A 66016-nucleotide genomic window follows, 5' to 3' on the forward strand; every position below is an offset into this window, starting at 1 on the left:
TTTACTCAATAACTACTATTTTATTTACATACATAAAAGCGACGATTTTATCATTTGCTCTTGCAAGGGTCATGAAAAAGAAAGACGAAGGAAGAAAGGGAGAAGAGTAGACACACACACACACACACACACACACACACACACACACACACACACATATATACGTACATCGAGATTTCAATTTTACTTTAACCAGCCTTTCCTAGCACCCATTGTGCACACGTGTTTGTATGTTATATAATACACCATCATACCTGTTTCTTGTGACACACATATTCACTCTTTTGTCCATCCCATATCCAAATGCCTTAACTGTTGAATTCTTGTCAAAATGCGGTATTATCATTAACATTTAACAGACGAACATGTTAACAGATTAACATTTAGTGATCATGTATTATTGTTTTTCTTCGTTCTGAAAAGTATAGAATGGTGCAAAGTTTCGTGAAACTTATTTTTTAAAATCAAATTTTTAAAAAATATTATAATAATAATTTCTGAACCATAGAATTCGTGTGAAAACGCGGAATACATGACGTGGATCTAATGGATCATGTTCTTTATTACTGATACCAAACTTCTATTCCGTTAATAAACACAACACAACTCCCTAACTTGTATTCGTGTCCTCAGAAACACAGTCACGAAACACACATGCCAAAAACTTACTTTTGACAAAGCAGAAAAGCAGATTGTGTGTTTCCGCGAACATCCGGTATCATGACTATTAAATAGTGATTCATAAACACATGCTTATGATAAAGTTGGATTCTTACATTAGACTCTGATTATAGTATAGATTTTTTTATGATTATGGTGTTTGTCTCTATGAATTATGTGTGTTTTATTTAAACAGGTACATGTATCTGTTACATCATCAGTTACCATTGTGTGTTGTTTATGTTAATCCTCAAGTATAACTAATCGCAACTATGTAATCATGCCCAGTCGAGTTGTTTAACACTTGCTTGGTTGGTTGGTTTGTGGTTTGTCGCCGCACTCAGCAACATTCCAGCTATATGACGGCGGTCTGTAAATAATAGGGGGGCACGGGTGGCCCAGTCGTATAAGGCGCCGCGATTCGCTGTGCAGAGTTGCGTCCCTTGGGCACTCCAGAAACCTATGATTGTGGGTTCGAATCCCGGTTCGCCCCGATTATGTGTCTTGGTTTGTCAGCAGCATACCCGTGTTCGTGGGTTTCACCGAAGTGGTAAACGTCTGAGACCTGCATCACTTCGGGCTTTCCTCCCACATTAAGCTGACACGCCGTGATATAACTGGAAAACTGTTAAAAGCGGCGTTAAACAAAACTCACTCACTCACTGTAAATAATAGAGTCTGGACCAGACAATCCAGGGTTTGCCATCATGCATATGAGCATCGATCCAAACAATTGGGATACGATTACATGCTGCACTCAAGTCAGCGAGTCTGACCACCCGATCCCATTAGTCGCCGCTTACCAGAAGTCTCTCTTTATGACAGACATGGGTTGCTGAAGACCTATTCTACCCCGGATTTTCACGGGTCATCAATGTAAGTAAATCCGCCTTTCTTTCAAATAGGGGAGATAGCCATACGTGTCATCGTACGATACCGATACCCAATCATCAGTAGTTGCCGTCATCTAGAAGCTTTATAGGCCAGGTCCGTGCTGAGGATATATTGTTCTAAACCATTGTATCTGTAAACTGTCACTGCAACAGCGAAGGATAGCAACAGGGATAAGAAGCGAGCCTAACCACCCGATCCCTCGGGCTGCGTGTAGAGGGGTCAAGGGCCCTGAGCTGATGATGAGCCTAACAAGCCTGACTGTGCCAGGATCACCCGAACCCTCTTTGCTGCATTTTTGTAATTATAATGTGTAAATAATAATTACAACAACAACAACAACAACAACAATAATAATTACAATAATAATTTTAGTATTCTGTATTGGAACCATTGTAAAACTAGTATCTTTTGTACATCTGAAAGGAATTACATTGTAGTGTGGCCAATCGTTATATATGGTGTCATTCCGTAGGACAAAATCACGTTTTGTCGAGTTTTAATTTTTTTGGCATAACGCACTTATTAACAGTATTAACAGAAATATTGAGTTCCTCTGGACATTTTCAATGGATTTTGCATATATGAGAGTTGGACTGGGTTGGGTAGTTTTGGTATTGTTTTTTAATCTATGCTGGCTTTCAGAAAGTAGTGTTTTACAGAGTTAACGACGCCCATATATGTGATAAAGTTTGTTTTGGTGTCAAACCTTTTCACAAATGTGTCAATTTATCCAACGGACACCATTGTTATACCTTCTTTACAAAAAACATACATCCTTTCGCCAATGTGTATTTTGTATAAGTATGTCATTACCTTTAACAATACTAAAGTCAATTTGAGAAGCGAAATCCCCCCATCTTTGTAACAACTTCGTAATAATAATTTCGTATCAGTGGTCAAATTTTGTTTCTCAAATATTGACAAGTATGTTCAAATATGTTACTTTGGCCAATCTTTGGATGATTCAGTTAAAAAAGGTGCACCATTTTAGGCACATTGAAACCCCCGTCTTTTTTATCACATATTACATGATTCCTCTTGCTCTTGTCAGGTTTAAAATTCCAAAAAAAATCGAAAACACTTTTTCTGAACAGTTTTTTTAGGGTCCGGAAGAGCGCAAAACAGATCATTTAGTTTTCGAATTGTAAGCGATTTTGAAACTGTATTCCAACCCATCAGAGTGTTTTATAATTTTCATCAATCATATCGTCAAGATTTAAGATAAATTAATACAGCAAAACGACAGCGTACAACGATCGGCAAACTGCTGAAGTAGATATTCTACATGTATATTACCTATATTTATGCCTTTTTCGTGTTTGCTATTTCTTATCAGTATTGTGAGTATTTCAGCACATAAGATCACCTAGACGACACCCTCTAGAAATACCAAACATGGCACAATGATAGCCATTTACAAGCACAATGGATTAATTCTCCGGTCGAAAATCTTAAACAATCTACGTATGAAGTCACCAAAATAAAAAAAATGATTACGTTTTATCTATAAATGTCCAGTCAACAGTATCAAATGCTTTTTCGAAGTTAATCAGTCGTAAAAGAAGTATATTCCATTAAGTCAAAATTTTGTCAAGTAACTTCACCGATGGACCTGTCAGACTTGAATCTCTTTTGGTCTTCGTTTATAAGTATGTCAAGAGCTGACTTTATCCTTCTTGATATAGTGAGAGGTGCAACTTTATAAAAGACTGGTAACAATGCCATCGGTCGCCAATGTTTTAAATACTGTCTTGGTTTGTTGCCGTTTTGTATACATGTGATAAGTCCTCGCTTTAAGGATATGGAAAGTTCACCAGTTCTATATGCCATGTTTAACAATCTAATTAGATATATCCCCATGTCAATCCAGAAATGTAGTAAAGAATTCATACACCGGGAACCCGCGTGGTGCGATATTTCAAATGTTCTGAGCAGAGTTGCATCCATCTTCCCGAGGCAAGTGAAATAACTGACTATAAAAGTCCAGTTTCCACCCTTGCCGAACTAGGCTGGTATTATGGAGTAACATTTTGGCTGGACTAACGAGTCTATGCATAGTCCAATCAAAATCGTGCACAGAAATCGAAATCCGGTTCGCAAAGTGTCATGCAGATTTCGGTCGACTGCAGGATTTGCAAAGCATGTGCACCGCTAACTCGTTGTCAATAGATATGTTCTAAATCTTTTCATGTTTTTAATCAAGGTGCTCACGTGAATTGATGCACTTCGCGATGTAAGACTCGTTTTATCACAATATAGATCTTGATTATCGATCAGATCGTCTTGACTGGGCGCCACCGTTTTGTTTGAAGCGAATGCAAGTGATACGAGAGGTTGAATCTGATTGGTCAATAGGAGGGGCATAGAAAGGACATAACTCGTAATTGCCACTGGTGGCGCTACGATCGAGCCCAGGAATTCCAGCCTAGTTCGGCAAGGGTGGAAACTGGACTTTTAAAGTCAGGTAACTCTCTTGCCTCGCGAAGATGAGTTGCATCAAATTGGGAGTTTGTGTGAGTATTTTATGGGATGTTGATATGTTATGTTGTCATTATTTAAATTGAACATCAGGGAATTCGGGACCTGACTGGTTTTAGCCGCAACTCGTAATGCAGCGCTACATCCCTTAGTTGTGCAAGGATCCGAAGAGTTCGAATCCCAAGTTTGTAGCTTTGTTTTCGCTAGAAATCATCACACCACTGTCGTGGGTTTAACCAACGTCGTAAACACACCGGTGATACCGATGTTTGTTTGATTGACGCCGTACTCATCCATATTCCAGGTCTGTCAAAAATTGAATCTGTACCAGACGATCCAGTGATTGGCATCATGAGCATCGACCCATGCAATTGGGAGCCTGGCCAATACCCTACTCAGACACAGGACACTGACTCCGAGCCGATCAGTCCTTGTTTAAGCTCCTCAATGACGAGCGCAGGACAGGGTAACAATAAGTATAATCTTTTCACGTCTTTTGGTATGACGCGGCCGGGGATCGAACATAAGTAGTGGTAGTAGTAGTAGTAGAGGTAGTAGCAGTAGTAGTAGTAGTCGTAGTAGTAGTAGTAGTAGTAGTAGTAGTAGTAGTAGAAGTAGCAGGTGGTTATGTAATTGTAGTAGTAGTTGCAGTAGCAGTAAAAATAGTAGGTGTTCATGTAGAAGGAGTGGTGTTGGTACTAGTTGTAGTAGTAGTAGTAGTAATAATAGTAGTAGCAGTAGTAGTAGTAGCAGGTGTTTATATAGTAGTAGTAGAAGGTGCTTACGTAGCAGAAGTGGTAGAAGTAGCAGGTGCTTATGTAACAGTAGTAGTAGTAGTAGAAGGTGCTTACGTAGTAGTAGTAGTAGGAGAAGTAGAAGGTGCTTATCTAGTAGTAGTAGTAGTAGTAGTAATAGTAGTTGTAGTAGTAGTAGTAGAAGAAGGAGCAGTAGTAGTAGTAGTAGTAGTAGTAGTAGTAGAAGTAGCAGTAATAGTAGTAGGTGTTCATATAGAAGACGTGGTGGTGGTACCAGTTGTAGTAGTAGTAGTAGTAGTAGTAGTAGTAGTAGTAGTAGTAGAAGTAGTAGTAATAGTAGTAGTAGCAGTAGTAGTAGTAGCAGGTGCTTATACAGCAGTAGTAGACGGTGCTTACGTAGCAGTAGTGGTAGAAGTAGCAGATGCTTATGTAGTAGTAGTAGTAGAAGTAGAAGGTGCTTATCTAGTAGTAGTAGAAGTGGTAGTAGAAGTAGAAGGTGATTATCTAGTAGTAGTTGTAGTAGTAGTAGTAGGTGCTTATGTAGTAGTAGTAGAAGAAGGTGCTTATGTAGTAGAAGTAGTAGTAATAGTAGTAAAAGGTGCTATATAGTAGAAGTGGTAGTAGTAGTAGTAGTAGTAGTGGTGGTGGTATAGTAGTAGTAGTAGTAGTAGTAGTAGTAGTAGTAGTAGTAGTAGTAGTAGTAGTAGTAGTAATAGCAGTGTGGCAGGTATGAATCACCAAGTATATAAGTTCTTGTCATTTCAGGTTGTAAGAAATGTGATTGTTTATAGCTTTATCTTTTATAGTATCATCTGTGAGCGTCAGCCTATATATTTTTTTTAAATCTTTGTCACGTCTATTACGGGTATAATGGGTGACAGGTTGTATTGTGTCATTGCCTGTGTTGTGTTCTTTGTCTTGGGCGCCCCCTTGTGTTGATTGGCTTGTTTCAAAATGCTAAAAGCTCTTTGCTCGTCAGCCATTGCTCTTCGCAACAATCAGAGCATGTCAAGGATCACATCTCAGAGCACATGTAGGAATAAACAACAAATCTAAAGGTAAGTATAATGTTTTTAGTGTTGTATATATATTAATTATTGAGTAGTAATGGTGTTGACGTAAATTAATTACTCTAGTGCATTATGTTTGCTAGAATGTATCATTGGGTAGTTTTTTGTGCAATGACGTTTATGCATAAGTTTAATACTGTTCAGCATTATTATTCATAACGCATTGTGCTTTAAAGCGCTAGTTACGGTGTACATATGGTTGAATGAGAGAATAGACGAATGATAGAGGTATGACCTGACATTTCATAACATTATCGTAATGAAGCTCATTAGTAATGTATACAATACCACAGGTAATTATATGTGTATACATGTATATGTGCGCATTTAGAATATTCTGAGTGTAGTTTGTTTAGTTTTGTAGCAGCGCCATATTGCTCCCGATGACGTGAAATAATCGTATCCCCCTCCCGAAAGTAATATATTTGTATATTTGTATACGCATATTGTCCCTCAATCCTCGTAATAAAACATTTTTTTTCATTTATTTTTTTTTCTGGGGGTGGGGGGGGGGGGGGTTGGATACAGGCGGAAGTCTTAGCATATAGTTTTTTATCTTTAGTATCCACTGGGTTTGACGTTCATTGCAACGTGTGCGTGAGTGTGAAGCATTTGTCTTGTGTTTGTATTATCAAGGAGTTATCGTTCTTGGATGGTTGCCTCAATCAAGATGTGTTTACGAAATGTCATTATTTCTGTACAGTATCATTTATTGCATATGTTTTCTACGGAATGATATAAGCCTTACTCCTTTTGTAATTGAAATGGTAGCCTGCGTCTGGTCTTCCTGTACACCAACACAATCTCGGTTACAGCAGCAGCAGCAGCAGCAGTAGTAGTAGTAGTAGTTGGCTCGGTGTCAGACGCGGTGACTAGGTTGATACATGTTATATTTTCCCAATTACGTAGATCGATGATCATGAGGTAAGTCTCTGAGTTGTCTGGTCCAGACTCAATTATTCATGGCTGGAGTATTGCTGAGTGCTGCGTTATACATCAAGGAAACAATCAGCCACTGGTTTAACTGTTCCGATTACTCACAGTCGAGAATGAAAGTGGGAAACGTCTTTGAAAATGTACTACACGTATCAAATATTTTCACAAAGGGAACAGAATACCACCTTTTGCTAAATGCAACCCTTTCACAAGTTGGAATATATGTACGACCCATGTAATCACTTTTCTTGAACAAATTATCAATCTTTACAAGAAGATGGTGGTGTGTTTCTGTTTGATTGAATATGTTTTTGTGGCGTTTTTAGCAATATTCCCGCCATATCACGGCTGGGGACACCAGAAATGGTCTTCACAGATTGTACTCATGTGGGGAAACGAACACGGGCTTTCGGCGTGACGATCGAACGCTTTAATCGCTAGGCTACCCCGCAGCCCTGCTTCTATAGAAAGCCATAACACATTATACAGTTAAATACATTGACTAATATGACATGCCAGCCAGTTGGGAAAATCATAAAAAGCATAGCTACTCTTACAGCACTGACTCATTATTGTAGCAACCGCGCGTGGATTATGGACGTTGAAACATGGGGCAATCTATAAAAAAAAAATCAAGATCAACTGAAACATTGTGTGGGCAATGGTTTTACATGTTATTTCCATTGTCTGGGAATGGTTGTCACTCGTATAGTGCACGTCAAACATGTCCAGCAGGAGCCTTGTTGCATAACACTGTCCGGTGGGGGTTGGGGCTTGGTGACGTCACACGCGGGACCCCATTGTTTCAAGACGCTTCTGACTTGACGATGTGCTGGAGCTTCAAGCGACAAAATCAGTGCACACATTCAGCTGCTTGTTACTGAACACACGTGCTTGCAATTGCAGTCAGATTTCGCGATCTTTAGTTTCGTTTTTATCTCGTCATTTTTTACTGAAAATGACAAATGAAATACTCGTCGAATTAGAAGATCGTCCACTTTCGCCAAGGTACATTTATATATGAAGTCCATGCAAATTTTGATTATTTTAAGATAGCAATATTTTATGCTGAGGTCGGGCAAAGCGCGCAATGTTTCATTTTCGTACGTCAGCTGGCATTACAACACCGAATTTGTATGTTTGAATATATAAAAAAATGTTCATACCAAACACTTGAAATTAGGATTGGTAAATATTTATAAGTCGATCATTGTATCCCCCAAATTCTATAACATGACACGTTAGATTAACCCTGATATTCTCATTTCCGCAACTGACATGATGACATCGAAAATTTAAATTTTATTCTGCCTAACGTTTTGATAATAACTTTACTGAAATGGTTGATAATTTACCATTGCGTTGTTATTTTCTTTTGTCGATAAAACAATACGAATTTATAATCAGTTAAAAATAAGATATCGGTGATATGATTATTAATATCAATTTCACAAGTTTAACTATTTAGACAGGTTACTAATGTGAAACGCATCTAGCTTTCCATAACGTATTTCAGGTAACTTATTTTTTTTACACATTCTATATTCGCTTTTGTCTTAACAACAGGTATTAATGTGCAAAATATTGTTTCAAATGTCCCTTGTTTAACCGTTTGAAATCACCCACCCACTTTACAGCGCCATATGCTAAAATCAATCCAGCAAACAGGACTAAGAAGTGTGAAAACATTTGCCCTGTCCACAAGTGTCATAGGTTCACACATTTAATTTAATCGCAAGTATGATGGGTTCATACTTTGATGTTCATGATAACAAAGTGTTTATTTTTATTATTTAAAATATTGGTTTGTTTGTTGTTTAGAATTAACGCCTCACTCAGCAATATCCCATCTATATGACGGCAGTCTGTAAATAATCGAGTCTGGACCAGACAATCCATCAATATTGACATCATTAGCTTCGATCTTTGCAATTAAGATCCCATGACATGCATCAACCAAGTCAGCGAGCCTGACCACCCGATCCTTACGGCAAACACATGGGTTGCGGAAGACCTCTTCTCTACCCGGATCATCACGGGTCAAAGTATTGAAAATGCACAAAAAACACTTTTAAATGGAAGATCTAGTCGCAAAGATTATTTTTTTGACATCGGTTTCATTCCCGTCAAAGGCAATTAAACGTGTACGTGGGATCGTGGGGTCAGTCGTGTTGAACAGCGCGCACACCTGAACCCGCGTCAGGCTACAGGTTAAGGCAGCAACCATTTGTTTTGGGAGGGGTGTGGGGATATTTTCTAAAATTATAATCTAGCCCCTGTTTTAGTAAAACAAAACGTGCCCTTATCTTGCTGACGTATTGTTGAAAGGTCTGGGTGTCAAATTGTATGTTAATGTGTGTGTTGGAAAAGGTAATTTAGCTCCTAAACATTAAAAAATGCATATCTCGAACCAAAATCAAGCTTCCACTCCCCCACCCCCACCCCCACCCCCACCACCCTCACCTTGATATCAGATGGTTGCTTCACTAATGGCGGGTACGTTGGAACATATCCATGCACACCTGCATCGTCGTCGTTTATCGCTCTGGTCAATGGTGAATTCGCATTCTAGATCTATCATTTTCCAGTAGCGATTATGTTCTCCATCTTTCACTTGGTTTGACCTGCAGGTCGGATCCCAGGGACCAGAGGCATCCAAGATACCCCCAGCACTCAAGGGACCACAGACAGGGCCCAGACTCCCTCAACGTCATCGAGGATATCGTCCACGTCGTCAACATCTTTTGCCACCCCGATGACGACCACACCAACAACAACTAGACGGACACCAGTGGCACGTCATCGATCGCGGTGCGACGCGAATGAATGTGAGTAAACACAGTAGTTTGTATTTAACATTTCTGCTTCAACCCATTCAACACTTTCTACTATAGATTCTAGCTCTATAGATTTACATGCCAACTAGATCTATACATGCGGGAAGGGGCGGTCGGGTAGCCGAGTGTTTAAAGCATTCGCTCGTCATGCCAATGACCCGGGTTCGATTCCCGACATGGGTACAATGTGTGAAGCCCATTTATTGTGTCCCCGCCGTGATATTGATTAAATATTGCTAAACACTTCCGCCCGTATCCCACACACACAAGTCGCTATATAAGTGCAATAATCTTGGACGTGACGTTAAACCCAATTTCACCTCACCTCACCTCTTCCAAATTCTGTCTATTCGTTCTTGCACAACAAGCTGTACTAGTCACCTACTGTCAATTCCATGAATTGACCACATTTCCATTTTTGAAAAAAACCCATCACACTTCTTTATCTCAAATATGAAGCTTTATTAAACAGACAGACAGACAGACAGATTTATTCAGTAATCAGGCCTCCAGCCCATAATACATGTTGACATAATGTAGATCATACATGCTTATATACTATGGCGATATGTTAAGACCAATAGTTTTAGAATACGTTAGAACAGTCATGAGTTACGTATATTCATAACTTTAGATAGAAATAGTCCAATGTGTTTTAAAGTTCTTGTGGAGTTTGTTGACATAAGGTTTAAAAACTGTTGAAATGTGGTAAAGTTGATTTCACTTCCAGCAAAGCGTTCTCTTCTTGCAGCACGGTATCTGTCACAGATTGACAATACATGATACTCATCCTCAATTAGAGTTAAACCTTCAATGGAGTGGCAATACATGCACACACGTTCTTCATATGGGATTTTAGAATGTCTTCCAGTTTCAACTGCAAGTTTAAAGTTGTTACACCTGAACATACATATTAATCTTTTATAATAAGCAGAAATTTCACATGATAATAAGTATTTTTCTACATTAAGGAGAGATTTGTACTGTGAGTAATATTTGCATTTAGATGAGAGCGCTATGGAGAGATGCCAGTTTTGAGAAAGTCAGTCATACAGCCTCTGTTTAAATTTTATCATCAATTATTGGCTATCACCGCATTCCTGATTTATCCAAATAAAACCAAATCCATGTTGAAGCAGGATATTCCTGATGTGTGATGCCCATGTGGTTTTACCAGAGTCATCAAGTGACTTGAACATACATTAGGACTGATATGGTAATCTTTGAGGCTCCATATGGATCACTCTGCACCAGTAACTCATTGCTCTGGTTATATAATGATATTGAAGCGGCACTCTCCCACATTCTCCTAGAGCCATGTTGTTATTACTATATTTATTAAGTTTCAAATATCTTTTGCAAAATCTGTGATGCACTTGCTCAATAGTGTTACAGTAGTTAATTCCCCATACTTCAGATCCATAGCATAAAAGTTATCATTGAGAAAAACTTCTCCAACAGGAATATATCCAAACTTTTGTTGAAATTGTTGAAGTGAGAATGAAGCTTCAGCGGCTTGAGTGGCTAGACATATCTGTGTTTTAGTCCATGAAAGTTTCGTTGTGAAGAGAGTTCCCAGATATTTATAACAACTCACTGTTTCTATTTGTTCACCTTTAAAATACCATTTCTCGCATTTTCTCAGTGGGCCACCATTCCTAAACACCATCATTTTAGTCTTACTGAGATTTATCTTCATTCCTGTTGAATAACTAAATTCTTCTAGTACATTAATTTTCTGTTGAAGTTGATTTGTCGAGTCTGAAACAGCTGACACATCATCTGCATACATCAATGCAAATATATCTTGAATATCGCTAGTTATAAAAATTCCTCTTCCACTCTTTTCCTCCAATTTTATCACAAGTTGGTTAATGAAAATCAAAAAAGATTTGAGGACTCATTATACAGCCTTGACGGGTACCAGTACTGCATTTGAAATAATCCGACAAACCAGAATCTGTCCTCACAGAAGCAGAAAGTTTGGTGTACATAGATGTAATAAATGTAAGAAGTTTCCTCTGAGCCCTACATCATGAAGATTTTGAAAAAGAACAGCATGATTTATACAGTCAAACGTTTTACTAAAATCTATGAAGATGCAGTAAAATCTCCCCCCTTTCTTCGAAAGATATTTTGTTATCATTGCTTGCAAAGTGAAAATATGGTCCGCTGTTGAATATGTAGATCTAAAGCCGGCTTGCCTTTCTGATAGCATGTTGTGACAGTCACACCAGTCTTTGAGTCTATTGTTTAACACTGCTATTAATACCTTACAAAAGGAGTCAATGAGAGATATGCCTCTACATTTTCCAGGCTCCTACACCGGTCCACTTTTATGAAGCGGACATATAATGCTCTGACCCCAAAGATCTGGGAATGTGTTAGTAAAAAACATCTGATTAAAGAGTTTTGTAAGTAGTGGAGTGATATAGTCTCTGGTTGACTTCCAGGAGTTTTATTATTTTTCAGACTTATAATGCAGTGATAATCTCCTTCTTCTGGAATAGGTTTGTTTAAGTCCAAACATAGTATATCTTTTCCAGTGTCACATTCTAATTGCAGCTCTTCATTAGGGAAAGATGAAAAATTATAAACTGTAGGATTAAGTAAGTTCTTAAAATAGTTATACCATGTGCCAGTGGTGATGTTGTTAGATGAACTACCTTTTTGTCTCTGATTCTTCAATAGCTTCCAAAATTGCTTAGGGTCTGAACAGGAAGAAGATAATAAATCTCTTTGTTTACTCAGATATATGCTCTTTTTATGTGAAAATAACTTCTTAAAATACCTTCTTTCCTTTCGATACACATTTAAATCTTGGTCAAAGTCCCTATGATTTCTAAGTGCACGGTATTTATTTTGTTTCACACATTCCAGTTCATCATCCCACCATGGCGGTTGTTTATTCTTAATACTGACATTGATCAATGCTGAAAATTCATCATAATTTTCAAGAAAAATACTCTGAAACTTTGTTAAAAAGTCTAAATGTCTATCTTCATTCCATGTGTATTTCATCCACTCTTGTGAGTCATCATATGTAAGATCATTTTGGCTATTGATATTGTGCTGACAGTCAGCATTCACATTTTCTTCCATATATTGAGAGTTTGTTTGGTTAAGGTTAATCTCACATGAAAGAGGAAAGTGACAGGATTCATCTCTGTCAAGTACTTTAAAGTCACTAAAATATGGAAAGAGGTCAGACGCTGCTAGCATATAGTCTACTGCACTTGCTCCATTATGGGTAAAACAGGTGAAGTTACCAACTTTATCTCCCAATAAACGCCCAATTTATGGCATGAATACCATAGGTAGCACACATTTCAGCAAGCTTTAGCCCATAGTTATTATGTCCCATGTTGTCTTTAGACTTCCTAAGCATATCAAGATTGTCTGATGGATAGTCTTCACTATCATCATGGATAAATTCAAGTGTATCTGATGGGATGTAATCAAGAAAATCTCTCATCTTTGCATTAAAATCACCAGACAGAACTAAATGATGATTATCATGAGTAGTAAAATTAGTTTCAACATAGTGTATAAGGTGATCAATACCATCCATATCCATTGTGTGACAGATAGGAGAACTCTCTGGAGAGATGTAAACCAAAAAGATGACAATGTCTTCTGGAACACCACACAGTCTTCAAAGGATTCATATATTCTTCTGATGATCTTATTTTTCACTAATGACTCTTTGACGAACACTGTCACACCACCACTATATCTCCCTAATACTTCAGCTTTGGGTCTAGCACAGCTGAAAGATGGGTAACCAGTCAAGACATTTACGAAATTGTTGGACTTTCTCACTAAAGATTCACAAAATCCTATTATGTCAAATGTCGCACAAAAAACCTTAAATTCTGAATCATCAGGAAGACTAACATATTTATACAATCCTTCAATGTTCCACGATAGGATATGGAGTGTTTTGCTTCGGCCTTCTCCTCAATCACGATCACTATTTAGAGTGCTCTCCCTTGGCAGAGCTGTACTTCCGGGCCCACGAGATGTAAATAAACCAACGTGGGCATCTCCTGTCACATTTCCTTGTCTGTTGTCGTGTGATCCTTTACGTTGATTAGATACAGACGTTTGTACCAGTGATTCTGTTGTAGGCATAAACTCCTCCATCTTTTATGAGTTTCTCATGATGGATCTTCAGGTTTTTACCCTCTTTTAAAGCCTCCGAGAATCGACCACTGAGTGAACGTAGGGCGTCTCTAACTCAATTTGTAAGGTCCTCTGACACTCTCGCACCTTGGTTAAAGTTTTCATTCCCTTGTTGTTTATCTTTCACCGACTTAAGTATCTTGTTTCTGTCTCCTGTTGATACGAAGTTTGCAATTATCGGGGCGTGTCATTTGCCGTTTCGGAGTCTGTGCGCTCTTGTTATTAATATGCTATCAGCATCAGTAATATTCAGTGTCTCCTTCATGAACTGACGCACTTTTATTTCTGAAAGATCCCAAGTCTCACCTTTTTCTTCAGCAATACCATGGATAATCAGGTTATTTCTTCTTAATTTAGATTCAAAATCGTCGATTCTATCTTCCATAGCGAGCATATGTTCACACAATTTTGCATAATGTGCACGGAGTTCCAAGATTGTCTTGTGATTTTCGTTTACCCGTGACGCCATGTTGTCTACCTTCTTGTTGAGACTTTCAAATCTATCATTTACCTTCTTCAAATCTGATTTTATGTCCATGAGAGTATTCATAATGTCATCGTTAGTGAATTTACTTTGAATCGGAGTCACATTATCCGCATTTGCAGCCGATAGAGTAGACTGCCAAGTTTGTAGGCCGGGGTTAGATTCCACGTCACCACTAAAGGTTCTACTACACCAAATCAGTACCAGTTTGGAGAGTGCGGTTTTCGTAGGGAGCCTTCAGTGCAGATCGAGAGATATCTGCAGGCTGTGATTGGAGGATATTCTGTAAGATTTTTATGTCTTTCAAATGTACATCCATCCAGTTATTAAAACTGACCATGTTTTTCTATATTTAGTACTGTCTTTTTCAACATGATGACGTATGCTGAATGTGACCACAGCTATTTTCAAGTAGGTGACATTTGGTGCGAAACTGGGGGTGGTGCGTTTAGCTTCCGGTACTCGGAAAAGGAGCTGGCTAAGCTAGTCATTTTTATTTTTTTTATTGCTGCTCTAAGGCCAAACTGTGCACACACGTACAGGTAATAGCTGTTGAATGCTTAGTTATTTTTTAAAAAATCATAACGTTACTATAGAAGTCTATGGGAAAACATTTGGTTGTGTGTAACCTAAAACTATTTTACCAACGTTTGTTGAAACCCAGTCTTGCAACAACCTTTACTCTTCCAAATTCGACAGCCTCCGTGGTCTAGTGGTAGAGCATCCGTTCAGCGAGTGGAAGGTCCGGGGTTCGATCCACGGCCGCGTCATACCTAAAGGCGTTAAAAGATGGTACTTGTTGTTACTGGTCGGCTCGGAGTCAGTATACTGTGTCTGAGTGGGCCGGGGTATTCATGTTAAACTGCGGCATGGTATTTCTGTGAGCTAGCACTATAAATCGGCATTAGTCCGGACTAGCGCGCACACACACACACACACACACACACACACACACACACTACACACAGACACAGACACAGACAGACACACACACACACACACACACACACACACACACACACACCACACACACACACACACACACACACACACACACACACCACATTCCCATTTTTGAAAAAATACCATCACCCGTCTAGCTTTATCTCAAATATGAAACTTTATTAAACAAATATGTTTGAACCACAAACATATATACACTCTGTAAGATGAGTACATTGCTTTACAGAAAGGAAACATGTTGGTTTGGAATACGTCTTCTTCGCACACCAGAAAACCAGTTCATCCATTTCAAATCCAATTAACTCTCAGCAAACATGCAAGAAGACAGAAACAGTTAATTAAACATCATGAATGATGTACCATGTCAATATTGTCAACAACATTATGAAATAGTTATTTAGACACATTTAAGTTAGAAAGTGTCAAGATAAAAGTCTGTGAACTGCTCCTCTGGATTTTAGTTGGTACCATGTTAACATTATTATAGATCTTTAACCTGTATTATCAGTCTTGGAGATAGTTAAGAAATAAAAATATTGTTTTGAAACTGAAGACACCACAAAATAAAACTTGTAGCAAATACTGAAATCTCACCAGTTAAAAAAACGAATTGGAGTTTGTATACATGGTTAATAAAACAGAACAAACAAACTTTAACATAGGTTTGTATGTCAACATCATCAAAAGAAGAGGACTTTTAATCTGAAATGGATGTCAGATAATTAACAAAATGAAGTCATTATCATTTATTTCAATCATTTAAGCAACTTCAGGCAAATTGTAAAAAATTAGATAGACATTGGCTTTCCTTTTCTTTTGCGGGGAAAGTCTTAATGGCATTTCTATTAAACCTAGTTTTCAAGACTAGTGTGCATAACAATAAAAATAAATGATCCGCAAAAACGCTCCCTCTTGATGGCGGGTTAGAATTATTGTTCCCCAGAAACCTAGCTGTGATGGTCGTAAGAGGTGACTTAATTGGTTTGGTCTTCAGGCTCTGTGATTTGGTTGATTGCGTGTCAGTGTACTCTGATGGCATGGAACGTTGCTCATAATATCAATCACAGGACTGTCTTGTCCAGATTCGATTATTTACAAACTGCTGGAATATTGCTGAGTTCGGCGATAAACAACCAACAAATCCACAAAAACATCAACAGTGGGGATCTGCTCACGATAGGTCCACAGCCACAAAACTAGATAATTTTTTATTTATGACCAGAAGCTTGATTTTTGTAAGCAGGAATATGCCTTGCAACAATGTAATATTTGTGTCATGCAAATATGTGTGTTTTGTATCAACAGCCTAAAGCATAATTTTGATTTAAAGACTTTTTGGGGACAATTATTACATTGTTTCTGTTGAGATTCAGTAGAAGTTCATTGCATTTGGACAATGACTAGTTGTCTGGAATGTAGTACTACTTATAATGTCAGCAGTGATGAGAAAGTTCTTATATTAAGATGCTCCAATTATCGGTAAACTTCCGGAAAAGCATGGATGGCTGTCAAGCATTATAGAAACGTGGAATTATTTGTGATGTTCTAGTGACACTGGACTGGTCAAGCCTGGTGTGGAAAGTGCTGGGAGCTGGTGCTGTATAAGTGGAGGGGGCGTATCACTCCCGCATCTCACATTTCATCGGACGTAACATCAAAACCAGCTTTGACTGAAGATCACTGATCAGCCCGAATTCCCAGCCTTGGCCTATCTCGGAAGCTTGACCACTGTTGCGGAAAGGTGAATATTTTTGCTGAACTTTTTGCTATCACCGCTGCCATCATATTTTGTATTTTATACTGCCATTGAATATTGTACTACCATTCTATTGTGTACTGACATTTTCATTGCTGTGCAGTAATTTGTATTGATTTGTAAACCTAGTTAATTGTATAATGCAAGTTGTTGATTTTCTACCTATTGTTGGTTTTTGTTGGTTTCACACTAAATACTTTGATGTACAGATTTCTGGGTTAACATATTGTTTCATTTTGGGTATCAACTCGTAACCTGATATAATAATAAAGTATAATTATTCTTTTGTGAAATATCAGGATAATCACTTCACAAAAAGACTGAGAATCAAATCTTCATTCAGACGCACGCACACACACTTGTCAACTAGGCGACTATGCTTATCATAAGGGGTGACTGACGGGTGGTCTGACTCACTGACTTGGTTGATGCATGTCATCTATTCCCCTTTGGGTGGATAGATGCTCGGTATATCTTTCACTAGACTGTCTGGTCCAGACTTGATTATTTTCATATAGCTGTAATGTTGCTGAGTGCGACATTAAACAACAAACGAACAAACAAGCAGACAAACACTCACATATATCAATTATTTCTTTATCATAACACGATGTTATTCTATTCTATTTTTCCAATGGATGTCTTTTCTCTCAGATGCAGGCTGTCAATAACAGCAACAGCAGCAGCACCTACAATGGCAGCAGAACACCAGAGACTAGCTCAGAGGCAGCTACAACAGCAGCAGCTACAGCCTTACCAGGAGCTTATACAAATTTAAGACAAAGCGCAAAGGACTTCGGTGAGATTTTATATATTAATCGTTTGTTATTTATTGAGATTTCATGTTAATACAGACTTCCGTCCTCAACAATTGAAGAAGTACTAGTTTGTCCAGTTCTGACTTGCATTTAGCCTTGATGCAACTACTATAGTCACTCCTAATGCGCTGTCATCAGTTCATGAAATAATCGGACAATAGTACGTTAGGCTGCTCCATTGTCACATACGGGGACATGCGTGGCCCTGTCGTCCAAGGCACCACAATTCGCTGTGTAGAGTGTCTTTGGCATGCCAGAAACCTATAAACAAGTGTTTGAATCCCGGTTCTCAATGATTATGTTTCTGGCGAAACCTCATTATCGGTGGTTTGAGAAGGGAGCTAACTCTGCTTGCCTAATTGAAGGTTTGAGGTGGGCACACATTCGAAACTAAACATACTTGTTGTAGAGAATATGTACTACTATTTTGTCTATTTAAAATGAGTATAGTGACTTTTAATTGGATTACAATATACTACTGCGTAGAAACTAATATTCATGAGTTATCCCTTTTATGGAACAAGTTTTGCCATGCTTCTAGGTTTCTCAGTGCAATGCTTGTGGGTTTCACCCAACGAGACCTGCTTCACTTCAGGCTTTCCTCCCACACTAAGCTGACATGCCGTGATATAAGTGGAATACTGTTCAAAGCTGCGTTAACGCCAACTCACACACTCATTCTCAAATACACTCTTGTCAGTTGACCTAATTGGATATGCTAGAGAAAAATGTCTTTGGCCTGTTGAAACAAGATATAAAGTTTAATTAACTGTTGCTGTTGAAATATCGAGTGACTACCGATCTACCTACCTGTGGTTTGATGTATTTCAGTCACATGCAGCCCAGTCGACAATTTTACAGGACAAAATCCTTCGTCCCAGAATACATACAAACGCATGATCATGCATGACCATTTTATGTCAGATATACAATTGGGTGTTTCTTGTGTTTATTTACATGATAAAGAAATACAGTAAACTACGTTATAACGAACACGCTTATAACGAACTGACGGATATAACAAAGTGCTTTTTGGTCTCATCCATTGGCTGTGTATATGCTGTATCAATGCTTATAACGAACTGCGGTTATAACAAACTAAACTTTGTGGTCCCTTTGAGTTCATTATAACCGTAGTTTACTGTACAGACTCTTCTTGTAATATCAGTGCTCTAACACTGAATGCCAGTAAATATCATTCAATCAATACTTTTACCTCTAAAATATTTTGTTGAACTTGTTCCTCACAGAACTTGTGCAACAGCAAAATAGCTTTAAAGCTTGCATGACATAGCACATCTTTCATTGTAAATGAGGACCACCTCTGTGGTCTAATGGTAGAGCATCTGCGAGATGAGCAGAAGGTCGGGTTGTCCATCCCTTGCTGCGATATACCAAAAGACGTTAAAAGATGGTATTTGTTGTTTCCTTGGCTGGCGTTCAGCATTAAGGGGATCAGAGCTCCAGATAAGTTGCGTATCTGCATAAAATATGCATCAGAAATGCAGAAATATGCATTAAAATAAAATCCGAGCGTATCAAATACGCAACGAACATTACAGATACACTACAAAAATAAAACTTGTTGGTATCATCAAAATATTTTGAAGTAACCCTGCATATTCGATTAACAAATCAGCAACTTAATTTGAAATTATAAACAGGCATTCCGTCAACCTGGCCAAACTCCACGATGACAGTTACATCATGATCATTTGCCATCACACTTTCTTGTGGAAGTAACGTGGTATTTTTGAGTCCTATAAAGCTCTCCAACCCACACAAAACCAGTTTGCAGGGACTAGATGAATAGTGTTTTTAAATATTTAACTTTAATACCCGCATGTGTAAAAACTAGTGGGTAACAGAAATTTGAATACCCAAATAGAATTAATCATACCCAATGATTTTAAAATGCATGGGTAAAATACCCACAACACCAAAAGCTTATCTGGAGCTCTGAGGGGATGAAACAAGATCGGTTCAGTCAGTGTACTGTCTTGAGTGGTGTTAAACTGGGGCATGGTTTCTCAATGAACTAGCACTGTAAAATGAGCATCAGTCCAGACTAGTACAAGCAGCCACACACACACACACGTGCATGCACGTCGCTATATAAATGCAATAATCTTGAATGCTACGTTAAACCCCATTTCACCTCACCTCACTCATTATAAATGATATTTTCATATCTACTGTTACAACAGCACGTTTAAGATTGCAACATCTAAATCTAGACTAGGATGTTGTACTGATATACTCGGACATATTCTCTCTCTCACTCTCCACAAAAGGAACAACATGGATATATTGTTAATATAGGCAGGATAGCTTCTGGCAGCTGTTTCGAATCAATAATATGGCGGGGGACACTGGAATATAGGCTCGAATTCACTCGTTGTACCCATGATGGGAATCAAACCCGGGTCTTTGCGTGACAAACCAACGTTTTAGCCACTTATACCCCCCATTCCACTAGGCGCGATCCACGGCGCTCCGTGAGAGCGCCATAGAGTGCCATATAGAGCGCCAAGATCGCCAAAAGCGCTAACGGATCGCTAACTGATTTCCATGATCGCAAAGGTCTCCGCCGGTTGACTCCCCTGCAAAAAGATCCGTGGCGCTCCGCCCAGAGCGCAATCAGATCGCTAATTGAATGCCTAGATCGCCATCGGAGCGCTACTTGATCGCCAAGGTCGCAATCGGAGCGCTATCGGATCACCATAGAGCGCTGCCGATCGCCACAAAACCTGGTCTACCGATCTTCGGCGCTCCATGGCAATCTGATGGCGCTCCTCGGAGATGCATTGGCGCTCCGATTGCGCTCCGATGGCACTCTGATTGTGCTTCACTGTTTGATTCACGATTTGGAGCGGCGCTCTGTGGCGCTCCAATGGCGCTCAAGGGTCTCACCCAAAAAGCCTTCCTTCTCCATCTTCTTCGAGGCTGCTGGGCCAGAATAGCAATCTGCTGGTTCACGATGGCATGGTTCACGAGATTGTAAATCACTTGTAATATGGCAGCATCTCTATCTGATTGCAATCGGATCACAAGTACCCCTATACCGCCTCATTATATGGCGATCTATGGCGCTCCTTCAGATCGCGTAGATCGCCGACAGTGGAATGGGGGTATTACCCTCTCATATATGATCTCAGTGACCCATGGCAAAATATTTATCCCTGTACCTGATTTTAGTTGTTGAGTAAAATACGAACCAGTCACCATGTGTGAATGTGCCCGCATTGATCATTGTAACATCCTATCGACCACTGTGTGATTGTCAGTCAAATATTAGCAGTAATATGGCTAACTGCGGCATTCTGCAGCATTCACTCCCTCACATGTCTACATGCAATTTTAACTCTGCCACCCTCTGACGTCCCAGATACCTTTGAGCTTGTGTTCGAATTCTGGTACGTCCCGATCATCTTTCTAGATTTATCAGCGCCATACACTTTGCTCACCAAAGTTGTAAAGTCTGAGACCTGCATCACAGCTGGCGTTCCTCCAGCATCAAGCTGTTCTATGTCCACAAAGAAAATGCCTTGACATATTTTATCATGAATTAATTTAAATACTGTTTGACACTGAAGCAAACTCACTCACTCCACATAGTTTACAGTGTTCCAGAAGTTCTCTGGTCACAAGGGGCATGTGTGGCCCAGTCGTCTAAGGCGCCGTGATTCGCTGTGCAGAGTTGCGTCCCTTAGGTTCGAATCCCGGTTCGCCCCGATTATGTTCCTAGGTGTGTCAGCACCATGCAGGTGCTCGTGGGTGTCACCGAAGTGGCAAACGTCTTAGACCTGCATCACTTCAGGCTCCCACATTAAGCTGACACGCCATGATATAACTGGAATACTGTTAAAAGCAGTGTCAAACCCAACTTACTCACTCTCTGGTCACAAGCAAAACGTTTTAACATGGATTTTCCTCGAAAGAAAAGGTTCGATTTGATATGAGATTTGTGTTTGAAGAGTATATTTCTCAATATAGACATTTTCAAACTACCGGTATTAACCTGTTGATGATATATACTGCTGGGAACAGTGAATCTGTGGATTTTGCAAGATTTGAAAGCCTAACAAATAGTAAACTCTAAGCATGAGTGTAATACGGTAATTCACTGAAGAGCTTTTTTATTTAAAATGTGCTGAAATATGCCCTTAATGATCAAGCAGTCGTTTGTTTTTTTTCTTTAAGTTATGACATTTTTCAGATTTACAGACAAGATTAATATGTTTCCGAAGTTGTTGTTGGTAGATTCTTTAAGTAGATAAGTGTATATGTTGGTCAAGGAATAGATGTTTCCTCCCCGGTTCTACGTGTGTTAATGAATATCTGCTTACCACTTCAGGTGTCATAACGAGGGACCAGGACGCATTCATCTGAAAAGCAGCAATATGTCACCAGCCTCACTCACCAGCCTCATTCACCAGCCTCAGTTGCCATCCATCCTCAGTTTCAACTAGCCTCAGCCTCAGCCTCCAGCTTCCATTGGTCTCACCATCAGTAGTCAAGCAGTGAAACTGAAATTCCTCCTTCACCATCAGCGTCCACATCAACCTGGTACCTGTCCAGATGCAGTAAATAAAACTGAAGATAAACAAATCATTTATATTATAAGAATTATTTGTTTAGGGCAAACATGTTCCCCGTCATATGGAATCAAGATTTCATTTCTGCTGTATATCTCACTTTAACAGCTGTCATACTGGTGCATGCATTCCCGAAACTTGTTCGTCGACTATCAACAACTTCAAAAAGGGCCTTACACATGTGTATTGATCGTTGTGTTTGTTTATATGTCATTGAAATTAACAAAATACTGTTTCTTCTACAGGTGTGGCTACCTTCTCCAACACCTGCCAATTACACCGCCTCATATGCAGGAATTGACACCCTCTGTTATACTCCATAGCCATGTATCCTATCACTGAGATATACAAAGTGGTTCTGAAATCAACTCATATCCAGCATGATACAAAGATTACAACTTTGCATGCTGGTGTTATCAGGATCTTGTTTAGTGTGTGACGATCGTCCACTTCAAAGTCTCTGATGGTGTCCATGTGTACCTCCTGATGACTCGGCAGCTCCGAGGTGTTGATGGGTGTTTTATGTTTCATGGCTCATACTCCGACTTGAAACACCCACTAACACCTTCTAGTTGAACGATGACTCGGTTGTATTCAAAAGCATCTTATCAGGTAGTTTTTGGAGGGGAATTGTTTAAATGACTTTGAAACAGGAAATCCTTTCTCGTTGAGTGTGTCAGATATCACTGGTATGTCTGAAGAAGTATCAACATTACATTTGGTTGGTTACACTCAACAAAATATTTCAGTTAGTATTCTTGATACTCGGAGTTTAAGGTGGATGTTCCTAATCATGTACGGTGCTGTGGTAGGATGTTGGCAGTATCAGTCTACCACTAGGATGGATGTTGAACAGAGCTAAGTGACCAGGGTTAGTTTCAAACCGCACTTATTTGATGGTTTTGAAAGTATGAGGTTCACTTATGACAGACTGTTCCAAACGACTTTCTTTCTCCCAGCCTTTCTTTCCCGGAACACCCCTGTGATAAATTCAATTCCAAAATATTTGTTGACATCTGATCACATCTGGACGTGCACACGTGGTCTCGCCTCAGCTCCAGACTGCACCCGTCTGCCACACCTGTCTGCCACACCCGTCTGCCACACCCGTCTACCACACCCGTCTACCACACCTGTCTCATCTCTAGTCCATGGTGAGTATATGAACGCTCGGTCGCTGCATGTAGTAAGCTGGTTACTTTATATGCACAATGAAGACTGGAAACATCTAGAGATGCCACTATATTGCACCTACAGCCTTAAAGATTGGTTTGCAAATAATAATATCAACATTGTAAATATAGATGCGAGCAGCAATGTCGGGCTCTATGTTTTCTCATATGAATATGGCATCTAGTTCCAGCCGACTTCAATCCACGTTATTCAGTGCACATGAGTATGATATAGTGTAATTAATAATTTGCTATTTCACTGATAGAATGCTGATGTCATTTTCATCAACATCAAACACATCTCAGGAGGATCATTGGGGACACTTTCTTGTCAGTAGAATCTATCAAGTGACCATCAAAGCGACTTGAAGGTGATTTGTTGTTGTAGGTAGGAGATGTTGACATTTGGCACGTCCTCAGGGATAATGTGGCTTTGGGCATTGCCTAAGAATAACAACATGTCAGTCACTTCTTGTCAAAGGAATTGAAGCAATTAGCAAAGAAAGCTCCAGTCATCTATGCTGTATTTTGTTAACAAAGATTAAAAGCGGTTAACTGTGAACACTACTGAGATCAATGCACCTAAGAGAAGAACGATCAGATACATATTGATGATTACTTCCAACACTTGGCATAACAGATAGGGAATTGGGACATTTGTTCTGAAAAACAACAACATTGGAATTAGTATTTAAACCAGGTTGGCATTATAAAAAGCTAATTTGTTATTGTGGAAATCCGTTCCAAGAAGATCATCGCATTATGAAAGAAAAGGTGTCAAAAGAAACACCTCACATAATTATATTAAACATCAGATTTCTATCCATTTAGCTGTCAGGAGGTTAAAAGGGTATGTTAAGCAAATGCTATGACAAGTGAAAATATAAATTTATTGATCTAGTTCTAATTTGTATCCGTTTGATGAATACTTTGTGAATGATTAAACCATGCTATTTTTTAACAATGTGATAATTCATGGGTTTGTTTTGATGTGCAGTCATTTTTTGAACGACTAAATCACTCGTTTGGGTGCTGGTCCCCTTTGATAAGCACCGGAAAGGAAGATGCACATTAGACCTGTGCTTCCAGCTTCACACAACCTGTTAACTGGTCATTGCTAGGGGAGGTTACTCTATTTGAATATGTCACGAGTTAGGTGGCGTTCGCATTTCCCACCCCGTTGGACAGCCATATTCAGCTTGTTGTAGTGCGAGACTAAAATGGACGTAATACGATAAATTTTAGGCTTTCACTTTTTTCTGTGTATCTGTGTTCACAAACTGATATTGTGGGTTACATATTCAATGGCTTTGATGTTCATACTGATGAATTGTTGGATATATTGTACCTTTTTGAAAAGTAGGTGCATCTCTTGCTACACATCACGTGGCTGAGATTTGTGGGATTTGCAACAATTGTCTCATCATCTCTACCGTGCTACTAATTTGTCAGTGGCAGAGCTCCCGATAACTTTTTGAGCAATTGTGGTTTTACTCAAAGATTTCTATTTCAATTGGGTTATTACAATTTTCATTGGGTAACCAATATTTTTTCACTCATCTATTCATCACTCGATTGTTTTTTTACCAAAATGAGTAAGCATTTTAAGATTTGAAAAAAATGATATAATATTTTAGATGTATGTAACAGTTCTAAGTATAGGCTTGACTCAGAAAGTAAATAAGCTCGTAATTGGGTTTCGGAAATTAGCTCTGTTGTATGCATGCTGAAAAAGCTTTAATGGGCATGCGTTTTTGTACGCAAGTTACTTGAATTTACGTAAATACACAGCACATCTGTAGCTCTGTTTTTGTGATCATCAGATGAGTAACCAGTGCAACACTCAGACTTATACACTGAGTTCTCAACTCGCTCTTGAGGTCCTGAATGATCCAGGTCTCCTCCACATTGTCATTTCAATGGCAGAGTGAGTCTCTTCCCACCTGTCTCAGTTGCTACTAGCTGCCATACCCAGTTGGCACCAGCCTCAGTTGCAGCCAACCTGAGCTGCAGCCAGCAACAAGCCTCTGTTGTGACAAGTAACCTGCCTTAGTTGCCACAAATAACCTTCCTCAGTTGCTACCAGTTGCCGCCACTCTCACTTGCAACAAGCCACCGCTTCAGTTCCCATCTGCCTCGGTTGCCATCCTCAGTTGCTGCCAGCCTCAGTTGCCACCAGCATCTGTTCCCGCCAGCCTCAGTTATCACCGGCCTCAGTTGTCAGCTTCCTCAGTTGCCACCAGCCTCAGTTGTCACCTCCTTCAGTTGTCATCTCCCTCAGTTGCCACCGGGCGCAGTTGCCACCGGGCGCAGTTGTCACCTCCCTCAGTTGCCACCCGCCTCAGTTGCCACCCGCCTCAGTTGCCACCAGCCTCAGTTATCACCGACCTCAGTTGCCACCTGCCTGAGTCTCAGTTGCCACAAGTTACCTGCCTCAGTTGCCCCTAGCCTCTGTTGCAACCAACCAGTTGACAACGAAGAAATTTCACACATCCGATCCATAGTGGAATTGGTTGTTTTAAATCTGTATCGATTTTTGTTTCGCTACAACATGGTCTGTAATTAAATAAGAGCCACAAAAACCTTTTCATAATCACACAAAATCTTTATCAAAAGCAGAATTGATTGTATGTATTTAGTGATTCATAAACACATGCTTTTGATATGGTCCGAAATATGGAATGGACTCTTCTTTTAGTAGAGATTTCTTATGATTATGGAATTGATTTTGTGGCTTTTATTTACATTCAAGTCATCAACACATCAGGGTCCCTCCACATTGTAATTTCAACGGTGTAGGGAGTTCCATGAAGGTGTGTTGATGACTTGACATCACCTCAGGGTCCCTCCACATGATATTTCGACCGTGGAGGGAGTCCCATAAAGGGGTGATGACAACAACCTGAATGATCCAGGTCTCCCCCCACATTGTTATTTCAGTGGCGGAGTGAGTCTCTTCCCACCTGTCTCAGTTGCTACTAGCTGCCATCCCCAGTTGCTGGCCACCTCAGTTGTCAGCTCCCTTGGTTGTCACCAGCTTCAGTTGTCACCTCCCTCAGTTGTCACCTCCCTCAGTTGTCACCAGCCTCAGTTGCCACCTCCTTCAGTTGCCACCTGCCTCAGTTGCCACCAGCCTCAGTTGCCACCAGCCTCAGTTGCCACCCACCTCAGTTGCCACCAGCCTCGGTTGCCACCTCCCTCAGTTGTTACCAGCCTCAGTTGCCACCCACCTCGGTTGCCACCTCCCTCAGTTGCCACCAGCCTCAGTTGCCACCAGCCTCAGTTGTCACCTCCCTCAGTTGCCACCAGCCTCGGTTGCCACCTCCCTCAGTTGCCACCTGCCTCAGTTGCCACCAGCCTCAGTTGCCACCAGCCTCAGTTGCCACCCACCTCAGTTGCCACCAGCCTCGGTTGCCACCTCCCTCAGTTGTCACCAGCCTCAGTTGTCAGCTTCCTCAGTTGCCACCACCTCAGTTATCACCGGCCTGTGTTGCCATCTGCCTGAGTCTCAGTTGCCACAAGTTACCTGCCTCAGTTGCCCCTAGCCTCTGTTGCAACCAACCAGTTGACAACGAAGAAATTTCACACATCCGATCCATAGTGGAATTGGTTGTTTTAAAATCTGTATCGATTTTTGTTTCGCTACAACATGGTCTGTATGTAAATAAAAGCCACAAAAACCTTTTCATAATCACACAAAATCTTTATCAAAAGCAGAATTGATTGTATGTATTTAGTGATTCATAAACACATGCTTTTGATATGGTCCGAAATATGGAATGGACTCTTCTTTTAGTAGAGATTTCTTATGATTATGGAATTGATTTTGTGGCTTTTATTTACATTCAAGTCATCAACACATCAGGGTCCCTTCACATTGTAATTTTGACGGTGTAGGGAGTTCCATGAAGGTGTGTTGATGACTTGACATCACCTCAGGGTCCCTCCACATGATATTTCGACCGTGGAGGGAGTCCCATAAAGGGGTGATGACAACAACCTGAATGATCCAGGTCTCCCCCCACATTGTTATTTCAATGGCGGAGTGAGTCTCTTCCCACCTGTCTCAGTTGCTACTAGCTGCCATCCCCAGTTGCTAGCAGCCTCAGTTGTCAGCTCACTCGGCTGTCACCAGCCTCGGTTGCCACCGGCCTCAGTTGTCACCTCCCTCGGTTGCCACCAGCCTCAGTTGTCACCTTCTTCAGTTGTCACCTCCCTCAGTTGCCACCCGCCTCAGTTGCCACCTACCTCAGTTGCCACCAGCCTCAGTTGTCACCTCCCTCAGTTGTCACCTCTCTCAGTTGTCACGAGCCTCAGTTGTCAGCTTCCTCAGTTGCCACCACCTCAGTTGTCACCTCCCTCAGCTGTCACCTCCCTCAGTTGCCTTCCGCCTCAGTTGCCACCCGCCTCAGTTGCCACCAGCCTCAGTTATCACCAGCCTCAGTTGCTATCTGCCTGAGTCTCAGTTGCCACAAGTTACCTGCCTCAGTTGCCCCTAGCCTCTGTTGCAACCAACCAGTTGACAACGAAGAAATTTCACACATCCGATCCATAGTGGAATTGGTTGTTTTAAATCTGTATCGATTTTTGCTTTGCTACAACATGGTCTGTATGTAAATAAGAGCCACAAAAACCTTTTCATAATCACACAAAATCTTTATCAAAAGCAGAATTGATTGTATGTATTTAGTGATTCATAAACACATGCTTTTGATATGGTCCGAAATATGGAATGGACTCTTCTTTTAGTAGAGATTTCTTATGATTATGGAATTGATTTTGTGGCTTTTATTTACATTCAAGTCATCAACACATCAGGGTCCCTTCACATTGTAATTTCAACGGTGGAGGGAGTTCCATGAAGGTGTGTTGATGACTTGACATCACCTCATGGTCCCTCCACATGATATTTCGACCGTGGAGGGAGTCCCATAAAGGGGTGATGACAACAACCTGAATGATCTAGGTCTCCCCCACATTGTTATTTCAATGGCGGAGTGAGTCTCTTCCCACCTATCTCAGTTGCTACCAGTTGCCGCCACTCTCAGTTGCAACATGCCACCACCTCAGTTGCCACCAGGCTCAGTTGCCACCGGCCTCAGTTGCCACTGGCCTCAGTTGCCACAGTCTCAATTACCACCGCCCCAGTTGCCAGCGGCCTCAGTTGCAGCCAACCTGAGCTGCAGCCAGCAACAAGCCTCTGTTGTCACAAGTAACCTGCCTTAGTTGCCACAAATAACCTGCCTCAGCTGCTACCAGTCGCCGCCACTCTCAGTTGCAACATGCCACCACCTCAGTTGCCACCAGGCTCAGTTGCCACCCGCCTCAGTTGCCACAGTCTCAATTACCACCGCCTCAGTTGCCACCCGCCTCAGTTGTCAGCTCCCTCAGTTGTCAGCTCCCTCAGTTGTCACCTCCTTCAGTTACCACCAACCTCAGTTGTCACCTCCCTCAGTTGTCAGCGGGCTCAGTTGCCACCAGCCTCAGTTGTCAGCTTCCCCAGTTGCCACCAGCATCAGTTCCCGCCAGCCTCAGTTATCACCGGCCTGTGTCTCAGTTGCCACAAGTTACCTGCCTCAGTTGCCCCTAGCCTCTGTTGCAACCAACCAGTTGACAACGAAGAAATTTCACACATCCGATCCATAGTGGAATTGGTTGTTTTAAATCTGTATCGATTTTTGTTTCGCTACAACATGGTCTGTATGTAAATAAAAGCCACAAAAACCTTTTCATAATCACACAAAATCTTTATCAAAAGCAGAATTGATTGTATGTATTTAGTGATTCATAAACACATGCTTTTGATATGGTCTGAAATATGGAATGGACTCTTCTTTTAGTAGAGATTTCTTATGATTATGGAATTGATTTTGTGGCTTTTATTTACATTCAAGTCATCAACACATCAGGGTCCCTCCACATTGTAATTTCGACAGTGGAGGGAGTTCCATGAAGGTGTGTTGATGACTTGACATCACCTCAGGGTCCCTCCACATGATATTTCGACCGTGGAGGGAGTCCCATAAAGGGGTGATGACAACAACCTGAATGATCCAGGTCTCCTCCACATTGTCATTTCAATGGCGGAGTGAGTCTCTTCCCACCTGTCTCAGTTGCCACCAGCCTGATTTTCCACCAGCCTCGGTTGCCACCAGCCACAGCCTCAGTTTCCAGCCCGTCTCCGTTACCATGCTGTCTCAGTATGCCGCAAGCCTCAGTTGCCACCAGCCTGATTTTCCACCAGCCTCAGTTGGCACCAGCCTCAGTTGGCACCAGCCTCTGTTGGCACCAGCCTCAGTTGCCTCCAGCCTCGGTTGCCACCAGCCACAGCCTCAGTTTCCAGCCCGTCTACGTTACCATGCTGTCTCAGTAGCCGCCAGCCTCCATTGCCATTCTGTCTCATTTGCCACCGGCTTCAGTTGCTGCCAGCAACCTGCCTCAGTTCTCACCAACCACAGTTGCCACCACCCTCAGTTACCTTCTTGTTCAACTGCCACCTGCCTCAGTTGCCGCCAGACACCGCTCTCCGGCCTCCAGCCTAAGTTGCCACAAGCCACCAGCCTCATTTGCCACCTACCTCAGTTGCCACCTGCCTCAGTTCTCAGCAACCAGGGGCGGTTGGGTAGCCTAGTTGGGTAGCCTCAGTTGTCAGCAGCCACCAGCCTCAGTTGTCACTTCCCTCAGTTGCCACCACCTCAGTTGTCACCTCCTTCAGTTGCCGCCAGCTTCAGTTGTTGCCAGCCTTGGTTGCAACCAGACTCTGTCGTCACCAGCGTCAGTTAACACTAGCCTCGGATCCCAGCCACTGCCTCAGCCACCGTCAGGGACCACGTCAACCTGGTGTTACCTCTCCACATGCAGTAAGTAAAACTGAAGATATAAACTAATAATTTGTTCTATAGGAATGATTTTTTAATGTGTAATATTATATTTTCTACTCTATATCTCACTTGAACAGCTGTCATGTTGGTGCCTACATTTAATTGATATTCGTCCGTCCACTACCCAACAAAACTTCAAAGAGGGTTACACACACATGTGAATTGATCGGCATGTTATCGAAGTTATTGAATAAATACTTAAATTAACAAAATACTGTTTCGTCTTCAGGTGTGATGACAGGTTACCATCTCTGTCACCTCTACCAATTACACTGCTTCATGTGCAGGAATTGACACCCTCTGATACACTCACCATATCCGTGATCAAGTAATCCGAGTAAGTGTAGATGTAAACAGTTTCATGTTAACTTGGACCAGACACATTGTAAAAGTGAGTTAACTGACTATTAATGTCAAGTTTCCACCCTTGCCAAACTAGGCTGGAAATTTGTGGCTCGATAGTGGCACCACCGTTTGCAGTTACGAGTTACAGTCAAGTCTTGTTAATCCGACATGGGATAAACCATGATTCATCGGTTAACCTTGCCTGTTCGTCACTTATGATTAGCAGAAAACCTGCATCAACTAGTCTCTGAATTTGATCATTGTGGATCTTTGCAAGCTCTTGGTGATTCTGATGGTGTTTCTCGGTTCGTCTCAGGTTCAACATCACAGCTTCCTTTCCTGCCTGTAACTTAATGGTCCGATTTTCGCAGGAGTGGTGTTGCATAGTGCTTACCATCGCTAACTTTCACTCGCACTGTTTTAGCTTCAAGTTACAGTCAAGTCTTGTTAATCCACAATCGGCGTTATCCGACACAAATGATGGGAACCGACTTAATCAGTGCTATTTAGACACGTTAATCCGACAGTCTCGCACTCCGACTCCGACACACCTAATTTGCAATGAAATGCTGAAATCACTCAGTAATCAGTCTCTTTAATCCAACACAGTGATCAGCGTACTCCATGGTCATCTGCCCGCGAGTTGTTTATGAACCAAATGTTGATTTCGTTCCACAATATTGATTGGACTATACCTAGTCTCGTTAGTCCAGCCAAAATACAACTCCATAATTCCAGCCTAGTTTGGCAAGGGTGGAAACTGTACTTAATTTTGGAAAGATGGATACATTGTCCTATCACCAAAGTGAACAAAGTATTTCGGAAATCTGCGCATCTCCTGCATCCAACATGCTGGTGTTTTCAGGATCTTGTTTTGTGAGTAACTTCCACTTCCAAGTCCCTGATGGTGTCCATGTCTACCTCCTGATGACTCGGCAGCTTTGAGGTGTTGAGGGGTGTTTTATGTTTCATGGCTCATATTCCTACTATAAACACCCGCTAACACCTTCTAGTTGAACGACAACTCAGTTGTATTCACAAGCATCTACTCAGCATCTTCCTGAGGCAATGGAGTTAAGTGAATTTAAAAAAACTGGAAAAAGTCCAGTTTCCACCTTTGCTGAACTAGGCTGAAATTATGGAGTTGTATTCTGGCTGGACTAACGAGTCTATGCATTGTCCAAACAAAATTGTGGAATGAAATCAATATTGGGTTCATAAACAACATGGCGACTGCCATGCAGATGTCAGTCGATAGCAGGATTTACAGAGCATGTGTACTTTCATCTGGGCGTCGTGAGATGTTTTCTAAATGTTTTCAGGCTTATATTCAGGGTGGAATCTTGACATTTATAGTCAGTTAACTCACAATGTATCTAGTCCAAGTTGACATGAAATTGTTTACATCTACACTTACTCGCATTACTTAATCACGGATATGGTGAGTATATCAGAGGGTGTCAATTCCTGCACATGAAGCAGTGTAATTGGCAGAGGTGATGGAGATGGTAACCTGTCATCACACCTGAAGACGAAACAGTATTTTGTTAATTGAAGTATTTATTCAATAACTTCGATAACATGCCGATCAATTCACATGTGTGTGTAACCCTCTTTGAAGTTTTGTTGGGTAGTGGAAGGACGAATATCAATTAAATGCAGGCACCAACATGACAGCTGTTCAAATGAGATATAGAGTAGAAACTGTACACATTATACATAAAAAAAAATTCCTATAGAGTTAATGATTCGTTTATACCTTTTGTAAAGTAGGGTCAAATAGGTATCAAATGGAATCACACGCCTCATGGAAGTTGCCATTTATTTATCTAAAAATGGGATTTACAAAAACTTGGAATCAACAGGAATCAGGTAATCACGAAACTGAATCGGAATCAAGGCACTTCAAACACTTTCTCACAGCCGCCCCCCAATTTTGTTCCAAATTTGAGGTTGAAAATCATTTGATTTTGTATTTTGTGTGATACATCTCTAAACATAAACAGTCAATTGTTGTCAAGGTTTGGAAGTTTTACTAGTCTTGACACGGGTCTGGTGTATTCCTTTTTATCAACCCAAACTTTTGCTGTTCGAAGTCTACCATCCACGCTCACACAGGTCTCAACTACACGACCAACCGACCATTGAGCCTGAATCTGCTGAGGGTCAACGATTAGCACCACATCATCATCACACAAGTCACTTCTTCTGGTTCTCCATTATTGTTGAATTTGAAGAGTGGGCAAATAGTACCTCACATATCTCTTCCAGAACTGATCAGCAATCACCTGACTGTGCCGCCAGCACTTCCTACCCAAAAGCCCTTCTTCTGGGTACACTTCCTGTGGCAGTGGGGGGTCAAGCCTCCCAAAAAGGAGGGTGTTTGGTGTCACAGGATCAAGGTCAGCCTTATCGGTCGGGACATAACCTAGAGGTTTTGAGTTCATTATGACTTCAACTTCTATAAGAACAGTTCGCAGGACTGGCTCAGCCACTGACTGATCTCCAAGGACAACTCTAAGGCCATGTATAATAGACTTTATTTCACTCTCCCAGCAGCCACCAAAGTGAGGGGCATAAGGTGGATTATACTTGAAGCATATCCTCTGCTTGGTCAACTGTTGAGCGATCTCAGGGCTCATTGAGGTAAATGCTTCAGTCAACTCAAGGTCACCATCCTTGAAATTGGTACCACAGTCTGAAAGTATTTCATAGTGTTTCCCTCTGCGGGCTATGAATCTTCTCAAAGACATGAGTAAAGCATCACTGTCCATACTCTTGAGCAGATCCAGGTGAACTGCCCTCTTTGTGAGACACTTGAAGACAATTCCCAATCGCATTTCTCCTCTGCAGCCAATCTTGACCCACATTGGTCCAAAACAATCCACGCCAATCGAGTAGAATGCGGGTTTGTACAGTGGAAGGCGTGAGGGAGAGATCTGCCATCTGGGGTATCTGAGGAGATGTACATGATCTCTGACATGCTGTACAAAGTCTCTGATGGCGTCTAATTGCTTCCCATCCCCTCAGTATCCATAACTTTCATCGAACTTCTGCATTCCAGTCCATAATGGTGCAAGATTTCATCAAAGTCCTCGATGATGAGTTTTGTTATGGGAAACCCATGATTGTGGGTTCGAATCCCGGTTCTCCCCAATTATGTTTCTAGGTTTGTCAGCACCATACCCATGCTCAGGGGTTTCACCGAAGTGGTAAACGTCTGAGACCTGCATCACTTCAGGCTGTCCTCCCACATTAAGCTGACACGCCGTGATATAACTGGAATACTGTTGAAAGCGGCGTTAAACCCAACTCACTCACTCACTGTTATGGGAAGTTTAGGGTTGAGGACTTTAGGGTGTTTGACATTGTCTGGGAGTCCCTCAGCCTGTCTGAGTCTACCACCAACTCCTACCATGCCATCAGATGCGTCATTCTGGATTGAGTTCTATAAGTCTGCTTGTACGGGTTATTGCTTTGCCTTCTCTGAATGATGCAATTCATCAGGAAAGCATACCAGCTGAATTTGTTGAAACAACAGTGTTCCCGCTTTCTCTATGAGTTCAACTTCATCAAATTGATAACTTATGGCCGCCCCGTCAAGGCACTCCATGTTAGCCTTGACTAGTGATTCCCAGTTATTGTACTGAGAACAATCATGAAGGTTCACACCTGAGATATTGCCACAGAAACTTTTTTTCAGTTCATCTGCTACCTCAGAAGCATCAGGAATATCACATTTGTCTATGAGTGTCGGACGTTTCTCAGAGGATTCTAGAAGGAAAAGAGGACTGTTCCTCCATTGGGAGGCAACACAGAGTTCCTGCAAGGTTAAACCTCTTGTGACATCATCGGCTGGGTTATCCATGTGTTCACATAACGCCAGCTGTCTGCAGGAGTCAGGGGTTGTATCTCAGGCCCGAGTCCCAACAAACACCTTGTACCGACAGAACTCTGACTGAAGCCATGTCAAGACAGTTGTTGAGTCACTCCACAATATGGTATCTTGGATCGTTATGCTCAGTTCTTTGTGAAGTTTAGTGGCTAACTGTGCACCAGTAAGGGCAGCAGAGAGTTCTAGTCTGGGCATTGAGATCAGCTTCTCAGGAGCCACTCTACTTCTCACAGCCACAAAACTGACAGCTATCTCACCATTACTCTCTGCACTTCTCAAATAGGCAACTGAACCACAGGCACGCTCCGAAGCATCACAGAATATGTGCAGTTGTCTCTGTGACTGAGAAGGATCATGGTTTCTAGATGTGTAGCATCTTGGTACCTCCACCTTCAGCAAGCACCTTTCTCAGATTTGTAACTTGTTTCTTTGCTTGGCCAGGATTCATCCGACTATCCAGGCAGTTGTCTTCGGAGAAAGCCTCACCAACACACTTCATAACTTCAGGGTTCCGCCGCTGATCGTCAATTGCTTCAGTAGGGCAATGGTCACACAACATTGACTGCAAGTAGTCCCTAAGGTCAGTACCTGCCATTAGTATACATCTGGATCCCCATTATTGTTCATATTGCGCCACAGGAATCTGAGGATGGGTTTGTCTTCAAGTAGGAGTTCCAAGGTGATGGGGGATTAACCATGATTCATCGGTTAACCTTGCCTGTTCGTCACTTATGATTAGCACAAAACCTGCATCAACTAGTCTCTGAATATGATTATTGTGGATCTTTGCAACTATTGGTGATTCTGATGGTGTTTCTCAGTTCGTCTCAGGTTCGACATCACAGCTTACTTTCCTGCCTGTAACATAATATGGTCCGATTTTCACAGGAATGGTGTTGCATAGTGCTTACCATCGCTAACTTTCACATGCACTGTTTTAGCTTCAAGTTTGGATATAACTCCTAGATCCTGTTTGGAAAGAGTTACTTTTCGCTCATTGAAAGGCAAAATGTCAACTTGCCATAGTCTTTCAACATTGTTCATCACCTGATCTGGACTGGAAACTGCCGTGAAATGGCGTTGGATGTCTTTGGGATTCATGGATAGCTGACTTGGTCCCTGGAGGGCCCAGTCCAGCTTGGTATGCACTGCCACTGGAGCTTGTTCCGGATCATTAGATTTGTTGGGTTGGCAATATGAGATCTGCATGATCAGAACCCATGAGGATAGTAGTGATAGCTTTGTCGATCATTGGCAAAGGTGTATTTCTCAAATAAAGGTAGTGCATCTTGAGGGCTTCCACTGGATACAAGTACTCTGACAAGGATAGCTGCTCTGAGGTAAAAGCGTTGAAAATCGGGAATCTAACATTGGGTCTGTCTCTGGATGAGATCAGAAGATTCACGCTGTGACCTTGGCAGTTGAAAGGTCCTTCATGAACTGTCGTGAGCATGATATTATCTGGCGTCTTCGGTAGGTTCAACTGCTTCACCACAGAGGTCAGTATCATTGTCCTCATCAAACCAACATCTAAAACAAAAAAGGTAACTTGGTTGGGAATTCCAGGATTAGATCTTGTCGTTCATGCCTTGCGGGTGGATGGTTTTCAGATCGAATATCTATTTGAGTTCAATGGATAGGCGTCTAGCCATGCTCTGAGCTGACTCAGGGTCTGTTTTGAGCTGTTGTATGATTTGATAGTGTAGGTCTCTGGTTGAGTGACCTACAGAGTTGAAGTGTTAAGCGACAGGTTTGTCCCTCTGATGGTTTGTGTCCGCAGAGTGTTCTTCGAGTCTGTTGCCGAAGTGGCGTTTGGTTTCGCCTACGTATTGTTTACCAAATTTAGTGCAGCTTAGCAAGTAGATTATGTTTCTGCTTTTGCAAGTGAAATGCGAATGGCATTTATATGTCTTGTCTGTTGTGTGGCTGGTGGAGGTGTTAACTGGCTTCATATTTATGCAGATTGTGCATGATTGTTTGTGACAGCTGTCATCTAGGTTTGGTACAGTGCAGCCACTGATTTGTGGTTTAGGTGGTGGATATGTGATTGCCGCTCTCATGAAGATATCTCTGAGTGTGGGGTTCTTCCTATATGCCGTGATGTGCGGGACTCGGAAGGTCTTTGCAGATGTCTGTACCTTGAAGTAGGTGCCAGGACTTTTTTTATCATAGAGCTAACCTTGAGTGCAGTGGGGTTGTAATCTGTGATAAAGATCACTGGTTTAGTGTCTTCTGAGGGTGTCTGTTTTTGTAATAAGAGGGACGTTCTCTCTTTAGCGTTAGCTTTCGTTTCGTTGTCCAGAGAATTTTCTTGGGGTAACCTCTCCTGAGGTAGTACTTTACTAGATTGTTGCTATGGAACTCATATTGTGACTGCGAGCTGTATATCTTTTTGAGTCAGAGTAATTGGCTGTATGGTCCTTTGACTTTGATGTGACGCGGGTGGCAGGAGGTATATAACAGTATAGGTCAAAGTCCAGTTTGTTGGTAGCTTGGTTAAATATGACCCATGTATCTGAGAAAGCCACTCTTTCCCTGGAAAATTCGGTCGTGAATTTAATGGTGGGATGTGATTGGTTCATTTCTTCAATGAAAGATTCTAACCTAGTGTAACCCAGAGTCCAAATGAGGAAAATGTCGTCTATAAATCTGACGTAGAAGTTTGCACTATCAGTGGGTTTTTTTAGAAGTTTTTCTTCTAGTTCTCCCATGAAAATGTTTGCGTATGATGGGGCTAGTTTGGTACCCATGGCTGTTCCTCCCGTTTGTACAAAGTGTACATTGTTAAAGACAAAATTGTTTTTGTATAGCACAAGTCTAAGTAAAGAAAGTAAGCTTGTGGGGCTAATGGACCAGTCAGGTTTGAAGCGCCTAATGGCCTGAGCTACTGAACGGAGGCCTTCCGTGTTTGGTATATTGGTGTAACGTGGTGTGACGTCCATAGTGACAAGAATGATGTCGCTATTGGGTGGAAGGTTGAAAGTGCCTACGGTCTGGATAAAGTGGGTGGTGTCCCTGATGTTACTGGGATAATGTTTGATGAACTCTTATGTGTTTGTCAACGAAGCTGCTAATCAGTTTAGTGGTCGTACCGTTCCCCCTTATGATAGGGTTTTTTATGAATTTTGGGCAGGAGGTAAAACTGGCCGGGTTTGGGGTGTTTGGGTTACAGTCCATTGAATATTTTGTAAGTGATCTCTTCTTTGGTGAAGATTTTGGTGAGAAGTTGTGTTGTTTCATTAGCAAATTCCATGATGGGGTCATGGTCTATTTTGAGATAAAAGTTGCAGTCAGTGAGTTGACGTGTGGCCTCTTGTATGTAGTCAGTAGTGTTTAGATAAACGACTGCTGATCCTTTATCAGCTTTTTTTATCACGATTTCTGAGTTGTTTTTGAGACGTGTGATGGCTGTTCTCTGTGCACGTCTGAGGTTGTTACGTATGAACGGGATGGTGTTCATTTTGAGAAATTGGTGTTTGACTGATTAGATAAAAGCATCAAGCGTCTGGTCTATGCCTGGATTTGGGGTTCATGTGCTTCGTGGGCCAAATTTAGGCTCTAGATTGTTGAAATTATCAACTGTATCTGATTTGTTTGGCTCATGAAAGAAATGAGAGATTCTCATTCTCCGGAAAAAGGCTTTAAGATCTGTATATATTTTGCTAAGATCCATATCTAACGGTGTCGGGCTAAAAGTAAGGCCATTGCTAAGAACACTAAGTTCTGTCTCATTAAGTTGATAATCAGACAGATTGGCAACAAAGGCGTTTTTGTAAGGTTCAGGATTTTTATCCGGCGATATGCCAAGATGAGATTGCGTTAAAGGGCCGAGGGTGTGCAGGTACTAGTGGGCTACTAAGCTGTTAATTGTGTATACCAAAATGCTACCGTTGCCATGGCCACTAGCGGACCCAACTGTCAGCTACTGCTTGACAAGACGACTTCCGCTGCCCGGCCCATATACGTGGCAATTGTTTGCCCCAACGTATGTTATTTTACGATTCCCCAGCTGAAAAGTCATGAAAGACAAGGTTCCCACCGAGAAGCAGGTAACCCCGGAAAGGTTCCCGCTGAAAAGCAGGTAGCCTTAAGCACAAGTATTAATTTGGAAGTTAATTCGTTACTAGCAGTGTAGCCCACAAGAACCCCGCCACAAAGCACCAGAGTGCTACCTCACACCCACAGCCACGCGATACACAGAGATAGCATTGTTGCCCTGCTTGCCTATGTACTGAAAAGAAACACTAACCTGTGGAGATAACATCCTTACTGGCGCAAAACAAGCGCAAGGGCATGCAATAAATTGTCCGTAAACACACACAATCCTTTGTCACTGAGGTGGACGCCCTCCCAGGGGTACCATGTCTTGTCTGATGCCAGGATCTGGGGATGTGGTACCATTGTACCGCCAAGCTCTTTGACTCGGTTGGCCAGTCGGCGGTTGATATTCTTCCGCATCCCCTCGATCTTTAGTGGATCCCTGGCATCGTGACAGTAGCGCCTGGGCAGAATTGAGGATTCGATGATCTTGGTGTCAGGAAGCTGGAGTCAAGGTACCATGTCAAGGTAGAGTTGGCTGCCTTTGACCGAGCACAGGTCGTTGGAGCCCAGGTGAATGATGAGGGCTCTGGGGCTGCGCCGTGTCGCCTTGACCTGTGCATCCAGAATGGTGTCCAGCTCCTGCCGCCTCATCCCCCCCTCGTGCCAGCCATAGCATCCTCGGTTGATTCGGACTGGTGCCCTTCAGGAGCAAGTACTGGCGTGCCCTGGCCATGTAGCTGGATCCCACCATCCAAACTGTAAACAATAAGAAGTGTAGTAAGTACCATGAAAGACTATTTGAATTAATTGTGTAACATTGAATTTGTTGGTAAGCGTATGTAAGCATTGTAGCAATCTGATTTCCACCTGCCGTATTGTTGTATGAGGTGTTCGGGCACCCCGTTTATGGCTGCGGATGTGGCTGCCCCAATGCGGAAGGAGTGCAAAGCATAGCAAGCTGTGTTTATGTTGCTGTGTGCTAAGGCCTTTTTTAGGAGTGCCTGGAGTTGGTACCTTGTAACGGGGGAATGGTCGAAATGAACTAATGCATGTTGTGGGCCGGAGGGGCGCGCCTCCAGGTAGTGCTTGATGGCGACTACCGGACATAGCGGATTACCTGGTATCGATGACATTGTTACTGTTGTCCCCATCCTGTACTGATCAGACTTTGAGTGTGGTAAAATGGATTGAAAGCTGCTGGGGGTTGCCCGAGAAGCTTAAATTCTGGATGGCGCAACCTGTTTTTGAGGGTCCAGTTTGGACCAGTTCGCTGACCCTAAAGAAGCCGAAGAAGGCTGTGCAGTAGACTGCCTTGAACAGTCTGGCTTCATATGCTGATGAGCATACGTGAGGCAGATTGTTGGTTACTACCTGCAGTAGATCTGCAGTGATCGGTTTTCTGGTGTCTGGTCAGCCCGCTGATTTGGGTAGGCCTGTTAAAATCTTGCCTACCAGGAAATGGTTTGTACAGTCGGTGAGCCCGTGGAATTTGTGGTGTGAAGACAGCGCTGCAATGTAAGTCTTGACTGTGTTAGGGGAGTGGTGAGTGACCGACAGATAAGCAATAAAGTGTACGACCTGATCCAGCGGGACTGGCCACACCTCTTGTAGCTGGTGTGCGGACCGGAACTGGTGCAAGGCATTGATGCCTGTTTGGTAAGTGGCCCATGTATTAGTAGACAGAGATTGTTGTAGGAGTCTGCTGGCTTCCTGCCTCAGATCAGCCATATGTTGCACGGGATAGATGTGGGGTTCTGGCCCGCAGCTGGTGCTGCCTCTTGGAAGCGTTTGAGCTGAAACCTCGAGAGAGCATCGGCAATTGTGTTAACAGTGGAACATACATTCTTTGCCTTAAACATAATATTATATCGGAGGCACTGCAGGATTAGGCGACGGAGTAGGCTCATCACTCTGGGGGCCTTGGTAGACTGTTTGTTGATTATTGCTACGACGGCTTGGTTGTCACAGTAAAAGAGGACCTTTTTGTTTGCGAATTGCTTGCCCCAAAGTTGGATGGCCAGTGTGATGGGGAACAGCTCCAGGAGCGTCAAGTCCCGTGTAATTCCATCCGTCACCCACTGGGTTGGCCATGCGCCGTTAAACCATTTGCCCTGCATGTAGGCCCCAAAGCCGGCGCCACCCGCTGCGTCTGAAAACAGATGGAGGAAATCGCTGTCTACCCATAGTTGGTCCTGAAACACTGAAATGCCGTTACCACTCATAAGAAATGTTAACCACATTTGTAGGTCTTCCTTGACCCAGCTGGTAATCCTAATGTGGTGAAATGGTTGCCTACCTTTGCTAAGCAGATCGATTAGCCTTCGGCTCAATGCCCTTGCCATTGGTATTTGCCCTGCACATAAAGTTAAGCTTGCCTATGAGGGACTGAAGGGCCCTTTTTGTAACCTTGATGTTACCTGTTGACAGGATGTCTTGGATTTCCCTTGTCGAATCCTTGATCTTCGACTCTGGGATTCTGATCTGCATTGCATTGGTGTCGATTTCCAGCCCTAAGAATGTCAGTTTGGTCGTGGGGCCCACCGTCTTGTCGTGCGCAATAGGGACCCCAAGCTGTTCCAGTGTATTCACGCATCCGTTGAGGTTGACTGAGTAGTGGCTGGTGCCTGCTGTGCCCCCCGTTAGGAAGTCATCCAGGTAATGCATGATCTGACACGTTGGAAGATGTGATTGCATGCACCATTGCAAGAAGGTACTAAACGTTTCAAATATGGTGTAAGATATGGAGCAGCCAAATGGTAAGCATTTATTGAAAAAGAACTCACCTTCGAATCTGATGCCTAGTAGCTCGAAATCGGATGGGTGGACTGGTATAATTCTAAAGGCCGACTGAATGTCGAATTTTGCTAGTAGTGCTCCCTTTCCCAGGTGTTGAACCATATGCGTAGCTTCATCAAATCTGGCCTACACAACGGAGCAGGCCTCTGTGTCTATGAAGTCATTTATAGATTTACCCCTGGGATAGGATAGATGGTGAATTAGACGGAATTCCTCCGCATGCTTACCCAGATGCTGACCATAGCCTGGCTGCTTCTTGGGCACCAGGCCTATTGGGGATACTTGGAGGTTGTCCAGGGGGGTCCTTGAAGGGGCCTGCCATCCTGCCAAGATTGACTTCCTTTTGTAGTTTTTGTTCCACGTAGCCTGCCGTGTCTTGGTGCGTGGCTGATCGCAAGTTTCGTGCCAGGCGACCCATGTGGCTTCCCTGGAACTCGAGCTTAAAGCCAAAGCTAAAACCTACCCATAAATAATTTCTATTTCTGTAATTGACCCTAGCATATTGGCGTAACCACGGTGCCATTTCATTGAGATCCACGGGGGAAGGGGCCATTGAATTTACCTGCCTTGATGGCTGGTTTTCTGTTAGGGAAAGGCTGATTGGGCTTGTATGGGGTCGGTTGGACCCCATTCCCTCGAAAGCACGTCCTAGAGCTGTGGGAATGTTTGCCACACTTATCGCATTTGTGAGTGTACTTGCAGTTGACCCTGCTACAACCAAGTTTATTGAAATCCCAGCATACCTGACTGGCGATGTCCCCCTGTACGCGTGTCATTGCGCCCGTCCGCCTGATTCTGGTTGTTGTACCGGCTGTGTGACCATGTACTTCAGCCACAACTCCCCGTCAATGTTGTCCCAGCGTTAAGGGGGGTCCCTTGACATTCTGTGTCGGAATTGTTGGTCGTAGGTTGACCAGGCTTCCCCCCCCGAATCGAAGTGCCGCCGTTCTTATGGTTTCCATGTAGGACAGCAATCCCTGGGTTGTGCGGACCTCGGAGTGCCTACTAACATAGATATACATGAAAATTTGGAAAGCTGAAGTCGACAAACTCGCCACGCCAGATTGTTTCCCTCACCTGTTGTTTGACGTGCGCGTCTATTCCATCCGCACGGAAGGATAGAGAATCCCTGTATCCTGAGTTCTGATTGGCTGGCCAAGCCGCGTCACCGTCGGCCTCGGGGATTCTACCTATGTTGGGCGAAATGGCAGGAGAACTAAAACCAAGCCTTACCTGTTGGTTTGCTCGTTTACCTGGGTAGCGAAGTTGGCAGCCTGCGCGGCATTTACTAGCTGCGCCGATTGCATGTTAATTCTATTGCCACCTTTGATATTTCCGTAAGTGGAAGACTCACCATCAGCTGTTGCCTCCTGCCTGATGTGTACTCCCGGGGTTTGTCTTCTGGTTGTCCTGGCCTGCTTGGCTCCCCTCACAAGCTTGTGGTTGACGGCTGCTCTTCTCTTGGGAGGCATCACGAAAGGTCGAGGTGGTGAGTTGGTATTCCACAAGTGTAAAAATGTCCCGAGGATGAAGTTCGGGAGTAGAATCGAATAAATGCGATATGGCGAGTGCTGAAATAGGTGGTATTCAAAGCCTAATCTACAAAACGGTCGCAATTGTGTAAATGCGATACGGCGAGTGTTGGAATAGATGGTATTCAAAGCGTAATCGGCGAAACGGTCGCAACTGGGTACAAAGGAAACGTACAAAGCGAAAGCGATTAGATACAGTGAACGCGTGTGTACTTGAAGAAGCACTGTCCGCGAATGATGGACTAACAAAAGGCGGGATGATGCTCGTGTGGGAATATTCCCCGGGCACGGTGCAGAGTTGTGACCCGGGGGCGATTCATTTACGAGGGGTGATTGGGTTACGGATGTAATTAGCCAATGGTTTGGATACGCGCGATAAAGTCATTTAGTAGTTAGTACTAAATGTAATTATTTGAACTATCATTGTTCAGATTCAAATGTGAACATTCATTGCTATGTATTGTTATTGCCGCTCACATTGAGGGCATTTGCGAGCCGCCTAAGGACTTTTTCCAGTTGGAGATTTCGTGACTGGTTCCGAGTCTTCTTTTTGAAGGTCTGTCTAGATCTATTGTTGAACCGGTTGAGAGGCCTGGAGTTTCTGGGCTCTTGGCGGTGAGGTCTCCTTGTGGGGTTATGGGGGATGGTGGTAGGTTCCATGGACAGTTTGGGATCATATGGATTCCTATCGTTGAACTCTATTTTGAGTTCGTTAAAACGTTTATCCAGTTTGGTGTGCCAGTTGGTGGATTCTCGAGTGGATATTGTTTGGCACGCAGCAAGTATAGTATCCAGTGATGTTTTGTCAGCATCCTTTTGGAGTTTGTTCTTCTCCATAGAGGCTAGGTCTCTAAGCTCACATATGTTGACTTGTAATTGGGAAATATGTGTTACCATAAGTTTTAAGGCGCATGTTTTTGCTGCCACACTTCTGATTCTGGCCAATTCTGGGTTGTAATTCTGGCCTGGTGTTGTTGATTGAATGGTCTAAATGACCTTGGAATTAGACTCTTCTCTTTGCATGCAATTGTAATTCCAGTTGCCTATTAAGGGCGATTTTGCTCGTGAGATTCCTATATGTTTTATATGGGCCGACTAGATTGTCGGGTAAATCCACCACTTTTGCGATGTTATCGGTTGATTTGGATTCTGTGGTTCCAAATTCAACCACCGTAGTAATAGAGAGGCTTTCTAGGCTGCTGAAGGAGGAAGATGGAGTAATTTCAGCCATTACTCTTGGGTGTTAGAGAGATGTGATGAAGATATAGAGTTTGGGGCTAAAATCCAAGAGCAATCTAAGCGACTAGTTTTGAGTGGGGTGCTCTCATCAGACCTGGTCTTGCTCTTGGGTTTTAGCCCAAAACTCTCTACCAACATCTAAAACAGCATAGCTTTCTATAGCTTCTTCAGGGCCATGAAGTAGTACAGGAATAACCTTCAACATTATACTGTGAGGGCGTGTTGGCTGATCAAGGTATAGTGACCTTGTGACCCAGTGAGACAGCGATTGGAATCAGAATTTTTCGTTTAACCTACCTTACTCAAATGTCTAGGGCTGTGAACAGAAGTTGTTTCATCCATATCAACTTGTGCCATCTTGATGAAATCGGACTACTTTGATAACCGAGTCTGACATGTTTAGGCTGTTCTTGGTTACTTGTGTTTGGAGAACTTCTTGTCAGGAATTGATTGAATGATTTTGAAACAGGAAATTCTCACTCATTGAAATGAGTGTGTCAAATCTCACTGATGTGTCTGAAGAAATATCATGGTTGAAGGGTCAAGTTATGGTCAAATTATTTCAGTTCATATTCTTGATGAGTAAGGAGAGACATTCCTAATCATGTGCGGTGCTGTGGTAGGATGTTGGCAGTATCAGGCAACCACTGAGATGGATGTTGAACAGAACTAAGTGACAAGGTGAGTTTCAGACTTCATTTATTTGATGATTAAAAGGTATGAGACTCAGTTGTAGGCAGACTGTTCCAAACAACTGTCTTAAAAACTATAAGACCTCCATGGTCTAGTGGATAGAGCGTCTCCCTGGAGAGTGGATGGTTGGGGCTTCGAACCCATGCTGTGTCATACCAAAAGATGTTAAAAGATGGTCCTTATTGTTACCCTGTCTGGCGCTTGTCATTAAGGGGCTAAAACAAGGACTGGTGGGCTTGGAGTCAGTATACTGTGTCTAGGTGGGGTATTCATGTTAAAACCTGCTTCATGGTATCTCAGTGGGCTAGCACTTTAAAATCGGCATTAATCTGGACTTGTACAAGCGCACGCACGCATACGTGTCACTATGTAAGTGCAAAATATGAGCGCGACGTTAAACCCCATTTTACCTCACTGCACCTAATTAATTGTTCCTGTGTGCATGCAATCTGTATGTGTACAGGTACCCTTGCTGTGATGCACACTGCATCTGTCTCCGCGCTTGTCAGGGTGAGTGTCTGCACGCTCGGCCACTGCAGCAGCATACACGATGAAGATTACAGACCTCTAGGACGCTGCTATGGTGCACAACACCATCATATATTCATAGGCAAGTAATTATATCAACATAGTAATATAGCAAATTATCAATTGGGGCAAGGATATCTGTACAAAGTCCAGCAGTCGTCGTTCAGTGTCATTGTATTATGTGTTAGAGAATGAGTGATCCAACTATTTCATTCTCTACTGATCTAATGGCACACTCTCCGGGGTAGAATAGGTCTTCAGCAACCCATGTGTGGATGCAAGACAACAAAACTAACACTCGCATCAACAGGGTTTATTTTGTGACGTTTAACATAATACAGTTTATAGTCAGAGCCATGGCTTTAGGAACAATTGGTGACAAGTTGAAGAGCCGACAAGTTGATGAAGTTCCGAAAACTACAATAAACAATAGCTTTCTGTAAATTCAGAAACATTTACCAATTTTACTGCAATTTAACACATTAGAAATTACATCCAAATGAAGCAATAAATTGACTACATTGAAATAATGCAAAATTACCAAGCAAACATTTGCAAATATAATGTAACAGTTGTGTGAAATATCTAAACAATTTTGCACTAAATTAATATTTTGGCATATATATAATTTCAGGGTGTTCAGAAATAAACATAAAACCTGACAATGAAAGGGAAAGGTACTCGAGTGTGTCTTTACATAGTTCAAATATAGCAGGCTGTAAGGTGAGAACCTGGCAGCATGGAGGTCCAATACACACTGGTGAGCATGTGCTTCGAAATGCATGAGCTTTGAAGAGGTTGCGACATGACCTGTGAGCTTTGACATTGCACATGAAGGTTTAGGTCACGAGGTAGTGGAAAGTTACTGAGAACATGTAAACATTGTATACATGTATCTTAGAATTGATACATATTACGTGGAAATTGAACTTTAGAACATTAGTGTAATAATAAAGTGTCTTAATCATTGGACCACCATGGATAATAAGTTAAATGAATTGTAACAATTTTAACTTGTTTTCATGTCATTTCACTAACAGTTCATACTGTTGCCATGAAAGGTAACTCTGCTTGTTGTAAGAGCAACTAACGGGATCGGGTGATCAGGCTTGCTGTGTGGATCGATGATCATGATGTCAATCACTGGATTGTCTGGTCTAGACTTGATTACGGTCTACTCCAAAACCTAGGGGCTGGTGGGATAGCCTGGTGGTTAAAGTGTTGGCTTGTCACACCGAAGATGCGGGTTCAATTCCCCACATGGGTACAATGTGTGAATCCCATTTCTGGTGTCCCCCGCCGTGATATTGCTGAAAATTGCTAAAAAGAGGCGTAAAATACAACTGACTTACTACTTCTAAACCAGCATAAGAAATTTATTTAAATATATATAAAGCGTACATAGATCAAGCATTAATGGTTTGGAATTTTAGTATAGTTTGGGAATTCAAAGCCACACTGATAAAAGTTTAGTGTTTCTAGCTGTGAGGGTACACATAGATTTCTGCCATGTTTCAAATTCAGTCTGCATTTGTCATATTAATTTTGAAAATCTATTTTGGCCTGTCACGAGAATGGATATATACAGATGTGGTTGAGCCATGCTGCTCTGGATGTATTCATTTGATACCTTCTAAACAAGCCTAGGATTCTTCAAAGTAGGAGTATAGACAGTATGTTGTTAATTTAAGAATTTATTCAATAACTTCCATTACATGCCGATCACTTCACATGTGTGTGCCACCCTCTTTGAAGTTTTGTTGCGTAGTGAATGGACAAATATCAATTAAATGTAGGCACCAACATGACAGCTGTTCAAGTGAGATTTAGAGTAGAAACTGTAGATATTATACATAAAAATTTATTCCTATAGTGTTAATGATTGGTTTATACCTTCTGTAAAGTAGGGTCAAATAGGTATCAAAAGGAATCACACGCCTCATGGAAGTTGCCATTTATTCGTCTAAAAATGGGATTTACAAAAACTTGGAATCAGCAGGAATCAGGTAATCACAAAATGGAATAGGAATCTAGGCGCTTCAAACACTGGAACAAAATTTGGGGGTGGCTGTGAGAAAAATTTGAGGTGCGAAGTCACTTGACATTGACTATTGCGCGATACATCAGTAAACACAAACAATCAATTATTGTCAAGGTTTGGAAGTTTGACTAGTCTTGACACGGGTCTGGTGTATTCCTTATTATCAACCCGAACTTTTGCAGTTCGAACTCTACCATCCGAGCTCACACAGGTCACAACTACACGACCAACCAACCGTTGAGCCCGAATCTGCTGAGGGTCAATGATTAGCACCACATCATCACCACACAAGTTTTGAGTTCATTATGGCTTCAACTTCTATAAGAACAGTTCGCAGGACTGGCTCAGCCACTGACTGATCTTCAAGGACAACTCTAAGGCCATGTATAATAGACTTTATTTCACTCTCCCAGCAGCCACCAAAGTGAGGTGCATAAGGTGGATTATACTTGAAGCGTATCTTCTGCTTGGTCAACTGCTGGGCGATCTCAGGGCTCATTGAGGTAAATGCTTCAGTCAACTCAAGGTCACCATCCTTGAAATTGGTACCACAGTCTGAAAGTATTTCATAGGGTTTCCCTCTGCGGGCTATAAATCGTCTCAAAGACATGAGGAAAGCATCACTGTCCATACTCTCGAGCAGATCCAGGTGAACTGCCCTGTTTGTGAGACACTTGAAGACTATTCCCCATCGCTTTCCTCTTCTGCAGCCAATCTTGACCCACACTGGTCCAAACCAATCCACACCAGTCGAGTAGAATGCGGGTTTGTAAAGTCGAAGGCGTGATGGGGGGAGATCTGCCATCTGGGGTATCTGAGGAGATGCACATGATCTCTGACATGCTGTACAAAGTCTCTGATGGCGTCTGATTGCTTCCCATCCCCTCAGTATCCATAACTTTCATCGAACTTCTGCGAAGTAGCATTCTGGTCCATAATGGTGCAAGATTTCATCAAAGTCCTTGATGATGAGTCTTGTTATGGGATGTTTAGGGTGGAGGATTTTAGGGTGTTTGACATTGTCTGGGAGTCCCTCAGCCTGTCTGAGTCGACCATCAACTCCTACCATGCCATCAGATGGGTCATATTTTGGATTGTGTTCTATAAGTCTGCTTGTACGGGTTATTTCTTTGCCTTCTCTGAATGATGCAATTCCATCAGGAAAGCATTCCAGCTGAATTTGTTGAAACAACAGTGTTTCAGCTTTCTCTATGAGTTCAACTTCATCAAATTGATAACTTATGGCCGCCCCGTCAAGGCCGTCCATGGTAGCCTTGACTAGTGATTCCCAGTTATTGTACTGAGAACAATCATGAAGGTTCACAGCTGAGATATTGCCACAGAAACTTTTCTTCAGTTCATCTGCTACCTCAGCAGCATCAGGTATATCACATTTGTCTATTAGTGTCGGACGTTTCTCAGAGGATTCTAAAAGGAAAAGAGGACTGTTCCTATATTGGGAGGCAACACACAGTTCCTGCAAGGTTAAACCTCCTGTGACAACATCGGCTGGGTTATCCATGTGTTCACATAACGCCAGCTGTCTGCAGGAGTCAGGGATTGTATCTCAGAGACCTGAGTCCCAACAAATACCTTGTACCGACAGAACTCTGACTGAAGCCATGTCAAGACAGTTGTTGAGTCACTCCACAATATGGTATCTTGGATTGTTATGCTCAGTTCTTTGTGAAGTTTATTGGCTAACTGTGCACCAGTAAGGGCAGCAGAGAGTTCTAGTCTGGGCATTGAGATCAGCTTCTCAGGAGCCACTCTACTTTTTGCAGCCACAAAACAGACAGCTATGTCACCATTACTCTCTGCACTTCTCAAATAGGCAACTGAACCATAGGCACGCTCCGAAGCATCACAGAATATGTGCAGTTGTTTCTGTGACTGAGAAGGATCATGGTTTCTAGATGTGTAGCATCGTAGTAGACACACTTGAGGGATATCACACCGTTCAGATTCTCACTTACACCACTAATCATCAAGTTTTCCAGTTTCTATCACAGCGTCCCATTCATGTTTTGATCTCCTTAGGTCCTGCACCAAGATTCTGGCTCTTGACGTGAACAGTGTCAAGTAGCCGATAGGATCATACTAAGTAAGGATAAGAATTTATGGATGAACAACTTCTTTATTACAATTAAGAGCGACGTTTCTGTGTTAAGTGCTTGCTTGATAACGGTGTTAGAACCTACACCGAAACGTCGCTCTTAATTGTAATAAAGAAGTTGTTCATCCATAAATTCTTATCCTTACTTAGTACTCCAACTTCTAAAATGCCTATCAAAGAAGGATCATACTATGTGGCAAGGATCTTATACACAACTTTCATTGTCAGTTTATCATACGTAACTGGTCGATACTGGTAGCTATGTTCGTCAGTATTACATTTCCAGTGCAATACAAGAGCAGGTTCTTGCTTATCATCATGTCCAAGACTTGCCCACAGCTCGAAGGTATCTGACTTGGTCTCTGCAGGCAAGTCTTCTAGTATCTCAGGTACATTGCAAGCCCACTGACAGATGTCAAAACCACCTTCAGCAAGCACCTTTCTCAGATTTGTAACTTGTTTCTTTGCTTGGCCAGGATTCATCCGACTATCCAGGCAGTTGTCTTCGTAGAAAGCCTCATCAACACACCTTATAACTTCAAGGTTCCGCCGCTGATCATCAATTGCTTCAGTAGGGCAATGGTCGCTCAACATTGACTGCAAGTAGTCCTGAAGGTCAGTACCTGCCATTCGTAGACATCTGGATCCACATTATTGTTCAAATTGCGCCACAGGAATCTGAGGATGGGTTTGTCTTCAGGTTGGAGTCGAATCTGGTGGAACATACCCTTTATATCACCTGATATTCCAACTGGGTATTGTTGAAATCTCAAGAACACGCCTAGGAGGGAGGATCCAAGGGTAGGACCCAGTAGAAGCTGGCTATTGAGATCTTGGCCCTTGTACTCGTAAGAGCAACTGAAGACAAAACGATGCTCCCCATTGTGTTCAACAAGGTGATGGGGGATAAACCATGATTCATTGGTTAACCTTGCCTGTTCGTCACTTATGATTAGCACAAACCTGCATCAACTAGTCTCTGAATCTGATCATTGTGGATCTTTGCAACCTCTTGGTGATTCTGATGGTGTTTCTCAGTTCATCACAGGTTCCACATCACAGCTTCCTTTCCTGCCTGTAACTTAATATGGTCTGATTTTCGAAGGAGTTGTGTTGCTTAGTGTTTACCATCGCTAACTTTCACTCTCACTGTTTTAGCTTCAAGTTTGGATATAGCCTCTTGATCCTGTTTGGAACAAGTTACTTTTCTCTCTTTGAAAGGCAAAATGTTAACTTGCCATAGTCTTTCAACATTGTTCATCACCTGATCTGGACTGGAAACTGCCGTGAAATGGCGTTGGATGTCTTTGGGATTCATGGATAGCTGACTTGGTCCCTGGAGGGCCCAGTCCAGCTTGGTATGCACTGCCACTAGAGCTCGTTCCGGATCAAACATGATTTGTTGGGTTGGCAATATGAGATCTGCATGATCAGAACCCAAGAGAATAGTAGTGATAGCTTTGTCGCTCATTGGCAAAGGTGTATATCTCAAATGAAGGTAGTGCCTCTTGAGGGCTTCCACTGGATACGAGTACTCTGACAAGGATAGCTGCTCTGAGGCGAAGGCATTGGAAATCGGGAATCTAACATTGGGTCTGACTCTGGATGAGATCAGAAGGTTCACGCTGTGACCTTGGCAGTTAAAAGGTCCTTCACGAATTGTCGTGAGCATGATATTATCTGGTATCTTCCAAAGGTACAACTGCTTCACCACAGAAGTCAGTATCATTGTCCTCATCGAACCAACATCTAAAACAGCATAGCTATCAATGGCTCCTTCAAGGCCATGAAGTAGTACAGGAATTACCTTCAACATTATACTGTGAGGGCCTGTTGGCTGATGTAGGTATAGTGACTGTTCCTTCAGGACTATTGAATGGATCTGAGCTCCCCCTTTCCCGGTGGCATCATGCAGGATTGTCCAATGTAGTTTCCGACAAGATAGACAGGCCTTCATCAGGTTACACTGTGCCATCTTGTGTGCCGACCACATCGCCAACAACGCCTCTTATCCTTTATCCAGGCTATAACTTCTTCTGTTGACAGTTTCTTGAAGTCGACACAGTTGCTGACATGATGTTCACCACTGTTGCAGTATGCACAAAACCCTGTGATACCTGCAAATGTCTTAGGTTTAGCAGCCTGTGTTGAAGGTTTGGACTGTTCGATGTTGGTTGAGAATACTGCAGTTGGAGGATTTCGCTTCGTGGAGGGTGAGAATTATCCTTTGTTGATCTGTTTGAGTTTCAGGTCTGTACACAGCAACAGCTTGGTGTGCGATTCTTGTCGCCAGTGCTTTCATTCTCAACCAGTCGGAGAAGTGAACAAGGGTGTATGTCTGATCTTTATCAGTACTGAGGATGTTCTTGAGTGTCCATATTTGTCTCTGGTAAATGGATTCACATCTTATAGGTAGGCTTCTGCTAGCCTCCTTGCTGAGCCTTCTAGTCGGCCAATAAGTAACTGATACTTGTATGGCTCGGAAAGGTAGGGGTGAACATTGACTGGGCTCTATATCGCCAATTTAAGAATGACATGGTCTCTTTCTCTACCGGAAGAAAATATGGACAATGTTGGTTTAGGAATACCATATGATGAAGCAATTATCAGTTCAGTCATTTCAGGCATAGTGTGTATCATAGGAGATGGATACCTTTTACATTGGTTTATCACATGAGTTACAGCCTCTTGTTGGGACACAGGGTTGACTGTAGGATAAGTGTTCTGGGGATCAACTGTTGCGAGTTCAGGTACAGATCCTGGACGAAGGGGGCTCTGGTCTACACAAGACTCACTGACCGGTTACCCATGAGTAGATTTCTGGTACCTTGTAGTGTTACCTTGTATTTTGGGGGCTTCAGTGTTATCACTATTTGTAACATTTGCAGTGAAGTCATTGGAAAAAGGCTCAAATTCTGGAGCATGAGGATTCAGTTTCTTTGGTGACTTGGATTCAGGTGGTTCATCATTCTCTGACAGCATAGATTCAAGTAGCTTGGCTTCATGTAATTCTCTTTCCAATTTCCGAATCTTCCTTACTTGTTGTAATTCAGCATGCATTCTCTCTCGCCTTTGGGTTGCCTTTCGTTCAACCATCTGCGCCCGAATATGTGCTGTGCGTATTTCTTCTTCGGCTCTATGTTGGGCTTCAATCACCTCATCTTCTAGTATGCTTAAGACTTCATCTGCCTCCTGTTCCTCATGGCAAAGTTCATTAAGTTGGGCTTGCTCCTTCATATATGCAAGTTTGGCAGCCTGATGATCTGACAGCTTACTGGCAGCTGATATGTGACTACGAACCGAATGCCGGCTTTTATGACTGAGACGTGACTGGTTGGAATCTTCATCAGAACGTCTGCTGTGTTCACCTGAGTGTTCACCTGGTCGTCTATTTTCTGATCTAGATGTGTGACTTTATGAGAATGCACTGAATGTCTCTTAGATTTTCTATCCAAATTATGTGCATCAGAATGACATGACACTGAGCGATTGGAATCAGAATTGTTCGTTTAACCAACCTTATTCAAATGTCTATGGCTCTGATCGGAATTTGTTTCATTTGTTTAGGCTGTTGTTCTTGGCTACTTGTGTTTGGAGAACGTCCCTTGTCAGGAATTGATTGAATAATTTTGAAACAGGAAATTCTCACTCGTTGAAATGAGTGTGTCAAATCTCACTGGTGTGTCTGAAGAAATATCATATTAAATTTGGTTGAAGGGTCACGTTATGGTCAATTTACTTCAGTTCATATTCTTGATACACACAGTTAAAGACAGATATTCCTAATCATGTGCGGTGCTGTGGTAGGATGTTGGCAGTATCAGGCAACCACTGAGATGGATGTTGAACAGAACTAAGTGACAAGGTGAGTTTCAGACTTCATTTATTTGATGATTAAAAGGTATGAGACTCAGTTGTAGGCAGACTGTTCCAAACAACTGTCTTAAAAACTATAAGACCTCCATGGTCTAGTGGATAGAGCGTCTCACTGGAGAGCGGATGGTTGGGGCTTCGAACCCCAGCTGTGTCATACCAAAAGACGTTAAAAGATGGCCCTTATTGTTACCCTGTCTGGCGCTTGGCATAAAGGGGCTAAAACAAGGACTGGTGGGCTCGGAGTCAGTATACTGTGTCTAGGTGGGGTATTCATGTTAAAACCTACTTCATGGTATATCAGTGGGCTAGCACTTTAAAATCGGCATTAGTCCAGACTTGTACAAGGGCACGCACACATACGTGTCACTATATATAAGTGCAATAGTCTTGAACACGACGTTAAACCCCATTTCACCTCGCCTAATTGATTGTTCCTGTGTGCATGCAATGCCATTTGATCACAATCTGCATGTGTACAGGTACCCTTGCCGTGATGCACGCTGCAACTGTCTCCGCGCTTGTCAGGGTGAGTGTCTGCACGCTCGGCCACTGCAGCTTCATACACAATGAAGATTACAGACCTCTAGGACGCTGCTATGGTGCACTGCACCATCATATATCCATAGGGAAGTAATTATATCAACATAGTAATATAGCAAATTATCCATTGGGGCAAGAATATCTGTTCAAACGTTTTCATTAGATCTCATTGAGCCAGTCAGCATGGATTGGCAATTATGATGTTTTGTAATTCCATTATCCCATTGTTTTTATTATTTGCGAAGCGTCCCATATCAATGCCATGTCATATCAACGTATTGTTTGCATATAATTAATGACTTCATCCATTGTTTATGACAAGTAGGTTCTCAAAAATTTTCTTCATCATTTTTCACAGAAAATATTGAAAATCATGTATTTGAACTGGACTGGAGTCTTCCCAGTAGCCATGCCGCTCCCACCTGTGTGATTGTCACACTGAAGACATAACGACAATCAGTATAATTATAGTCAGCATGTTTTAGTTACGAAGGACAATGACGACATTGATGTGAAGTGATACAGTTAACTACGTCTTCAATTCAAGTCCCTCATCCTTGATCAGTTGTAATGTCCTTGCAAAGTCAGCTTCCTTGCTTTATTTCCGCTGGGCAAAGTCCAGCAGTCGTCGTTCAGTGTCATTGCATTATGTGTTAGAGAATTAGTGACCCAACTATTTCATTCTCTAGTGATCTAATGGCACACTCTCCGGGGTAGAATAGGTCTTCAGCAACCCATGCTTGCCGTGAAAGGTGGCTATGCTTGTCGTAAGAGAGACTGACGGGATCGGGTGATCAGGCTTGCTGTGTGGATCGATGATCATGATGTCAATCACTGGATTGTCTGGTCTAGACTCGATTATTTACAGACCATCGCCTGAGTGCAACAAACAAACTAATGGCACACTCATACCATGTATTGACTTGATGTTTGTTATCTCCTACATGTTCACTACCATTGTGATAGCTAATGTTCAATGCTTTATTTTGATACTTTCATCATCAGTGTGGACATGGTAGTTTGATATTCGTGTTTTCCTGGTGTTTAGAAACACACATTGGTTAAGCGCCTCAGACTATTGTATTCCCCGGCAGTCCAGGAGAGACTGACCTCTACATGAGTGGGTTAAATTGGACTCCAATCACCATCACCACATAGCAACCAAACTCTGCTTAAGAAAATGTATCTTCCATGCTGTGTTACTGTCTACTCCAAAACCTAGGGGCTGGTGGGATAGCTTGGTGGTTAAAGTGTTGGCCTGTCACACCGAAGATGCGGGTTCGATTCCCGACATGGGTACAATGTGTGAATCCCATTTCTGGTGTCCCCCCCGCCGTGATATTGCTGAAAATTGCTAAAAAGAGGCGTAAAATACAACTCACTTACTACTTCTAAATTGGCCTAAGAAATTTATTTAAATATATATAAAGCGTACATAGATCGAGTGTTAATGGTTTGGAATTACAGTATATTTTGGGAATTCAAAGCCACAATGATAAAAGTTTAGTGTTTCTAGCTGTGAGGGTACACATAGATTTCTGCCATGTTCCAAATTCAGTCTGCATTTGTCATATTAATTTTGAAAATCTATTTCGGCCTGTCACGAGAATGGATATATACAGATGTGGTTGAGCCATGCTGCTCTGGATGTATTCATTTGATACCTTCTAAACAAGCCTAGGATTCTTCAAAGTAGGAGTATAGACAGTATTTTGTTAATTTAAGAATTTATTCAATAACTTCCATTACATGCCGATCAATTCACATGTGTGTGAGACCCTCTTTGAAGTTTTGTTGGGTAGTAGACGGACGAAACAATGAAATGTAGGCACCAACATGACAGCTGTTCAAGTGAGATATAGACTAGAAACTATACATATTATGCATTATAAAAATCATACCTATAGAACAAATTATTAGTTTATATCTTCAGTTTTACTTACTGCATGCTGAGAGGTAACACCAGGTTGACGTGGTCCCCGATGGTGGTGGCTTAGGCAGTGGCTGGGTTCTGAGGCTAGTGTTAACCGACGCTGGTGATGACAGTCTGGTTGCAACAGAGACTAAGGCAAGTGACAACTGAGGCTGGCAACAACTGAGGCTGGTGGCAAATAAGGCTGTGGCAACTGAGGCAGGTGGCTGCTGACAACTGAGGCTGGCAACAACTGAGGCTGGCGGCAACATGAGAGCTGTTCAAGTGAGATATGGAGTAGAAACTATACATATTCTACATAAAAATTTATTCCTATAGTGTCGATGAGGTAACACCAGGTTGACGTGGTCCCCAACGATGAAGCAGGAAGTTCTCTTTCTCTGCTGGCCTGTTGACTGTGAGACCAATAGCCTGTTGACTGTGTGGCGACTGGCTACTGAGACTTGTGCCGTCTTGATGAAATCGGACTACTTTGATAACCAAGTCTGACACGTTTAGGCTGTTGTTCTAGGTTACTTGTGTTTGGAGAACGTCTCTTGTCAGGAATTGATTGAATGATTTTGATATTTAAGTGCAAAAGTCTTGAACGCGACGTTAAACCCCATTTCACCTCACCTAATCCATTGTTCCTGTGTACATGCAATGTCATCTGATCACAATCTGTATGTTTTACAGGTACACTTGCTGTGGCAGCTGCACCTGTCTCCGCGCTTGTCAGGGTGAGTCTGCACGCTCGGCCACTGCAGCAGCATACACGATGAAGATTACAGACCTCTAGGACGTTGCTATGGTGCACAACACCATCATATATCAGTAGGCAAGTAATTATATCAACATAGTAATATAGCAAATTATCCATTGGGGCAAGGATATTGGTACAAACATTTACATTAATTCTCACTGAGCCAGTCAGCATGGATAAGCAATTATGATGTTTTGTAATTCCATTATCCCATTGTTTTTATTATTTGTGAAGCTTCCCATAGCAATGCCACATCATATCAATGTATTGTTAGCATATAGTTAATGATGTCATCCATTGTTTATGACAAGTAGGTTCTCCAAAATTTTCTTCATCATTTTTCACAGAAAATATTGAAAAACATGTATTCAGTTCTGCTCCAATAATCTGTTAAATGTTTTGGTGAAGATAATAAAGACATGACTATATACATGTACGTTTAACCGTCCCATCTCTGGATTAATATAAAACAAATGTATCTTTCTCTCCAACAGGCATTTCCTCCGAATATCAATGGACTAGTTTTGGACTCTGCTTCTTTCATCCATGATGGACTGGAGTGTGTCCAATAGCCATGCTGCTCCCAACTCTGTGTGATTGTCACACTGAAGACTACAACACGACAATCAGTATAATTATAGTCAGCACATTGTAGTTAACTGTATCACTTCATATCAATGTCGTCATTGTCCTTCGTAACTAAGTCTTCAATTCAAATCCCTCTTCCTTGATCGGTTGTAATGTTCTTGCAAAGTCAGCTCCATGTTCCATGTTCGCTACCTTAGCCATATATTGAAAATGATTTTGTAACTATGATTTTCAAACATTAGGGGAATTTATATGTACATTCAGATATTTCTCATGTATTTATGATCATTGTTGCCTCCCCAATAATTGTACACAACTTGTTGTAATCTTTAATGATACCCCTGAATAGCTTATGTTCGGTGCTTTATTTTGATACTTTCATCATCAGTATAAATATGGTAGTTTCTGATTCGTGTTTTCCCAAGGTTTTGAAACACGATTTGGTTAAGTTTTTTGTTTTGGTTTGTTGTTTAACACCACACTCAGCAATATTCCAGCTATATGACGGCGGTCTGTAAAATAATCGAGTCTGGACCAGACAATCCATTTTTTGACATCATGAGCATCGATCCACGCAATTGGGATCGATGACATGTATCAACCAAGTCAGCGAGTCTGACCTCTCGATCCCGTTAGTCGCCTTTTATGACAAGCATAGTCGCTATTTACGGCAAGTATGGGTTGCTGAAGACCTATTCTACCTCGGAATCTTCACGGGTCCATTGGTTAAGTGCCTCAGACTATTGTATTCCCCGCGGCCGGCAGTCCAGGAGAGACTGACCTCTACATGAGTGTGTTAAATGGGACTCCAATCACCATCACCACATAGCAACCCAACTCTGCTTTGGAAAATGCATCTCCCATGTTGTGTTACGGTATACTCCAAGACCGAGGTGCCTGTGGGATAGCCATGACGTTAAAGCATTCGCTTGTCACGCCAAAGACGCTGGTTCGATTCCCGACATGGGTACAATGTGTGAAGCCCATTTCTGGTGTCCCCCACCATGATATTGCTGAAAATTGCTTAAAAGAGGCGTAAAATACAACTCACTTACTACTTCTCAACTATTTTTATAAAGCGTACATAGATCAAGTGTTAATGTTTTGGAATTTTAGTATAATTTGGGAATTCAAAGCCACAATGATAAAAGTTTAGTGTTTCTAGCTGTGAGGGTACGCATAGATTTCTGCCATGTTTCAAATTCAGTCTGCATTTGTCATATTAAATTTGAAAATCTATTTCGGCCTGTCACGAGAATGGATATATACAGATGTGGTTGAGCCATGCTGCTCTGGATGTATTCATTTGATACTTCTAAAACAAGCCTAGCATTCTTCAAAGTAGGAGTATAGACAGTCACGGAGTTTAAATCGTTCGACATATCTGGGTCACATTTTGCCTCTGTCATTGCAAATTCCAGTGACAGTAATGACAATACCAATGTATTTCATATCGATAGCCATACATTCACACATGCACTAAGTATTCAATAAGTATAACAGTTTTTACCTTGAGGTAACCCCAATTGTGTGGATCGATGCTCATGATATCAATCACTGGATTGTCTGGTCTAGACTCGATTATTTACAGACCGCCATCATTTAGCTGGAATATTGGTGAGTGCGGCGTTAAACAACAAACAAACAAACCAACCTGGGTTTGCTAGGTTGGGTTCCATTCCTCATGTCCCTGCCTCTGTGGTTTAGTGGACAGAGTGTCTCACTCCGCAGAGCGGATGGTCGGGGTTCAATCCCTGGTTGCGACACACCAAAAGACCAAAAAGGGGCTAAAACAAGGACTGGTTGGCTCGGAGTAGGTATACTGTGTCTGAGTGAGATTTTCATGTTAAACTGCGGTATGGTATCTCAAGTGGGTTAGCACTATAAAATCGGCATTAGTCCAGGTGAGTACAAGTTCACAAACATGTACATGCACGTCGCTGTATAAGTGCAATAATCTTGAACGACATTAAACCCCATTCCACCTCACCTTCTCACATGTCACAATGTCTGACCTGATATACTTGAATAGTGCTGAAAGCAGTCAAAATACACAAGCTCATGATAAATATTTTAATAGTTCTTGTCATGTGTCATATATGGCCTTTATTGTCTGAGTGATTGTATACTATCATTTGTCACCGAGACCGCCTCTGTAGTCTAGTGGTAGAGCGTTCGCCCAGAGAGAGGAAGGTCCGGGGTTCGAACCCCAGCTGTGTCATACCAAAAGACATTAAAAGATGGCATTTGTTGTTACCCTGTCTGGCGCTCGGCATTAAGGGGCTAAAACAAGGACTGGTCGGCTCGGAGTCGGTATACTGTGTCTGAGTGGGATATTCATGTTAAACTGCTGCATGGTATCTCAGTGAGCTAGCACTATAAATCGGCATCAGTCCGAACTAGTACAAGCAGCCACACAAACACACACACGTACATGCAGTCGCTATGTAAGTGCAATAATCTTGGTCGCGACGTTAAACACCATTTCACCTCACCATTAAATCTACCCTTGTCAAGGTCTAGTGACTGCACCGCTCCCCGGCTATATTTCAGACACCGCTCAGAAATGTTCAGTGCATTCTGTGTTAGAGAATTAGTGACCCAACTATTTCATTCTCTTGTAATCTAATGGCACAGGGTAGAATAGGTCTTCAGCAACCTATGTTTGCCGTAAAAGGTGACTATGCTTGTCGTAAGAGCGGCTAACTGGATCGGTTGTTCAGGCTTGCTGTGTGGATCGATGATCATGATGTCAATCGGTGGATTGTCTGGTCCAGACTCGATTATTTACAGACCATCGTCATTTTGCTGGAATATTGCTGAGTGCAACAAACAAACAAACTAATGGCACACTCATACCATGTATTGACTTGATGTTTGTGTGACCCGTGAAGATCAGGGGTAGAATAGGTCTTCAGCAACCCATGCTTGCTGTAAAAGGCGACTGTGCTTGTCACAAGAGGCGACTAGCGGGATCGAGTGGTCAGGCTCGCTGACTTGGTTGAGGCATGTCATCGATCCCAGTTGCGTGGATCGATGCCTATGATATCAATCACTGGATTGTCTGGTCCAAACTCGATTATTTACAGACCTCCGTCATATAGCTGTAACATTGCTGAGTGTGGCGTAAAACAACAAACCAACCAACCAACTTGATGTTTGTTATCTCCTATATGTTTGTTACCTTATTCATATTTTGCAAATGTTTTTGTAACTATGATTTTTTAAACATTAGGGGAATTTATATGTACACTCCCTGTGAATATCTGGGGCAGAATAGGTCTTCAGAAACCCATAATTGCTGTAAAAGGCGACTATGCTTGTTGTAAGAGGCGACTAACGGGACCGGGTGGTCAGGCTCGCTGACTTGGTTGATGCCTGTCATCGATCCCTATTGTGTGTATCGATGTTCATGATATCAATCACTGGATTGTCTGGTCCAGACTCGATAATTTACATACCACCGTCATATAGCTGGAATATTGCTGAGTGCGGCGTATAACAACAAACAAACTACACGTATATGTACATTCAGATATTTCTCATGTATTTATGATCGTTTTTGCCTCCCCATTAATTGTACTTAGCTTCTTGTAATCTTTGATGATACTGTTGGACAGCTTATGTTCAGTGTTTTATTTTTATGATTTCATCATCAGTATGGATATAGTAGTTTGTTATTTGTGTTTTCCCCATGTTTAGACACACACGTTGGTTAAGCGACTCAGACTATTGTATTCCCCAGCAGTCCATGAGAGACTGACCTCTCTGAGGTCTGCGCCCTGTATCTATAAACTTTTTCAAGATCTTGTATGTTTATCCCCCAGGATTCATTAGGCCGTTTTAAGGGTCGGTTTGCTACGGAATCTCGTACGAGGACTGACTCGGTTGTATTGAGCTAAACTTAGTACATGTAACTACGGTTTCCAATACTCAAGTTTTTCTAGTAATCCGTGGATAACCAACCTTCCCGAGATTGTCTAGCTTTTGGGGAATTTTAATATTTCCTTGCTCGGTCAAAGTGACTGAATCTTTAGTCTGTTAGACTAGTTTGATATTATGACATTCTCGTCTATTTTATTGTCCAAGGGACTTATTTTAGGGATAGGCCCTCTGTGTTCATTTCCCTATATTTAACCTGGCAGAGGTTATTCACTCATCAGAGTGTTGAGTTAATTAACTCAGGTGTTAACTGGTTGCAGCTGACTTGAATGGCTCTCTATGCATCTAGTCGGTATCTTGTTAGAACAGAACAGCACTTTGTTTCCCTCGGCATATGAGGTACAAACAGTATTTTACAATGCGGTGGACAGAGGTAAGCCGAAACCTTTTACAATTTTTACTTTATGTTAACACATTTACATTGTTTCTTTTGGACAGATATCTTATGGCAGTTAAATAATTGTTGGAGTTATAAGATTATTGGTCTTTTCGAATAGTGTTTTGGGATGTACTTGTCCCTTTGTTCATTGGAATATTTACATTTGAAGATATTCTGGAATTCATCTCCAATGTCAACACAATCACACAACTTGCTTAAATGTTGATTCAACGGAGTGTTTTTCCATCTTCCGGTTTCTATTGGCAGACAAGATGTCCTACAGAATAGCAATTTGAATGATATATTTGGGGAGGGATGTTTATTAAATATGTTTCAAGTTTATAGGTGATTTTAAAAATATGATATGAGGAGCATTTGTAATATCCACTTTCCCAGATGGCCAGTATGTATCGGAGAGAATTTTAGAGGCATACGATGATTTCAACCAGGAGGATGATATGAATGGTTGTCTTTTATCAAAACTATTTTTGATGAATCCTGTATTTCCTAAGTGTTGTTTTAGCTGCTCTCATTTTATTACTGTAATACAGTTGCTTAGCTCAGCCGGTTGTGCATTTGCTCTGATTTAATTAATCAGATCTTTGTCAGCGCAGATTTGGCTCATTTGATCATTTTTATTGTCTTATGGTAGAATTAGTTGTTAGTGTATGTACCTGTGAACCTATTACCGTATTTTCATTATTACTTTTTCTTGTTTAATGACACCCCTTATCAACGGAGCACTTGAGAATAAATAGTTGTTAAAACGATTACTTGGTGCTTTCCCTCATAACGTTTGTAAATTTGTTTTGAATAAAGTTTTATAATAATTAGCTTTATCATGTTGTCAACTTGTCACCTGGCTTGTAGGAACCACGTCTGTGCTGACTGGTTTCACCAGTGATGAACCTGTACCTGCATCACTTTCCTTTCCTCCCACATGAAGCTGATACCCCGTGATATAACTGAAATGTTCAAAACGGCGTCAACTTCCTCAGTGGGGTCCTTGACTGCAATGGAGAGTGGTTTTCACTTTTAAAAACAAATGTAAAGCTCAATACGCCAAATTCCTTTCCTTCATACGGCAAAATAGTATTGTTACTTATGCCACATACGGTGATGTAAAATTGTACCTCACTCACTATGCCACGTACGGCGATGTAAAATTATAACTCACTCACTATGCCACGTATGGCGATGTAAAAATATAACTCGCTCACTATGCCACATACGGTGATGTAAAATTATAACTTACTCACTGTGCCAGGTACGGCGATGCAAAACTATAACTCACTATGCCACGTACGGTGATGTAAAAATATAACTCACTATGCCACGTACGGTGATGTAAAAATATAACTCACTCACTATGCCACGTACGGTGATGTAAAATTAGAACTCACTCACTATGCCACATACGGTGATGTAAAATTAGAACTCTCACTATGCCACGTACGGTGATGTAAAATTATAACTCACACACCATGCCACGTACGGTGATGTAAATTGTAACTCACTCACTATGCATGTATGGTGATGTAAAAATATAATTTTACATCACCATACGTGGCATAGTGAGTGAGTTCTAATTTTACATCACCATACGTGGCATGGTGAGTGAGTTATAATTTTACATCACCGTACGTGGCATAGTGAGTGAGTTATATTTTTACTATGCCACGTAAGGCGATGTAAAATTATACCTTACTCACTCACTATGCCACGTACGTATCCCAAGTATAGTTGAGGAAGTGATGGCGTAGCGAGGTCAGACTGACCATATGGGATTGAACATAAGACATAATAAGTCTTATTGTATGTAGAGCCTTTATCACACAGACACTGGTAGGAATCGACCAAGCGTGTGACCAGGGGATCTCAGGACCATACAGTGTTATCGCACTATTTATTATGAAGTCCTCTTAACTTAACATATGTTGCCAACAAGGTAAAATATATCTTATAACTGTATCTCTGTTGATACAGGTTGTGCTCGGGGAAGATAAAACCTGTTCAAGTGCCAAGTTGGACATAAGCTGGAAAGTTTAACACAAAAGTACATGTAAGAATATTGTATATATATATGTCTATGTTAGCTTATGGTCTGCAATATTATGATGGGTTTGAGTTACTCATCTAGTGGAGACATGTATAGCATAAAATGGTCAACTTAATAAACAGTACTAAGGTGGTAAGAGTGAGAGAGTGAGCATGTGAATTAGTTTGGTTTGACGCCGCTTTTAACAGTATTCCAGTTATATCATGGCCTGTCAGTTTAATGTGGGAGAAAAACACGAATTGATGCAGGTATTAGATGTTTACAACTGCACAGCTTATTGGGGCGCCTTGATAACAGGCCCTGCCATGCTCCCTGAGGGGGCATGAAGACACACACTTAGCCACAGTTCTGGACAAAACTTAAACAGATTTCTGGTCAGTATTGTCAGATGATTTGGTCCCTGACAACCAGGGCAAATACTACAAACCTTCATATTGCTCCTCACAAGCTTTACTAAGGTATAGATTTGAAATTGTGAGGTTAATTTGCATACTGTTAATCTTGTAGCTTTCTTCAAGAACCTTTTCTGGCTTATCGGGTAGAAGAAGTCCTTATCACCCATGACTTTCAGGATGAAATGACTTTAAAGAGTGCACGTTTTGCCTGACTGTCTGTGTATCATTGTACCCAGTCTTATCCCATGTATCTTTTCTTACACTTCAGAGTGGTCACAGATTACCATGTGTGGACGTGAAGGAATCTATTGCATACATTCTGATGGATATGCTGAACACAATATCTATGAAGAAGTCATATATGGATGTCCGGGAATAGGTGTTCACATTGCTGTGGATTCTGAAGAATAACAAGGATCTATGTGGAACTTTGTTTCATAGTGTTATACAGCGCCAGGACATTTGTGTCAACTTGGCTATTTATAGGTATAGAATTTTGTCTTCATGATGAGACATTTCCTGGTAGTTGATTATGTTATGGAAGTTTAATGATAACCTACTTGTCACACTTAGTATATTGTGTATAAGAAAGTGAGCCCTTGTGACCAGGCATTTATGCCTTTCACATACAATTGCAGGAGTAGTCTTTGCAAAACTTTTCAAAGAGATCAAACAGTGTGCAGGGCACAAGTTTTCCACATGTTCTCCCCAAACAAATTTAGTATATGAAATACAAATGTCATCATTTGTTTACTAAATTTTGCATTTTATTTCTTAAGCTGAAATCCTGTCTTAAGGGAGATGTCATTTAAACCGATTACTTACTTTGATATCTTTGCACTATTGTTGTGGTTGTAACTTTTGTCTACCTCCTCAAAGGAGGACTGTGTTTGCACCATCTCTGTCCATATATTTGTAATTTGACGCATATGAATCAATGATGTCATTCCAATTTGCTCTGCCTTCTCAACCATATTGTCCTATTTGGCACATGGCATATGTGTGTTGAGATGGTATATATTTGTACATGTGGATATTTTATGATATTATGACCATTGAGTGTATATAGCAATGCCTCATTGTCTTACATTTCCTCTATAACATTAGCCACATGAATTTTGTGTTTGTGTTCACAGTAAGTGAATCATTATCACTGCACAGACTTGCACACCAAATCTGTGGGTGCTGTTACTTTGTCTCACAACTCTGTAACTCCTTTGTGTAATTAATCATGCAGTGAGAATGTCTTGTGCGTCTTGTGGTAGATTCTACAAAGCCTTGTTTCCCTTTTTATCCCCCTGGCGTATAATGCCTTGTCTGTCTGTCTGCATGTCTGTCCGTCTGTAATCATTTTGTTTCCGGAGCCTTACTCGAAAACCGTTCAATATTTTTTTTAACAGATCCTGAAGTTGTGCCTTTTGCTATATATTTGCAGACTTTTGTCTTTTTCTTTCTCGATTTCCATGGAAACACTTTCTACTTAGTCTCAAATAGATGTGGTAAGTATCGTTTCCACAGCACAACTGAAATCTGTGAAACTTTTCATCCAAACCTGGTACATATATAAGCCAAGGACTGAAATGGTGCCTAAATTCTCTATTCAAAATTTGATTTTTCCCTGTTTCATTGAAACAAGTTAAGACTTAATGGAGGTCGGTGTCGTTTCTGGAATAGTACAAAAAACAATTTAACTTTTTTCATCCAAACTTGGTACATGTACCGGTATTAGTCAAGGGATGAAGCCTTTTGCTATTTAGAATTTGTTTTCATGTTTCCATGGCAAAAAGTTTGACTTTGACTCTGTTCATAGTGGTGTGTTTGTCCGGACCATATCCTTAAAACTAGAAGT

At 41.8% G+C, this 66016-nt stretch overlaps 2 protein-coding genes and 1 pseudogene across 2 annotated transcripts; 2 read left to right on the forward strand and 1 right to left on the reverse strand.

Annotated features, from left to right (window-relative positions):
• The first annotated feature begins 331 nt into the window (after positions 1 to 331).
• Positions 332 to 19130, forward strand: LOC139456989 (uncharacterized). Its single transcript, XM_071238451.1, has 5 exons — positions 332 to 336; positions 5065 to 5151; positions 5441 to 5528; positions 17673 to 17817; positions 19087 to 19130. The coding sequence occupies exons 1-5, from the start codon at positions 332 to 334 to the stop codon at positions 19128 to 19130; spliced, it is 369 nt and encodes a 122-aa protein (XP_071094552.1).
• Positions 19131 to 24826: 5696 nt separating this feature from the next.
• LOC139456998 (proline-rich protein 36-like) lies at positions 24827 to 29979 on the forward strand (annotated as a pseudogene).
• A 17898-nt stretch (positions 29980 to 47877) lies between these two features.
• Positions 47878 to 48402, reverse strand: LOC139457009 (uncharacterized). Its single transcript, XM_071238466.1, has one exon. The coding sequence runs from the start codon at positions 48400 to 48402 to the stop codon at positions 47878 to 47880; it is 525 nt and encodes a 174-aa protein (XP_071094567.1).
• Between the last annotated feature and the right edge of the window lie 17614 nt (positions 48403 to 66016).

This window comes from Haliotis cracherodii, unplaced genomic scaffold (genome assembly GCF_022045235.1).
Source record: "Haliotis cracherodii isolate W230 unplaced genomic scaffold, xgHalCrac1.p SCAF_1, whole genome shotgun sequence".
In the NCBI taxonomy this organism is placed as follows: domain Eukaryota; kingdom Metazoa; phylum Mollusca; class Gastropoda; order Lepetellida; family Haliotidae; genus Haliotis; species Haliotis cracherodii.

Bases quoted from the DNA above. Each gene is read 5' to 3' on its own strand.
- LOC139457009 (XM_071238466.1), bottom strand. From the start codon at position 48,402: ATGGCAGATCTCCCCCCATCACGCCTTCGACTTTACAAACCCGCATTC.
- LOC139456989 (XM_071238451.1), top strand. The intron at 5,152-5,440 runs GTGCTTATACAG...GTGGTGGTATAG, and splicing joins AGCAGTAGTAGTAGTAGCAG to TAGTAGTAGTAGTAGTAGTA. The intron at 17,818-19,086 runs GTGAGATTTTAT...TGTTCCTCACAG, and splicing joins ACAAAGCGCAAAGGACTTCG to AACTTGTGCAACAGCAAAAT.